The sequence below is a fragment of the Vicugna pacos genome, unplaced genomic scaffold (genome assembly GCF_048564905.1).
Source record: "Vicugna pacos unplaced genomic scaffold, VicPac4 scaffold_18, whole genome shotgun sequence".
Taxonomy (NCBI): domain Eukaryota; kingdom Metazoa; phylum Chordata; class Mammalia; order Artiodactyla; family Camelidae; genus Vicugna; species Vicugna pacos.
Window position 1 is genome coordinate 3,042,396 of NW_027328739.1, and position 72,089 is coordinate 3,114,484.

Here is a 72,089-nt window from a genome sequence, read left to right on the forward strand (position 1 = left end):
GTCGGGAGAACGCTTTGTGCCCGTTTAACTTAGTTCTGTCAGACAAGGTCTACTCTGTACAGGTCCGAGCCTCAGAGGCTCCCCCTCCGTCCCGCTGGCCTCTCAGTTGGAGAGGGGAGACCCAGTGAGCGAGCTCCTGCCCTCCTTTGCCGCTCCCTCCCCGCGGGACCCGTCCCGTGCTGCTTTGCCTTTTGTTCTTTCTTTTTTCCTTTTCCCCTACCAGATTTTTGGCGTCTATATCTTTTGAAGAGGGCGATGTTCTGTCAGATTTCCGCAGGCACTCTGGTTGGTTGAGTTGGTCTGTAGATGTGGGTATTGCTGTATTTGTGGGAGATGGTGACTTACGAGCGTCCTTCTACTCCGCCATCTTGCCTCTTCTGGGAGTGTTCTAATTTCATTGATTTACATGTAGCTGTCTAGCTTTCTTAACATCACTTGATGATGACTGTCTTTTAGGCATTGTATAATTTTGTTTCCTTTGTCATAGTTTAGTTGACCATAGGTGTGATTTTTATTTCTGTCTCTGTGTTCCATTCCAGTGATATAGATATTTCTTTGTTTTCCAGCATTGTGCTCTTTTGATTACTGTATTTTTGTAATATAGTCTGAGATCTGGGAGGGTTATGGGCTATGCCTCCAACTTTGTTCTTTTCCCTCATTGTTACTTTTGCAGTTCTGGTTCTTTTGCAGTTCCATACAAATCATAGGACTGTTTTTAGTTCTGTGGAAAATATCATGTAGTTCAATCTGAATCTCTATATATGTAGACATCTTTTGTAGTATGAATATTTTAACAATATAAATTCCTTTAAACTAAGACCATGAGATTTTTTTACATTTCTTTGCATCATCTTAAAATTTCTTTATCAGTGTCCTATTGATTTTATTATCTTGGTTTTTTCATAGGTTTATCATTTTTTGATCTGATTTCATATGGATTTTTTAAAATTATGGAATATTTCATTCTTAGTGTAAAGAAATGTGACAGTTATTGTATATTAATCATGAATCATGCTACTTTGCTAAATGTCTTTATTAGTTTTAGTTGTTTTGGTGTGGAGAATCTTTAGGGTTCTCTATATAGATTATCATGTCATCTAAAATAATAACAGACTTACGACATTGAATCCAACATGAATAACTTTTTTTCTTGTCCGAATTCTGTTGCTAGGTCTTCACGTACTGTGTTTAATACAAATGGTGAGAGTGGGCATCCTTATCTTATTCCTTAATTTGGCTTCCAGTATTTCACTTTTGCATGTTATGTTGTCTGTGGGTCTGTAATTAATGACTTTAGTTATGTTGACATATATTTCCTGAATCCTAATTTGCTAAGAGGATTCTGTCGTTTTTAATGTTGTTCTTGTAGTTGTTGGTGTGAGGTGATACCTCACTGTAGTTTTGATTTTCATTTCTCTGATAATCAGTGATATTGAGCATTTTTTGATGTGCCTTTTGATTATTTGTATGTCTTCCTTGGAGAATTGCTTGTTTAGGTTTTCTGCCCATTTTGATTGTTTTTTTTATTTTTTCTTATTCAGTTGGATGAGCTGCATATATACTCTAAAAATCAAGCCTTTGTTGGTTTCATATGCAAATTTTATTTCCCATTCCGTAGGTTGTGTTTTTGTTTTACTTCTGGTTTCATTACTGTGCAGAAGCTTGTAAGTTTCATTAGTTCTCATTTGATTATTCTTGCTTTTATTTTTTCTATGAGAAAATTTTCGAGACTTATATCAGATAGTGTTTTGCCTATATTTCCCTCTAGGAAGTTTATTTATTTAGTCTTATGTTTAAGTCTTTGATCCATTCTGAGATTTTTGTGTATGGTGTTCTAGCTTCATTGAGAGTGTTCTAGCTTCATTGATTTACATACTGCTGTCCAGTTTTCCCAACATCATTTGCTGAAGAGTCTGTCTCCTTTCCATTGTATTTTCTTGCCTCCTTTGTCAAAGATTAATTGACCAAAATTTTGTGGGTTTATTTCTGGACTCTCTGTTCTATTCCATTGGCCTATATGTCTGTTTTCCTACCAATACAGTGCTGTCATGTTGACTGTAGCTCTATAGTATTATCTGAATCATTAGCATAAAGAAATATCACTGATTTTTGAACCTTAATCTTGTAACCTGCTACCTTGCTGAATTATTCCATCAGTTGTAGTAATTTTTGTCTGGATCTTGCAGGGTTTTCAATATATAATAACATATTATCTGCATATAGTTATAATTTTACCACTTCCCTTCCAATTTGCATCCCTTTTACTTCTCTCTCTAGTTTGATTGCTGTGGCTAGGTCTTCCAAGTTTATATTGAGTTGGAGTGGTGTTACTGTGCATCCTTGTCCCAGATTTTAGTGGGAAGTTTTTAACTTTCTCATCATTGAGTACTATACTAGCTGTAGGTTTGTTATCTATAGCTTTCATGATGCTGAGTTATGTTGCCTCTATGCCCACTTTGGTGAGAGTTTTTATCATAAGTGTGTGTTGAATCCTATCAAATGATTTTCCTGCATCTATTGAGATGATCATGTGGATTTGCTACTTTCTTTTGTTGATGCGCTGTGTTCATTGATTAATTTGCATATGTTGAACCACCCCTGTGTCCCTGGCATGATCCCAACTTGGTCATGATGTATAATCTTTTTTCTGTGTTGTTGGATTCTGCTTGCTACTATTTTGGTGAGGATTTTGGTGTCTGTGTTCATCAGTGATATTGACCTATAATTCTCTTGTTTGGTAGTGTCTTTGCCTTGTTGTGGTATCAGGGTGATTGTGGCTTCACAGAATGACTTTGGGTGTACTCCTTCTTTTTCATTATTCTGGAAGAGTTTGGGAAAAACTGGTATGAGTTCTTCTTTCTATATTTGGTAGAATTCCTCGGTGAAGCCATCCGGTCCTGGACTGTTATTTTTAGGGAGGCTTTATATTGCTATTTTGATTTAATTTCTAGTTCTCTGCATTTTCAAGGGATCAGTTATGTCTTGAATCAGTCTTGGTGGACAGTATGTTTCCAGAAAACTTTCCATCTCCTCTAGGTTATCCAGTTTGTTTCCATAAACTTTTCATAATATTCTCGTATGACATACTGTATTTGTATTTTATTTGTTGTAATTTCTCCATTCTATCTTATTTTGATAATTTGTGCTCCCTCTCTTTTCTTCTATTTGAGTTTGGACAGAGGATTGTTGCTTTTACTTACTTTTTCAAAAAACCAGCTTTTGGAATGGTTGATTTTTTTCCAATTATTTTTCGAATCTCTATTTTGTTTATTTCCTCCCTAATATTTATGATTTCCTTCCTTCTGCTGCCCTTTGGGGTTTCTTGTTCTTCTTTTTCTAGTTCATTCTGCTGGTGGGTTAAATTGTTAATTTGTGATTGTTCTTCTTTTTTGAGGAAGGCCTGTATGGCTATAAACTCCCCTCTCAGCACTGCTTCTGCTGTGTCCCATAAATTTTGTGTGGTATTGCTTTCCTTTTCTTTTGTCTCAAGGTTCTTTTTCATTTCAGCTTTGATTTCTTCTTTGACTCATTCGTTTTTTAGTAACATATTGTTAACTCCCCATGTTTTCCGTTTGTTCTCATTTGTTTCTCTGTTGTTGATTTCTAGCTTCATGGCATTGTGTTCAGAAAAGATGCTTGAGGTAATTTCTATCTTCTTAAAATTGCTGAGGATTCTTTTGTGCCCAAGTACATCATGAATCCTGGAAAATGTCCCATGTGTACTTGAAAAGATTGTATATACTAATTTGTGGGGGGATAATGCTCTGAAAATATCCACAAAGTGTAATATTTCTATTGTATTTTTTAACTTCTCTGTTGCCTTATTCATTTTCTGTCTCAGTGATAGGTCCAGTGATGTTAATTCAGTGTTGTAAATTCCAACTATGATTAGATTCCCATCACAATCCCCCTTTACATCTGTTAGTAATTATTTTATGTACTTAGGTGCTCTTCTATTTGGTGCATATGTATTAACGGGTGTGCTATCCTCATCTTGTATCACTCCTTCAATCATTATAAAATGTCCTTCTTTATCTTTCTTTATGGCCTATGTTTTAAAGACTCTTTTGTCAGAAATCAGTACTGCAACACCTGCTTTTTTGGCTTTTCCATTTGTATGGAATACCCTTTTCCATCCTTTCACTCTCAATCTATATGTATACTTCTCCCTGAAGTGGGTCTGTTGTATGCAGCATATTGAAGGTTCTTGCTTTATTATGCAGCCTGCCACTCAATGACATTTGACTGGAGCATTTAGTCCATTAAATTTACAATAATCGATGATATGTTTTTATTTATTGCCATTTTGACCTTATCTTTGCAGTTGATTTGATATTTCCTCTTTGTTCGTTTCATCTTCCTTTTATGGTTTGGTCATTTTCCTTTGAATTATCATGAATTTTATTTAGTTTCACTGACTCCCTGATATGTTTTTGTCTTTTTGTTACCCTTTTATAGAAGTCTTTTATACCATTATTATAACTGCTTTTATTAAACTGATAGTAACAAGATCTCAAACCCATTCTACTGAGAAAGAAAAATTTTAAAAGAAAGACAAAAAAATTCTCTATTTTCCTGCCTCTCTCTCCCACTCTCAATTATTTATATGTCTTTTTTAAAAATTTTATGTTTAATTTAGTTATGATTAATGAGTTATCACCTTTCCAGCTGTGTGTTTAACATTCCTGCAGTATCCTACTTCTTTTGATTTTAGAGTATACCTTTCAATATTTCTTTTAGCATGGGTCTAGTATTGCTAAAATCTTGTAGCTTTTTCTTGTCTGTGAAATCTTTATATCTCCTTCTACCAGAAAGGATACCATTGCTGGTTAAAGTAGCCTACAATATATCATTTTTTTCATTCAGGACTATGAATATATCTTGCCAGTACCTTCTGGCCTGTAGTATTTCTGTAGTGAAATCAGCTGGGAGCCTTATGGGGATTCCCTTGTAACTCACTCTTTGCTATTCTCTTACTGCCTTTAGGATCATTCCTTTATCCTTTTCTATGGCCAACTTAATTATATGTCTTGGTGTGGGTGTATTTGGGTTCTTCCTTTTTGGGACACTCTGAGCTTCCTATACTTGGATATCTGATTCCTTATTTAAATTTGGGAAGTTCTCGGTCATTATTTCTATGAACACCTTAGCAATACCCTTTAATCTTTCCCCCATTCTGGAACTTGTATCATGCCAAGATTGGCATGCTTTCTATTATCCCATATATTCCTTATGCGTTTTTCATTTTTTTCTCATTGTTTCTCTTGTAGCTCTTCTAATTGGGTGCTGTCAATTGTCCTGTCCTCTAAGTCACTAATTCTTTCCTCTGCATTATCTAGTCAACATTGCAACACCTTTAGATCAATCCTCATCTCAGTCAATGAGTTTACATATTCTAATCATTTCTTCTTTATAGCTTCCATTTCATTTTTGACATATTTTGTATCTCTAAATACTTTATTTCCTTCAGTCATTTGATCACTCCTCTTCTGAACTCCTGATCTAGTAGGATATCGATGTCTATTTCACTGATCATTCTTTCAGGGAATTTCTTTTGTTCTTTTAATTGGGAATGGTTTCTCTGCTTGTTCATCTTGCTCCTACCTCTCTGGCACTGTGGTGTATGGAGTATCAGTTATCTAATGTGGTCTTAAAGGAGTTTGTCTACCTAATGTCTATGTGGTAATACAACTTAGAAAAAAAAAGAGAGAGAGAGACAGAGAATTTTAAAGAAGGGATAAACAAAAGTTTGAAGACATTGTATAATTCATAATAGAAGATCAAGTTGAAGCAGAGTTTTGAAAAACAATAATAATAAAATTATTTTTTAAAAATTTCAAAGGGATTAAAATGGGTGTGTATATAATTGCCTTAGAAGTAAAAATTAAGAGGTTAATAAAAAATGGAACAGTTAAAAACAGATTAAAACTTTGGGGTGGTCCGTGTCCTCCTGGTGACTGTGTATATTTAATGTGAAATCTTTCTGTATTCATCCTGTTTTGGAATCTCATCTTCATTTTATCAGAGGCCCTCCATTGGAGCCCTCACTCTGCTGCTACCAGTGTCTGTCGGCAAGCTGATCGCTCTTACCCCCAACATTGCATCTGGAGCAGCTCTCTTTGACTTGGGCTTGTTTGTCACTCTCCTGCCGGATGCTGCAGTCAGCTGTTCCAGACTGACCAGGCAGAAGTGGGCATCACACCATCTCCTGGCACCATGTTCAGGGGCTGCGGTCCAGCCCAAAAAGTGAGGGGCCACACTCCCCCTCAGGGTGCTGGTCACATCGCTGCTCTGTGTCACTGTACTGTCTGCCTCGGGTTTGCACACCAGAAGTTGGCTCCAGGAAGACAGAGGAACAGCCCTGTCCCTGGTCTGGCCCAAATCCCAGCTCCTTGTTTGTCTTGGTGAATCAAGTTTTCTGAGGAACCAGGACAGAAGTGTCCTATCTGCCTCAGGCTGTAAAGAAGTCTCCGTCTGGCCCTTAAGGTTGCTATGTCCTCAGAGGTGCATGCAGATTTTCCCCCCACTGCTGCCTGGGTGCAAAGTACCAGAGGGTATGGTGGCTGTATCTGATCCCCAGTTATCTTCACCTAGAAACTTTTGTGGGTTTTCAGACATGGTTATGCACCCTTCCCCACACAGGGCACATCTGCCCTATTGTTTTATGGAGGGCCCAGATTTTTCTGCCCTGTGTACCCACAGCCATGGCACACAGCCCCCTCCATTTCCCCTGGCTGCCACAGTGCAGCCATTCCCATCTACCACCCAGCTTGTGCAGCATGGCCCTGCCCGCAGCTTCCGGGCTGCATTTTGATCTGGGTGTCTCTGCTTGTTTAACTTAGTTCTGTCAGCCTACTTATACTCTGTACAGACCCAAGCCTTGGAGGCTCACCCTCCATCCTTCCGAATTCTCAGTTGGAGAGGGGAGACCCAGTGAATGAGCACCAGCCCTTCTTTGCAGCTCCCTCCCTGGGGGACCTGACCCCCTCTGTTTTGCCTTTTCTTCTTTCTTTCTTCCTTTTCTCCTACCAGCTTTTCCACATGTTTACATAGTGAAGAGGACAATGTTCTGGCAGAGTTCTGCATGTTCCCTGCTTAGCTGAGTAGGTCTGTGTGTGTGAGTCTTGGTGCATTTGTGGGAAATGGTGAGTAACGAGCATCCTTCTAATCCACCATCTTGGCCTCTGCCCCCAAAAAGTTTCACTTTATGGTGGAAGATAAACACAGCCTGGAAATAGATGGAAGAGATATTTCATGGAAATTACAAGAAAGTGCATATTGCAATGATAAACTCATACAAAATACGTTTCAAAATAAGGGCCACAATGAAAGATAAATATGAGATTATATAATGAAAAAGAGATCAATATTAAAATAGGGTATTACACTCATTAAATTATATATGGACCCAACACCACAGATCCAAATTATATAAAGACATATTAGTAGACATGAAGGAATTAACTGATTATAAAACAATAATAGTAGATGAATTTAACACCTCTTTATTCTGAAGGCCAGTTCAACCAGAAAGAATATCTGTAAGGAAACAGAGGTCTTAATAGTATATTAGATCATTTGAACCTAACTGGTTTATTGGTCATAGCATCAGAAAATCAGAACACATAAACTTTTCAAGTGTGCACAGGATGTTATCTAAGGAATTAACCACAAATTATGTCATGAAAAGTGCCTCAGGAACTTTAAGCAAATATAGATTACAGCAAGTATTTTTTCATACTCATAATTATGAAAAAATGCATCAACTCTAGAAAGAAGAACAGGAAAAGCACAAACATGAGATTAAACCACACCCTTTAAAAAAATAAAACAACGTCAATTATGAAATCAAAGGGGTAATAAAATCATACCTAGAGACAAATTACAATGAAAACACAGCTTCATAAAATGTATGGGATGCAGCAAAGACAAATCTATCAAGTAAGTTTAGAACAATTAAGGCCTTTTACAAGGAACAAGAAAAACCTGACACAAAGGACCAAGCATAACACCCAAAATTACTTGATATAAAAACAAGCAAAACCCAAAGGCATTAGAATAAGAATTCTTTAATGAGTACTTTGAAAATAAATGAAATAAAAATCAAAAAATAAATTAAATGTCCTAAAATCAAGAGTTTTTTTCTTAAAAATATTAACAACCTGGTAAGCATTTAGCCAGGCTTATCAAGAAATACACAGAATGGACCCAAACAAAATAAGAAATGAAAGAGTAGAAATAACATTTGATATTACAGAAATACAAAAAAAGATTATGAAAGCACTGTGAGAAGTTATGTGACAAAAAACTGGACGACCTTAAAGAAATGGATACATTTCTAGAAACGTGTAGCCTACAAACACTTTATAAAGACAAAAAAGAAAACTTGAAAAGCAGAATCAGTATAAGTTAAATAAAATCTTTAATTTTAAAAACACCCCTTGAACAAAATGCCTGGGTGCCTTCACTGAAACCTCTTTCCCACCAACTCTTTCAAAAAATGCAGGAGGAAGGAAAATTCCCAGGTTTATTCTATAAGGCCACCATTACCCTGATAACAAAACCAAAGACACTACCAAAAAAAAATGAAAATCCAATATCCTTGATGAATATACATTCAAAAATCCTCAAAAGAACATCAACAAATTAATCCAGCAATACATAGAAAGGATTATACACGATGATCAGTTGGATTCCTTCCAGAGTCACAAGGATGGTTCAACATACACAGGTCAATCAGCATGACACATATCTAACAAAAGAAGGACAAAATTCACAGGACCATGTCAATACACACAGAAAAAGCATTTGACAAAATTCAACATACATTCATGATCAGAACACTCATGGATGTGAGTATAATGGGAACATCTCCCAGCATAATAAAGGCCATTTAAAACAATTTATAATTCTCAGGGGGAAAAGCTGAAAGCCTTCTGGGTAAATTAGGGTAAAATATAAGGGCTCCTACTCTCACCATTTCTGTTCCACAGTAAAACAATAAAGGAAGAGGAAAAGAAAAGGAAGTAAAAGAAATGCAAAATGGAAAGAAAGAGGCAAAACTGTCGCCAGTACTGATGACATAACAATCTGCATAGAGAGTCCTAATGGATCCACACTGCCTATTATGAATAATAAATAATTTCAACAAAGGAGCAGGGTACAAGATTAATGTAAAGAAGTCTCTTGCATTTCTACACATTAATCATGAGATACCCTAAAATGGACGTTGAAAGCAATACTATTTAAAATCCATCCCCTCGAATATCTTGGAATAAATGTAACCACATATGGGAAAGGTCTACACACTGAAAATTATAAAACATTGACAAAGAAATTAAAAATTATTCAAAGAAATGGAAATATGTCTTGTGCTCTTGGATTGAAAGAGTTTGTATTGTTAACATAGTCGTACTACACAAAGAAACCTGCAGATTTAAGCAAATTCCTGTTAGATAGCTATAGTGTTTTCCGTAGAAGTAGAAAAAAATAACTGTTTTACATGAAACCATTAAAAAATTGCCAAAATGATCTTGAGAAAAACAACAAATCTGTAGATATTACCCTCCCAGATACCTTACTATACTACAAACCTACAGGAATAAAAACAGCATGGAATTGGCACAGAGATATAATCAATAAAAACAGTCTAGAAATAATTCAACACACCTATGAGTAATGAATCTATGATAAAAGAGGCAAGAGTACACAATGGATAAAATGTCACGTCAATGGATGGTGTTGGGAAAGCTGGACATCTACATGTAAAACAGTGAAATTAGAGCATTCCCTGACATCATATACAAAAATATACTCCAAGTGTATTAAGGACCTAAATATAAGAACTGATACTATAAAACTGCTAGAAGGGAATATAGGTGATACCCTATTGGATATATATCATAGGAATATTTTCTTATATCAGTCTCCATAGGTAAAAGAAATAAAAGCAAACATAAGCAAGTGGGACCTAAACAAACTTGAAAACTTCTGCACAGCTAAGGACACAATCAATGAAATGAAAACGCTGCCTGTGTAATTGGAGAACATATCGGTAAACAATGCAAATGACCAGGGTTTAATAGATGTAGGTAAATAGATGCAACATACATTTAGGTTACACAACTCAATGTGAAAGGCAAAAACCCAATCAAAAACAAGGGCAGAGTAACTGAGCTAATATTTTTCCAATGAAAACATAAAGATGAGCAACAAGCAAGTGATAAAATTGCTCAACATTACTAATTATTAGGTAATTACAAAACAAAACAACAAAGAGGTATCACTTCACACTTCTCAAATGGCTATTATCTAAAAGTCTACAAATAGAAAGTGTTGGAGACCATGTGGAAGTAAGAATTCTCTTGAATTCTCTTGGTAGGAATGTAAATTTGAACAACTTCTATGGAAAACAATAGTCAGATTTCTTTAAACCTAAAAGACAAATACCATATGAAACATTAATAACTCTCCTCAGAAAAATCTGGGGAAAACACCATAAATTGAGAAGAATCAATGTTCAAAACAGCATTGTTTATTATATGCAAGACAGGGAAGCAATCCAAGAGTCCACAGTAGACTATGGAATTAAGAAGATATGATATTTCTATAAATATGCAATGGTATAAAATGCAGCCATGAAATAGTATAACACATTGCTATTTCAACGTCATGAAAGGACCTAGTAAATAATGTGCTTAGTGAAGTAACTTATACAAAGACAAAACTATATAATATAATTTATGTTTGGAATCTAAAGAATAACAGATATCTATGTAAATCTATCTATAGCTATCTATTGATAGATGGCAGATAAATAGATAGATAGAAGGATAATAAATGATAGAGAGATAGATAGATATATAGATAGATGATAGATAGAAAGATAGATAGATAGATAGATAGATAGATAGATAGATAGATAGATAGACAGATAGACAGACTGATTGATTGATTGAATGATTGATAGAGATATGGTAGAAAGAAAGAGAGATTAGATAGACAAGACTGAAGCAGACTGAAATATATGGGAAAACATTTATCTTTACCAAAGTGGAAGGGAAGTGCAATTTTATGGTATGATATTGAGGGATATAATATAGAATACATAAAGGAGAGAAGCAACAAGATAATCTGTATAGATCAGGGAATTATACACAATAACTTAGAATAATTTAATGTTAAAAATATTGTCATAATTTATAATGCAATATTATCCACAAAGAGGTTGGTATCCCTTAACTGTACATCTGAAACTGCACAATATACTACATCAACTGTACTTCAATTAAAAATAAAACATCTCATGTATAATTTAGCCCTTTTTCCGCTGATAGCAGCTCCTTTAATATTGATTTATTTTTACTCTTTAACTTTTAATATTACTGTCTCAAATTAGTTCATTTATTCTTGTGAAGTTGTTACCAGATTGATGTATATATATTTATTGCCCCTGATTTCCTATTTTTCTTTCTTGAATACATATAGTAGAGAAGCTTTTAAAAACATACCCAAAGAAACAGTTGCAAATTTCTCATGGTGTCTACTTAGCATTTTGTTCAATGTTTTGCATATTTTTGCTCTCTTATTTTTCTTAGTAGAGCTCTTTTCTGCACCCCGTATAAGGTGTCTCAGTTTTGTTTTTTCATCTCATTCAGGTTTTTTTTTGTCTGGTAAAGACTTTATTTTCACTTTATACCTAAGTGATAACTGTGCAAGGTAGGGTATTCTTGGGAGAGAGGTTTATTATTTCAGGAGTTTGAAAATGTCATTTTATTTACCCTTGGCCAATGTTTTCTGCTGAGAAATCTGCTGAAAGCCTAATGAGGTTCCTTTGTAGATTATTATAATATTTTTTGGCTGCGTTTAAAATTTTCCTCTGTCATTGAGTTGTCAATTTGCATCTGACGTATCTTGAATGTCTCTTTGCCTTAAAGTTATTGGTGTTTTGTTGGCTCACGGACTTGTATATCAGTTCCTTACACAGGTTTGGGAAGTTATCAACTATTACTTCTTTAAATAAACCATCAGCTACATTCTAACTTTCTTCTCCCTCCAGGATGTCACACTAAAGTGCATTTCCTGAAGAAGTCTGATGGCTATTGTAGAATTTCCTCACTTTTTAATATCTTGTATCTCTGCCCTCTTCTATCATTTCTAGTTTTGTATTGGTCAGCTTGGTAAATTCTCTTCCACATAGGCAGTCTGCTTCCAGTGCTATCTGTTGCATTCTTCGTCTCAGTTTTTGAGTTCATCTCGTCCTCCAATTATGTTTGGTTATTTTATAGTTTCAGTCTCTTTGGTAATGTATTGCTTATCAGCATTTAATTTATTCCTAAGCTCACTAAACTTATATCTGAGTTTTGTTTTATGTATTGAGATTCTGTATGACACCTATTTGGAGTCTAAATTATATGGCAATATACCATGACTTTAAGTTTGCTGCAGGGTTGACATTGTGTGTGTGTGCGTGTGTGTGCTTGTGTGTGACTGTGTCTGTTTTGGTGTCTGTGTCTGTGTATCTGTATGTTACCATGCCCTATAATTTTACTGTGATTGGTCATGGTCTTGGTAATTTACTGCTCTGATGACACTAAATAACAGATTGGGAGTTGAAGACCTTGCTTTTGTTTTCTGGTAGTTTGCAATATTGCACAATTTTTGGTTTTACTTACCTGAGCTACCTCTGATAATATTTCAAAATGGCACTTTCCAGTCGTTACTGTCTGGATAAAAGATGTGCTTTCATTGTCACTTCTTAGAATTCTCCGGTAGTTAATGCCACTCTTGTCACTGGTATGGTGAACACTTCCTTTTATCTGATATGCCTTGAGACTCAGTGTACACATTGAGGAAACATGCAAAGACAGGTGGGTAATTGGAATCAGGCAAGTGCCTTTCCCATGACCAGTTTTGCAAGGTAACTTGTCTCCACCAATATGAATTGGGAGTTAGGACAATGTCATGAATGTCTGAGTGTCTGAAGGATGGAATTCCTGTCTCCATTGTGGCTCCCTCCTAGTTACCTGTGACCATGAGTACTGGTGCAGTTTGAGGCTGAAGCTGTGTGAACCACTGAGACCCTGTTTCTACTGGGTTCTCTGAACCTGTAGGCTCAGATACCCTAGTCAGTGGTCCTTGGTTGCAGGCACCAAATCTTCTCTTCCCTCAGTAGAGCCTCCTTTATGTGTTTTCGCCCACCAAACGTCAGCTGTACATATGCGTTCTGGAGTATTGTTTTGTGTTGTAGTTATTTTTGTTGAGATGTGAACGTTTTACTGACTGTAGATTTAAGGGGAGAGACAGAAATAATTTAAACTTATGTCACTTTTTTCAAAGTATATACTTTTTCATTTAAATGCTTAAATTATAATAAGGACATTATAAGAAGAATAAAGAAATTGAACAAATAACCCCCCTTAATGTCATAGTACTACAAAATATTTTATTTTCCTGGGTTCTTTTCTTCAATATTTTTCCCACATACACGCACATTTTACTAAAATATATGCCTATAATTTCTTTAAAATCATTTAAATTATTAAAATATTTCTGTGCTGTAAATATAGCACTGTTGCTCCTCTAATTTATAACTAGTAGCTTGCATATTTCTGTCTTCCCCATCCTTCTTGTCTGTCCCCAAAGGAAACCACTACTTGGAACAGTACACATATATATGTGATTATGTTACTGTTTCTTTATGATTATTACACTTATATCTTTAATTTTCTCATGTAAGTTATAACTTAAAGTGTTTTTGTCTGTATGATTTATTTTCATATATACAACACTCTCTGGGTCCAGTCACATTGTTCCAATTTGAAGAATTTTATTTTTTGATATGGCAATGACTATTTATTATGTTACCTATATCTCACATCTACTTCAGCCAATCATCTCTTGATGGGCAGTTGATTTGTGCATCTATCCTTGGCTATTATAAATGATGATGTAAAGAACATTGGGGGTAAAATATCCTTTAAAGTTAATGTTTTCATGTTTTTACAGATTTATACCAAAAACTGGAATTGCTGCAACATATAATGCTTCTATTTCTAGTTATTTGTGCACTGTTTATACTTTTATATAAGTGGATGCATCAATTTATATTTCCACCAACAGTGTACCTGGGCTCCATTTTATCCTTTGATGGTTGTCATTTGAAGACTTTTCTAATAGCCATTTTGGTTGCTGTGAGATTATATTTCATTCTGGTTTTGATTTATGATTCCCTTATGAATAGCAAAATTATGTTTCTTTTTATGTGCATGAAAATCATCCACATGTCTGTTTTTGAAAAGTTTACATGAAGACCCTTAAAGTGTTTTTAAGATGGGGCATGTGTTTTAAAATATTGGGTCTAATATGCTACATATATATTATGGCTATTAACACCATCTTGGTCTCATTGTCTGAAGTTTTTCCTTCTATTCTATGTGTTGTCATATTTCTTGTAGAAGGTTTCCTTTGCTCTGAAAACGGTTTTGCACTTCACACTTATACAAGAATTAGAATCCCTGTATCACGTAGAAAATCTAATTTTTCCTTAGTAAACTTAAAACTATTATTAATTTTCCTTTTTTTAATTAGGAGACATATCAAAAATAAATATTGCTATGATTTATCTCAAAGTCAGTTCTCCTCATGTTCTTGGTCAGAAATTGTATAGTTTCAGGTTTTACATTAAGGAAATTAATCCATTTTTTTTGTATTCTATGGAAGGAAATGCTCATACATCTTCTTTTTACATGTACTGTCCTGTTTTCCCAGAACTACTTGTTGAAGGGATTGCCAATTTTCCATTGTATACTCTTGCCTCCTTCATTGTGGACTAATTGACCATATGTGTGTGGGTTTATTTCTGGACTTTTTATATTGTTCCATTGATCTATGTGTGTCTTTTAGTGATAAATTTTGATGTTTTGAATACTGTAGCTTTGTAATATGTTCTAAAGTCAGGGAGGGTAATACCCACAGCTTTGTTCATTTTTCAAAAATAATTTTAGGAAATTTGTGTCTTCTGATTTTGAATATTATTATTTTTCTCCTTGTTTTGTGAAGAAACATATGGATTCTGGGAGAATAGAAATTTTCTATAGGAAAAAACAAAAGAAAAATACTAAAATTTAGATTATAAATCATACAATATTAAACAACCAATGGATTGCTGTATAAATCAAAGGAAATATATATAAAGAAAATGACAACAAAAACAAAGTCCATGGGGTATAGCAAAAGCAGTATTAATAGGGATGAATATAGCAAAATAATCCCACTTATTCAAATAAGAAATATCTCTCTCTTATAACATAATCGTATAAACAGATGATGTAGCAAAATATGAAACAAACTTGTTAGTAGAAGGAAAGACAGCTGAAAGATCATAAGATACATGAATAAAAAGATTAAAAATAGAACCATTCAATCATACTAAATAATGGCTATTGAAAGATAGATAAAATTGATAAAATTTAACCAGACTCATGAGTAAAACCAGAATACAGATAAATAAGCTCATAAATAAATGGAAGTTACAGTTTACATCAAAGAAATACAAAACATTATAAGAAGATACAACAAATTATATGTCAATAAAATGGAAACCCAAGAAGAAATGGACAATTTCTTAAAAAGACATAATCTCCAGGATGGAATGAGAAAGAGAAAATATGAACAGATTATCACTAATGAATTTGAATAAGTTATTAAACAAAATCTTCCAAGAAACAAAATTCCAGGCCTAGACAGCTTCACAGGTGAATTCTGACAAACAATTAGAGAAGAGCTATCACCTATACTTCTCAGAGAATTCCAAAAATTTGCAGAGGAAGGAAGGCTTCCTACCCCAACTTTCTGTATCACACTACTATTAAAACTGGAACAAATACCTCAAAAAATTACAGGTTATATACTACTGATAAGCATAGGTGTAAAAATCATCACTAAAATGTTAGCAATGAAAAAAATACAGTAAAAGGATTATACAGTATGATTAGTCCATTTTATTCAAGGGATGCAAAAGCGATTCATTACCCACAAATTAATTAATATGATACACCACACTAACAAATTGAAGAAAAAAATAATATGCTCACTTCAAAAGAGTCATAAAATATTTTGAAATATTCAGTATCTATTTATGAGTAAGTTTCTCCTCAAATTGGGCATGAGGAAACATACCTCAACACAGATAAGATCATATATTACAAGAACTCAGCTAACATGACACTCACTGATTAAAAGCTGAAATCATCTCCTTTATGGACAGGAAAAAGACAAGAATGCACACTCTTTCAACTTTTATTCTGAATAGTATTGGAAATTCTAGCCATAGTTATCCAAAATAAATGTAAATAAAATATGGCTAATTTAGAATAGGAATAAAAGTATCTGATTGCAGATGATATACTTTAAACAGAAATCCTTAAGATGGCACCTCAAAACTACTAGGGCTTATCAATGCATTTGATAAAATTTCATATTGTAAAATTAACATACAGAAATCTTGCATTTCTGCACACTAACAACAAGCTAACAGATAGAGAAAGTGAGGGAACTGTCTCACTTAGAGTTGCATTACAAAAAAAAAAACCTGGAAATATATCCAATCAAGGAGGTAAAAGAACTGTACACAGAAAACTATGAAATATTTATAAAAGAAATTGAAGATAATGCAAACAGATGAAAGTATATATTGTGTTCATTGATGAGGTAATAATATTGTTTCAATGACAGTATTAGCAAAGAAAATACACTAATTAAATTCAGTGCCTATCAAAATACCAAGGGCATTTTCATAATTTACAATAAATAATTCTAAAATTTACATGTAAACACAAAATTGTTGAAATCACTAAAACAAATAACAAAAGAAAAAAACAAACCATAAATACAAATTTATTTTATAAACAACAAAGAGGATGTATCACTTTCCCTGATTTAAAACTATAATACAAAGCTACAGTAATAAAAAGAATTTGGTAGTGGCACAGAACAAAGGAAATAATGGCACACAAAGAATGCCTAAAAATGAAATCAGACAGTTATGGTCATTTAGACCATTACAAAAAATGAATATACAGTGGGGAAAAGGTAACCAACAGGCATATGAAACCGGTCAACATCACTAATCATCAGAAGAATGCAAGTCCAAAACACAATGAGAGTTTATGTCAGCCCTGTCAGAAAGAATATAATCAAAAAGATAACAAATATAAGTGTTGGTGAGTATGTAAGAAAAACAAACCTGATGCACTGCTGGAGTGAATGTAAATTTGTGCTGCCACTGTGGAAAACAGTATGCAGTTTTCTCGAAAAATTAAAAATGAAATATAATCCAACAATTCCATATCTGGATACTTATTCCAAGAAAATAAAAACACTAACCAGAAAAGATAAATTCAAACATATATTCCCTGCAGCATTATATACAATAGACAGGATATAGAAGCAAATTAATTGCTCATCAATAGATGATGGATAAAGATAATGTGTGTTTATAATATATATATCTACACAGCTATATTTTTATCTTTGATTTTATTGATTAATCTATATTTACATGTATATATAAATATATATGTATATATATATGCACACACACAGATAAAATTCCAATGGGTTATTACTCAGCTATAAAAAGAATAATTTTTTCATTTGCAACAAATTTGTAGACCAAAAGGGTAATATGTTAAGTGAAATAATTCAGAAATAGAATGACATATGATATATGATTTTACTCATATTTGTAATTTAAAACAAATGAAAATAACACAGCAGAAAAGGAGATATAGATATACAAAGAAACAGGTTGTTCACAAGAATGGGGGAAATGGGGTGAGGAGAAAGAAATATTTCATGAAAATTAAGAGAGAAAATTTTCCAGTTGCAAATTAAATGAGTCAGGGTCAAGAAATGTGCTGTATGGGGAATAGTAAATAACTACGAAATATCTTTAAATAGCAACATATCATATCTAGATATATTCTGGTTATCAGTTTGAAGTGTACTAAAAGTTGCAAAGAGTTTGATGTTTAAGAGATACTAACACAGTTTATAAATTAATGTTCACTTCGTAAAGAAACATACTTTTAGAAAGAAATTAGATTTGTAGTTAACAGGGGCAGGGGTTGGGAAAGGAGAATTTGATTAATGCACTCAAATGCTATAAACCTCCAGCCATAAAATAAACGTGTTCAAGGGATGCCCCGTAGTAATATGAAAATTACAATAAATACTGCTTTATGTTATATATGAATGTTGTTAAGGAAGTAGACAATAAGGTTTTATATCACAACCAAAAGGCAAATCGTATTTCTTTAATATTGAATCTAAATGAGATAATGAATTCTCCCTAATGTTGCTATGATATTTGTTTCAAGATACTTGTTAATCAAGCCAATATCCTGGACACCTAAACTTACACAATGTTCTATGCCATTTATATCTCAATAGATGCAGAAGGAAAAATGGAAAGACAATATTCATTTTTCCCATGATATTTCTCATGATTGTTTCTGCAGCAAGTAAATTTGAGTTATGATATACTTATCCTAGGTAAAGATACTAATAAATATGTGATTCTAATAAATAATACATAAAGATACTAATATAATTAGTTTTACCATGCCTTAAACATTGTTTATGTTAACAGCCCACTGCTTCTGTAGGCATCAAAATTTCACTCTGTGTATTCATCTGAGATTAGGAAATGGATGCTCTTCGGCTGAGTGATAAAGTTCACTGTCTCTGACCGATGGTCTCATCTCCATAACAGCATCAGTAAGAAAGGAACATGCTAGGTTGCTAAAAATCTCAGCATGGGAAAATCTCAGAACCCCTACAATTCTTAAGTGTTTTGCAATGGGAAGTCAATACTGACAAAGACTTGATTTTGGATAACAATGTGGTGTTTTCTCATGGTTGCATTAGAGAATGTGAGGATAATCATTGAGACCCACAACAAATATTCTCGCTCAAGAGCTGGGCAAAGAACTGTAAATGTTCTGCATTATTAGGACTGAGGACTGCTTTCAAAATGATGACAATGCAAACTCTACTCCATGTAGTCCAAGGAAAGAAAGATTATTGCAATTTCTAGGTGAACAGGAATAAGTCAGTGGTTCAGTCTCTATAAATTAGTCAACGGGTGTTCAAAGCCAAAATAAGTTGTGACAACAATGAGAATTAAAAGAAAAATAACTTAGATGTAAGCTTAAATTAAAAAGGAGACACAATCCTGTTCTGGGCTCTGTGGACTGAAGAATGTACCTGCCTCAGTCCAATTCAAGGGTTCAGAGGCTTGGCCCCAGCTTCAGCTCGGGATTCAATGAACAGTTAACAATTAGTATACTGGAAGAAATATAATCTACCTCTCCCTGATCGGTAGAAAATCTGGTGGCTCAATGAAACTCTTAATACACAGATATTCTGCCAAATGCAGAGGAATATTTCACTGATGACTCAGCTAAGACAAACTTAACAATCCATCTTCACACACACACAGTGGTAGACAGATTTGTAGTATTTACTGGGAAGAATTCAGTGGGCAGTGCACAGAGAATAGTTTTCAAAGCACCAGCCAACTTTTGTACTTTTGCCAATGGTCTAGATTTTACCAGGGAGAAAACTACAGATGGACAAACAAACAATATTCTTCTTTAGGATTTTGAATTTTGAAAGTAAACTGTAGCTTTTGGCTTGTAAGTATAGAACCTTGTTAAGATGATTACGGTAAGACCCACTGTCTGATAAGAGAGCTGGAAACTAGCTGCTGAACCAGCCCATCTGAACCCCAGACTGCTAATGTAAGCAAAAACATAGCCACCATCAGATTTGAGCTGACAAACTTAAAAGCATGATGTTTCTGTCGTAGGAAAAACCACTGCTGTCAATACACAGATCTCCTACTGCAAGTGGTCTCTTTCTTCTCTTGATAAAGGTCATATTGGTGGGATGTTCCAAGAGCTTACCCTGGACCATTTGCCCATTCTCCAGATAATCAAATACTTTCTTCACAAATGGTGACACATTTTCAGGACTCAATTTTACCATTCCAGTCTTATCAGCTGACACTGGCTGCATGATTATGACCAGAAGCCTTAGACACCCTGACCTTGCCTACAATTTTTCCAGCCTTTCAGGGCATTTCACATTCTGAAAATGCTTCACCTTTTATTTTAAATAAATGGGAAATACTCAAAGTCTTCCAGGAATATATTATATTTCCTAATATCTGCAGAAATTTGGTAATCTTGCAGTTGGACAAATTTTAATTCCACCACCCTCACCTCCTACTATTCCACACATATTAGATTGCAATTTCGTTACTGAATACGACCACCACAACCAAGGTTCTAGTACCTCTTAGATACTTCCTGTGTTAAGGTTAGAAGGGGCACAAATTATGTGGGGTGTATAAATCTACATTAAAAGTTTGAAATGGCACTGTCTCTTCTGGACAAAGCTCTGATTCTAAGAAGTAAATTAATTAGAAGGCAGTATAGTTATTGGTATGGGGAAGAGAATCAGCTATTTTGGGTGGGTGTGTGATGAAGAGATAGGAAGAAATCCAGCAAATGAAAATGGAATACTTTATGCCTCTCGAGGCATGAATTAAGAAGAAAATAATACTTTGTCTACTTTACCTACTTCCACTTACTGTTTTGAGTGACTAGTCCTTGGGCTATGAAAAGAGCTAGTTTGTGGGGAAGAGTAAACACCATAACGAAATAGTTTGAAAAGCATGAGAGATTTGTTGTTTCAGGAAAGTAGATTTTCCTTAAAGTCAACATGTATCTTTCATTCACTAAATATTAAATTGCATCCTGTGGCATGTGCTGTGCTTACAGTGCTGGTATCCAAGTTAGACAATGAAAGGGGCATAGACAGAAAACATCTGGAGGAGGTGGTTTCATGCTGAGACTGGGAAAGTCTAAGAAGGTAAAAGGAGGATACCTAAAGTCCATGGATGAGCTGGAACAAAAGTGGTAAGGTTGGAGCTTACATTGTTGACAAGCATTTGCCTGGATATATCTCCAGATACTGTGAAACATAAAGATATTCCAAGGAAGTCAGATACCAGATTTATTAAGGAATGACTAAACTAAGTTGAGTTTCTGGGCTTAGAGATGGATAGGCATTAAGTGCCAACCTGAGGACATAAGCTTGTCTTTAGCTGGAACGTAAAAGCAACATAAATTATTGACTTGTTAATATACTGTAGACTCTTTAGTTCAGGAAATGAAACCACCAATTGGAATGTTTTGAGAACAGCACAAAGAAGACCATAGATAAAATTGCTTCTTAAATTCTACCACATGCTTAATATGCCATCTGAGACTACATTATGTGAACTTTATGGTTCCAGGAGTGACACAATAGAGACCATGATCCCTGGGCTTGTCCTACATTTACCTTCTGTTCCAACCTATCCTAACTTAACACTATTAATACTTTCAAGGATGAACCAGAAACCATTTAGTACATTTGTCTCTCTCCATGTGTTAGTTTTTTTCCAAATTCTTCCATTTTCTCTTCTTCCTTACAAGAAATTATTTAAATTTACTTACATATTGTTCCATCAAATGATCAAATCAATGAAATATTTTTTTTCTTAAATGGTTACTTAGTCTCACATTTAAATTTTAACTCCATTTAAAACAAATAAGGAAAATACAGGTACAAATCTATGTTTATTGTTCAAATAAGAAATTTGCAGATATTTGTGGACATTTGACAACATCAATTTTAATCTTTGTTATCTTGCATAATCTGGTAGTCCTCTGGTAGATCAGTTTTAATTAGGATGACGTTGATAAACTGAAGATGGTTGATGAGTTGGCTTTGAAAGGGAGGTAGTTGATGTATCAGCTATCCCTGGCACTGGAAACCGTGGGTTGCTCCCTGGTTGAAGTTTAGAAAAACGACCTTCACTGGCAGATTTGTTGTGATATATATTTGGAAAAGTAGAAGGCTCCAACATCAGTCCATAACAATTGCTCTGTATGGGAGACAAGATGCTGTATTGAGAATTAGAAGTTGTAGTTGTAATGAAGTTCACAACAGTGTCATTTGCTTCATTGAAGCTGCTTTGAGAGTGCCCGTGGACAGTGGTAAACTGACTTAAAATAGCACGTTGATCCACTGCAATTTGCACTCGTGGTCTAACTGATATTGATGATGGAGGAGAAAAATCACCTCTGATCGGGGTATTTGTATCACCAATAATTTGGCTAGTAGGGGGCTTACTTATTAGATTCATATTTAAATTTGCAGGAGATAAAAATGGACTTTCTCCACTAGTGTCAGCCACAAAACCAGAATTAAGATTATCCACATTACCACCTGATTTAAAGTGCTTCTTTTTGAAATCTTCATCCAATGAAGATACCAGAGAGGCATTTTTAATCCCAACTCTTCTTTTTATTCTCACTAAAAGCTGGGGACAGACTCGTTTAAAATTTGGATAATGATAGAATTGCAGCTACAACCAAAGGAGAAAAATTTTAGTAATATTTTAAACCAAAATACAAGACTACAATAAGCCTAACTAATAAAACCTCAGATTTCACGTTTACTGTGCATAGAAAATATCATCAAAATATAAACAATGCTGATGATATTTTGAAGTTCCTTATTTGGAAAATACAAATTTAAATTTTATAGTCATCAAATTTAAAAAGTTAACATTTGCAGCAACGGTGAATTCCAATTTTTAAAGCAACTTTAATACCTTTATTTAGATTTCTGGTGTGATTCATAGTTGCAAGCAAAGTTTCTCATAATCTTGACTACTTAAGGCACTGTCCTCATTTTTTTGAAAAAATAAAGGATTTTAGTCTTAGTAGTTCTATACAATTTTCAAAATCTAGCTTTACATTTATATTACCATAGATTGATGTACAAAATAAACTTTTATATATAAGTTACCAAGTCGTAACTAATATTTCTGAATATCTTGCTTAAAACAGAGACTAATTTTTCTTCTGCCAGAATGTCAGCTAGACAAGCAGATCTTTGAAAATTCTGCCACTCTTTACTAAACCCATAAAGCTTAAGCTCTCTAACTAAACTTTTCATACTTCCAGTTTCAAATATAGTGAAAGGGGACTTTCTTTCCAAAACTTCCTTCTTAAAGACATCTTCATCAATCACTACAGAGGTTCCATTATCATCCCAACAGATGGATTTAAATTGGTCACTCCCAGTCATTTTCCAGAGTATTCTGGGAAATGTCAGAGAACGAAAATTATTATCTTCATCTGGTTCAGAGACACAATGTGTGTAACATGGTCTTTTTATCATGGATTCTTCAGAGAAAGTCTGGAAAATATTTTCCTCAATCATAGACCTCAAGTCCAAGTCCCCAGAGAATGTTTGATCACACAATAGAGATCTACCGGGGTTTCCTGAACCAGTTTGTTCATCTTTACGAGACACATCTTGAATTTCTGAAGAAACATGTGCCATCTCAAATAAATTTTTCCACAGCTACTTTTCTAATCAGCATGATTTTGAGCACTGCAGCTACAAATGCAGCTTTGGCAGTCTTGCACAGATAAACTGCTAGGCCATCACAATGGTTCTCAACCTGAGTAGCTGTCACATCACAAAGCGACTGATCTCCTACCAACCCAAGAGTAACATTCAGCCACTGTTTACTTCTCATTCATCCAGTTAAAATGAAACATATAGGATGCTTATGTTTATAGTGTTATCTGCAAACCTTATTCCCACAAAATCTTTTTAAATAATTTAATTTTGGGGTCTATGAAATAAAACCAATCTCCATCCTTTTGTACACAAATTTATACCAGATTGGTGAACAGAGTATAAATAATGCACAAAATATCTATAGTAATTTTAAAGTTTTGGAATTTAAAGTGAAATTTGTGTAAAAACTGTAAAGAAATGGTATAATGATTTCATCATCATTTGTAATTAAAGTGAAACTTAGTTTGATTTGGAAATGGAAGTAGTTATTTATCTGTGTACTTTACAATATGTATCTCTATATTCAAAACATGTGAAGAATAAATATGTTTATTTTTTATGTTTATAAATAAATGATAAATATTTATGAAATAAAATTAGATTAAAATAACCATTAAAATTTAAGAAATCCCAAAGGATGGCATTTTTGTTTTAAATTGTAATTCAGTGCTATAAGTAAAACAAATGTAATTTAATATACTACTTTAAAATTACAAGAGAGACAATCTTATTGTATATTTACAAATGTTTGTTTTTGCCATTCTTTCACTCAGAGGTTTCTCAGTGCATAGAACTAATAAATTTTCTTGTCATCTATATAATACATACCCTTGGGGCTTCTGTTATGTGTTCCAAAATGATGTTGATTAATACTCTTATGCACAATATCTTGGGTTCAATAAATGTGCCTCCATTAAGGGGGAAACAAACAATCAAAAAACAAAGAAATAACAGTGTATGTGGGTTGGGGTGGAAAAGACCAGGTAATGCATTTTAGGAAGCAACATATTTCTCAGTCCTGAAACATTTGTCATTGTAAGTATAATACGGCATTTTAAGGCAAGTGTCTTGTGCACTAATTGTAATAAGAGCTATGTTCTGTATCAGTAAACTGTAGTAAATCCAGTTCTACCAATACTTATATACTTATTTAGAAATAAATTCCGTTAAACATAAGCCAAATTCAAAATGGGAGATAAAATTTTTAAATAAATAAATGTACCCTCAAGCTACAATGTAAAATTTTCCTTCAGTATCTGTAAATTCCATTCTAAATAAATAATAGCAACCTGAATTTATTGCACATTATAAGTATTAGAAATTATAGTTAAGTTGGGTTTAGTCCTCATTCATAAATATTACTTAACATATGTAAATGAATATATGTGATACCGTCCATTAGAAAACAAAGAATTCAAAAATAACAATCTGAAAATATGTAGGAAAATTATTCACAGATTGGATATTACCTTTTTTTATAAAAATATTCTTAACAAATTTGCTCTAGATTGAATGTAACTAAACATAATAAAAGCCATATATGGGAAACCCATGACTAACATCAAGTTCAATATTAACATACAGTAATGTTTTCATCTGGCCCAGTAATAAGAAGAATTAGCTCATTTTCAGAAGTCCTAAATTACAGTACTAGATGTCCTAGCCAGAACAAGTAGTCAAGAAAAATTATAAAAGGCATCCAACTTGTAAAAATGCAGTAAAATTTTTACAGATGACATAATTATGCATAGATAGAAAACTCCATATACTCCTCCAGTGACTGTTAGAAATAATGAACAAACTTAGTAAACTTGCAGAATACAAAATCAATATACAAATATCCGTTGCATTTATGTATACTAAAAACACATTATCAGAAAGAGAAATTAGGGAAACAATTGTGTGTAAATTAATACCAAAAATATTAAAATACGAATAAATTTGATAAGTGAAATAAAAGATCTAAGCATAGATGTATAAATTACAGGTGCAAGAAATAAAAGCAAACAAAATAAATACAAAGATATTCTGTGCTCATGGATTGTATACATTGTGAGGAAATATTCTAATCTATCTTTTACATGTTCAATCTCCCAGCACTAATTATTGAGGAGAATGTCTTTTCTTCATTTTATACTCTTGCTTCCTTTATCATGGGTTAAAAGATCATAGGTGTGAGGGATTATATTTGGTTGCTCTATTCTCTTCAATTCATTGGTGTCTGTTTTTGAGCCAGTATCATGTTGTTTTAAATACTAAAGCTTTGTAGGACTATTTAACGTCAGAGAACTTTACACCATTATATTTAATACACTTTTTGAAGATTATTTTGGCAACTCATGATCTTTGTGGTTACATATAAATTTTGAAATTATTTGTTCTATTAAATGGAAAAATATCATGGGTATTTTGACATGAATCACACTAAATGTAGATTGCTTTGGGTAGTAGGGTTGTTGCAACCACATTGTTTCACATTATTAACACAAGAGATTTTTTTCATTTCTTTGGACCAGTTTTAATTTCATTCATCAATATTTTCTGTTTTTTAATGTATAGGTTTTCTCCTTATTTGTTAACTTATTTGTAGGTTTTCTTTACATATATATAATTAAATACATTGTATTTGTAAATACATTTCCTGCACAAATACAACAGGCAGAAGGCAGTGGCAAGTCATATTCAAAGTCCTGAATGAAAATAGCTGTAATCTAAGATACTTTATCAAGCAAGGCTACCTTTTAGTGTAGAAGGCGAGATAAATAGCTTCCACACAAGCAAATACTAAAAGAATTAAGCAAGAGAAAAAGAAATAATGAAAGATCTACTCTAAATAAAAAACAAGCAGGAAGCTATAGAAAAGAGAAAGGTATAATTAGAAAGGAAATAGCTACAATGACTTACAACAGAATAAATATGATGTTGTAAAACAGGACGTCAAAATTTTATGCGTCACTGACTGAAACATGAAAATACAGAGTGTTTTCTTCTTGTTTCTCTTCTCTGCAGGATGGGTTTGAGTTATATTCTTATCAGTTAAAATAAACAGAAATATCATAGGTCAATATAAATATAAAACAATGTAATAATAAGTCAAAAGCTTACAATGAATTCACAAAGCAAAAAAGAAACCAAGATTATAAAAGAATACTTATCAAGCCACAAAAAGAAAAAGAAATGAACAAAAAGGAAATACCAATCAACTGGAAAATGAAGTTAAAAATGGAAATAAACACTAGTCTATTAATAATTATCGCAAATGTTAATGGATTTAGTACTTCAATCAAAAGATATATATTGTCAGATGGGATAATATAACAAGACCCTACATTATGACAAATACAAGAGAACCACTTTTGCGAGAGGAACACACATCAAATTTATGTCAGAAGATGGAAAAATATATTCCATTCAAATGTACATATGAAGAATGCAGGACTAGCAGTACTGACTTCACACAATAGAGACTTTACAAGAAAGGCCATAGAGAAAGATAAACAAGGACATGATATAATGATTAAAGGAACAATGCAAAATGGGGGTATTATACTCATTAATGTATATGCACTCAATATAGTAGCCCCTAAATATATAAAGCAAATACAAATAGATAAAAAGACAGAAATCCCTGGGAACACAATCAGAGTTGGAGACTATAACTCCCCATTACATCACAGGACTGGTCTTTCACACAGAAAATTAATAAGGGAACAAAGATACTAAAAGACATTATAAAATAATTGGAGATGGTTGATATTTTTAAAACAGTAATTCTCCCCAAAACAGAATATGCACTCTTTTCTGTGCACATGGAACATCTTCTAGGAAAGATTATGAACTCAGGCTCTGAAAAAGCCTCAACAAATTTAAGAAGATAAAAAATATTTCAAGCATCTTTTCTGAGTATAATACCATGAAACAGAAAAACAGGGAGAAAAAATGACACCATCCAGGATAAAAAACATGGTACTAAAACAAGGGGGAGAGTTGATGAAGTAAAAGAAGAAATTACAAAATATCTTGAGAAATATGACAAAACACAGCACAAATTCTATGGAAAACTTAAAGCAGGCTTAAGAGGGAAGTTCATAGTGAAAAGGCCTTCGTCAAAGAAGAAGAACAATTTCAAATAAATAATCTAACATTCTATGTAAACTAATCAAGAAAAGAAGAGCAAACAAAACCAAAAGTCAACAGAATGATGTAAAAAATAAAGACCATGGAAGGAAGATTTGGAATAGAGATTAAAAAATAGAAAAAAATTAATCTAATTATTTTTTAAAATAGTAAACAAAATTGACAAATCTCTGTACAGGCTCACCAACAAGAAAAGAGAGAGAACACAAATAATATAAGAAATGAAAATGGAGAAAATACAAAGAGTACAACAAATTTGCAAAATATCATAAGGGATTACCATGAGCAACTGTATGTAAACAAACTGGGCAACCAGGAAGAAATGGAGAAGTTTTTGGAAACATTCAGCCCACCAATATTGCATCAAGAAGAAATTAACCATTTGAACAGACAGATCACCAGAAATCGAATAGAAATAGCAATAAAATAAAATTCTCTGCAAACAAAATCCAGACCCAATTACCTTCACTGGGGAATTTGATCAAACATACAAAGAAAAATCCATACCAGTCCTCCTCAAACTCTTCCAAAAGATTGATATGGAGAGAGTACTCCCAAACTGACACCATAGGCCAATATCAAACTGATACCAAAAGCAGAAAAAGACACTACCCCAAAAAGAAAACTATAGGCCAATATCATTGATAAACATAGATGTAAATGTCCTTAAGAAATTATTAATAAACAGAATCCAACAGCATGTAAAAAAAGATCATGCACCATTTACACTTTAGGTTCATCCCAGGAACACAAGGATGGTTTACCATTTGCAAATCAATCAAACACTTGTGATACACCATATCAACAAAAGAGAAGACAAAAATGATATGATCATCTCAGTAGATGCAGAAAAAGCATTTGATAAAATTTAACACCTATTTGTGATAAAAGTTCTTATCACAGTGGGCATAGAAGGACCATATCTCAACATAATGAAAGCTATTTATGACAAATATTTAGCCAGCAAATACTCAATGGTGAAAAACTGGAACCCTTTCCACAAAAACCTGAGACAATACAAGGATGCACATTCTCACAATTTCAATATAGTCTTGGAATTCCTAGCCACAACGATCAAGCAAGAAAAATAAATAAAATGATTCAGACTGTAAAAGAAGAGTTAAAACTGTCATGATATGCAGATATGACACTATATATAGAAAACTGTAAAAGCTTCACAAAAAATACTTAGGGTAAAAAAGGAATTGGGCAAGGTAGCCAGTGTAATGTACAAAAACCAATTAGATTTCATTACACTACCATTGAATCAACAGGAAAAAAAAAGTATAGAAACAACCCCTTTTATAACTGCACCCAAAACTATAAAATGCTTAAAAATAACTCTGACCAAGTAGGTGAATGACTTATACATGGAGAACAGGAAATCATTGTTTCAGGAAATCAAAAAGGATTTTAAGAATTGAAAAGATAACCAATGGTCTTGTAATGGAAGAAATAATATTGTTAAAATGGCCATACTGCCCAAGGCAATCCACAGACTTAATCTCAGTTTTTATCAAATTATTCAAAACATTTCTTTTTAGGACTGAAACAAATGATCATAAGAATTATATAGATACACTAAAGATCTATAATTTTCCAAACAATATTGAAGACAAAGAAAGAGGCTGGAGGAATAACCCTCCTGGTCTCCATACACTATTGCAGACCTACAATAATGAAAACGACATGATATTGGTACAGAAACAGACATATGGCCAATGCAACAGAATTGAGAGACTAGGAATAAATCTACAGGCCTATGTTCAATTAATCTTTGACAGAGTAGCCAAGAATATGACTGAGAAAAGACCATCTCTTCACCAACTGGTGTTGGGAAAACAGGATAGCAGCAAGCAGGGCAATGGAGTTAGAACACTCCTTCGCTCCATACACAAGAATAAACTCAAAATGGCTTGAAGACTTAAATGTAAGGCAAGACAGAGTAAATCTCCAAGAAGAAAACATAGGCAAAACACTCTGAGATAAATCTCAGCAATGATCTCCTAGTACAGTCTACCCAAGTAATGGATGTAAGAGCAAAATTATTAAAATTGGACCTAATTAAACTTATAAGCTTTTGCACAGCAAAGGGAACCATAAACAAAGCAAAATGACTAACTACAGGATTAAGGAAAATATTTAGAAATGATGCAACTGACAAAGGCTAAATTTCCAAAATATAGAGTTCATACAACCTAATAATAATACAAAAAAAAAGAAACCCAATCTGAAAATGCACAGAAGCCCTAAACAATACATTATCCATTAGAGACATACAAATGCCACATAGAAATATGAAAAAAAAATTGCTAACTCTCATTATCAGAGAAGGGCAATTCAAAACTATAATGAATTATCACCTCACATTAGTCACAATGGCCGTCAATAAAAAGTCCAAAAACAATAAATGCTGGGGAAGCTATGATGAAATGGAACCCTCTTACACTGTTGGTAGGAATGTAGTTTGTTGAAGTCATTGTGGAAACCAGGATGGGTATTCCTCAAAAGAATAAAAGTATATTTAACTTATCCAGCAATCCAACTCCTGGGTATATATAAAAGAGGACCCTAATTCAAAATGTCACCTGCACACAAATGTTCTTAGCAGTGCTATATACAAAAGCCATGACATGGAAGCACCCTAAATGTCCATCAACAGATGACAGTATACAGAATTTATGCCTTATTTACAAAATGGAATAATATTCTGCCATAAAAATTGATAAAACAATGACATTTGCAGCAAAATATATCTCCCAAAATGTGTCATTCTAATTGAAGTAAGCCAGAAAGAGAAAGAAAAATTATACATGGCATGACACATGGAGAAACCTAAAAAAAAAATTTGGATGAGAACACTATGATTTCATCTACAACTATGAAACACACTTGCAGATCTACATAATAATCTTATGGTAACTGCCGAAATGGTCAAGGATAGGATATATTTGGGAGCTGTAGATTTATAAATGTTATCCACTATATATAAAAATAAATATTTTCAAAATGTCTATTGTATGACACAGGGCAGTATGTTAAATATCGTGAAGTTAAATTTAATAGGCATGCAAACATATGCATGAAGTGGGTCACTGTGTTATGCACCACAGATTGACACGTTGTAAATGGAAGTAGTTCAATGATAAATAAATGAATATATAAGTAAATAAGAAAATAAATAAGTAAATAAATAGACAAATTAAATAAATAAATAAATAAATAAATAAATAATATTTAATAATGAATGTAATACAAAGACTCACGCTACTTAACTTTACACATCAAGAACCTAGGAGAAAACAGAAAGAATGAAGAAGAAAATTGAATGAATGAGAGTAAGGCAAATAACAAGAGAAATAATTGAAAAGATAACAAAAAATATACCTAAGTGTGATTCTTTTAAACATAAACTGGACAAAAGTTTAGGTTGGCTAAGAAAGTAAAGACAAATAAAATTTGAAATAGAAGAGAAGATATTAACACTGATGTTGTAGAGATGCATAGCATCATAAAAAATGACCACTAGATAACAATTTGAATGACCTAGAACAAAAGACAAATTCCCAGAAATATGTCTTCCAATACTGAATCAAGAAGTAATTAGAAAGTTAAATATAGCAAAACTGTGTATGAGCAAATCAGTAATCCAAACCTCTGAAACCAGAAAATATTTACAAAAAGTCTTTACCGGTATATTCTGTCATATATTTGAAGACAATTTTTCACCAATTCTTCCCCAAATCTTCCAAGAATTTGATGGGGTGAAAGTTTCCAAACTAGATTTATGATGCCAGCTATATTTGCATAAAATGCTAGAAAGGACATTATATGCAATATATATAATATAACCCTCATGAACATATAAGCCAAAATTCTCAAGAAAACACAAGCAAAATGGATTCAATAAAACTTTTAATGTATCATACACATACATGAGTAAAGGGATTTATCCCTGGGTTTAAGGAAACTTCAAAATATTCAAATCAATAAAGATGACATGCCACACTAATAGAATGAGAAATAAAACTCACATAATCATCTCAATAGGTGCAGAAAGAGTATTGTATATAATGCAACATCTTTTTAAGTTACTCCCAACAAATTAAATTAAACCTGTCAGAGGCACGATATAATATACACACAAACACTGTGTGGAGATAAGCGAAGCAGTTCTCTGTTTATTGATTCTTAGGAAAAGGGTTTATATACATCATGCACAATGCCTCACATATCATCTAAGTTATAACAATGTTAATAATCGTAAGCTATTTATGTCCCCATGCTCCTGCAGTAAGCATAGGATGTTAAATGATCAAGGATTGTTTTATAGTTCATCACAGAACTTCATTAAGTAGGCCATCTCTTATCCAGCCGGCTCTGCCTGTCTTACGTTGTCCTCCTATGAGTATCTTATCCAGCATAGGCTATCCAGCCAACCATACAGGATACATTGAATAGGCCATTTCTTTTCCAGCCTGGATATGTAACACTCCTCACAGCTTGTTTATTAGTTCAGCCCATGGGCTTATTCTCTAGAGCCTTCAGACAGGGGCCTACGAACCAAACATCCCTTGACAGAAAACTGGATGAAGAAAATTTGATGTTTATATGTTATGGAATCAATACTTTGCATTCCTATCAACAGTTTCCATGGTGTTCCCTTTTCTCCACAATCTCACCAATATCTATTTCTTTTCCTTTTGTTGAGAGCCTTCTGACAAGTGTGAGGTGTTGTCTCATTTTTGGTTTATGACTTTCCTAATAATTTATAACTCTGAACATATTTTCATGTGTCATTTAGCAAACTGTATGTTTTCTACAGAAAATTGATTCAGATCTATCTATTCAGTACCAATGGACTTTTTTAAATTGAATTGTTTGGTCTTTATTTTGTTGTGGTGTATGAGTTTGCCATATATTTTGGATATTAACACTTGATAGGAAAATATCACTTGCATATATTTTCTCCCATTGTCTTGGTTGACTGTTCATTTTATTGATCATTTCTTCTGCAGTGTAAATCTGTTTAGACTGATACAATCATCTTTTGTTAATTTTGCTTCTGCTTCCCCTGCCAGAGGAGACATATGAAAAATCAAATTAAGTCAAGTGTACTTCTTTTGTTTTACCCTAGGATTCGTTGTTTTCAGGTTTTATGTTTTATATGCCCAGGAGTGGGATTACTGTGTCATAAGATAGGTCTATTTTTATTATTAAAAGGAACTTCCGTACTGTTTCCAAAGTGGTTGCACTAATTTTCATTCCCACCAACAGCGTTGGAGAGTCCCTTATTCTCTACAACCTCCACAGTCTTTATTATTTGTAGACATTTTGATGACAACCCTTCTCACTAGTGTGAGGTAAAACATTATTTTATTTTTGTCTTGCCTTTGTATAATGATTAGCAATATGAGCATGTTTTTATGTTCCTGTTGGTCATCTGTGTGTCTTCTTTGGAGAATTGTCTTTTGCTCATTTTCTGGCTGGGTTGTTTGTAGATTTTTGAAATGGAGTTTTATAAACAATGTGTGTATTTTAGAAATTAGCCTCTTGTTGATTGCATTTTTTCCAAATGTTTTCTCCCATTTGGAATTTCATGTTTTCATTCTGTTTATTTTGCTGTGTGTAAGCTTTTAATTTTAATTCAGACTAATTTGATTATTTTGCTTTTATTGTTTTCAGCTTGGGAGAGTGAGATAAGAAAATCTCAGTACAATTTATCTATTGTTTTCCTTATGTTAGTTTCCAGGAGATTTATTGTGTCATGTGTTAGATTCAGATAATTAAATCATTTTGAGTTTATTTTTGTACTGTATGAGGGAGTGTTCAAATTTCATTGATTTACATGTAGCTGTCTAATTGCCTCAACATCACTTGCTGAAGACTGTCTTTTAGGCATTGTATATTTTTGTTTCCTTTGTCATTGTTTAGTTGACCATGGGTGTGATGTTTTATTTCTACCTCTGTGTTCCGTTCCAGTGATATAGATGTTTGTTTTCCAGTATTGTGCTGTTTTGATTACTGTATTTTTGTAATATTGTCTGAGATCTGGGAGGGTTATGGGTTATGCTTCCAACTTTGTTCTTTTCTCACATTGTTCCTTTTGCAGTTCTGGTTCTCTTGCAGTTCCTTACAAATCTTAGGACTGTTTTTATTTCTATGGAAAATATCATGTATTTCGATCTGAATCACTTTATATCTGTAGACATTTTTGTAGTATGTATATTATAGCAATATTATTTCCTCTAAGCTAGGACCTTGAGATTTCTTTCCATTTCTTGCATCATCTTCAATTTTCTTTATCAGTGTTCTAATGATTTTTTATCTTGATTTTTAATAGGTTTTTCATTTTTCATCTGATTTCATATGGTTTTTTAAATTATGGAATATTTCATTGTTAAAGAAATGTGACAGTATTTTATATTAATCATGAATCATGCAACATTGGTAAATGTCTTTATTAGTTTTAGTTGTTCTGATGTGGAGAATCTTTAGAGTTCTCTATATAGATTATTATGTCATCTAAAATAATGACTGTTGTACTACATTCAATCCAATTTGAATACATTTTTTTCTATTCCAATTGTTGTTGCTAGGGCATCCCATACTGTGTTTAATAGAAATCTTGAGAGTGGGCATCCTTGTCTTATTTCTTATTTTGGCTTTCAGTTTTTCACTTTTACATATTATATTTTCTGTGGGTCTGTAATTAATGACTTTAGTTATGTTGAGATTTATTTCCTGAATCCTACTTTTGTAAGAGGTTTCTGTTGTTGTTGTTGCTGTTGTTGTTGTTGTTGTTGCTGTTGTTGTTGTTGCTGTTGTTGTTGTTTTAATGAATAAATGTTGAATTTTTTGAAATGCTTTTTATGGATTTATTGGGGTGACCACATCATTTTCACTTTTTCTTTTGTTAATTTGGTGTATCAAACTGATTTGTGTATGTTGAACCTCTCTTGTGACCCTGCAATAAATCCAAGTTGATCATAGTGCATGATTCATTTTAGCTATTGTTGCATGCAGTTTGCTAATGATATTTGGTAGAACTTTTGCAACTAAATCAATCAAATATATTGGCTTGAAATTCTCTTTGCCTGTACTTTGTTGGCTTTGCTATCACATTGATGAAGTCTTCATTGAATTAATTTGGGAGTTTCCCACATCTTCACTATGTTTGAATAGTTTGAACAGTATAAGTCCTGTTTTGTATGTTTGTACAGTACTCCACGACAGCTGTTTATATCTGCATTAATGTTTAACGATTTTTTTAAATGAAGATTCTAACTTTCTTCTAGTAATTAGTTTGTTCAAATTATTTGTTTCTCCTTATCTCTGTCTCTTTCTAGACATTTGCCTATTTCTTCTAAGTTGTCCAGGTTATTGGCATGTATGTGTTGACAAAATGATCCTTTTTTTGTATATCTGAGGTAACAATTATTATTTCTCTTTTTATTTCTTATTTTATTTCTTTGGAGCATCTCTCTTTTCTTCTTGGTGCACCTGGCTAGAGGTTTTTTGATTTTGCTTACCTTAAAAAGAAAACATAAAACAAAATCTGGTGTTTTACTACTCTTTTGCATAGTGTTTTTGCTCTCTAATTTATATTTACACCTGTAATATTTAGGATCATGTTTTCTTCTATTTTTAACTTTTTTTATTCGTTTATATTCATTTTACAAAGTTGACTCAAATTCCAGCGAAGAGCACAATCTTTCAGTTACAATGAACATAACACATTTGTTTTCCCATTTTTTCCTCAGTGAGCTGCCGTAAGATGTTTTATATATTTCCCTGTGCTATATAGTACAATCCTGTTTATCAATTCTACAATTTTGAATTCCCAGTCTATCTCTCCCTGCCCCGTGCCCCCTTGGCAACCAAAACATTGTATTCTATATTTATGAATCTATTTCTGTTTTGAATTTCTGTTTTTTTTTTGTTTTTTGTTTTGTTTTGTTTTTAGTTTCCACTGATGAGCCATCTCATATGGTATTTCTCTTTCTATATATGGGTTACTTCACTTAGACTGATTTTCTCCAGGAGCATCCATGTTGCTGATAATGGCATTATGCTGTCAGTTTATAAGCCTGAATAGCATTCCATTGTATAAATATACCACCTCGTCTTTATTCAATAAACTGTTGATGGACATTTTGGACTTTTCCACATCTTGGCTATTGTAAATAATGCTGGCTATGAACATTGGGGTGCAGGTGTCATCCTACAATAGGGTTTTTTCTGGATTTATGCCCAGGAGCGGGATTCCTGTGTCATATGATAAGTCTATTCCTTGGCTTTTGAAGAATCTCCATCCTGTTTTCCACAGTGGCTTCACCATACTGCATTGCCACCAGCAGTGAAGGACTGTTCCCTTTTATCCACAGCTCCCCCAGCATTTGTCATTTGTGGATTTTTGAATGATGGCCATTCTGAGTAGTGTGAGGTGATACCTCACTGTAGTTTTGATTTGCATTTCTCTGATAATCAGAGATATTGAGCATTTTCTGATGTGTCTTTTGGTCATTTGTATGTCTTCCTTGGAGAATCGCTTGTTTAGGTTTTCTGCCCATTTTTGTATTATGTTGTTTATTTTTTCTTATTCAGTTGGATGAACTGCTTATATACTTTGGAGATCAAGCCTTTATAGGTTTCATATGCAAATTATTTTCCCATTCCGTAGGTGGTCTTTTTGTTTCACTTCCGATTTCTAACTGTGCCGAAACTTGTAAGTTTCATTACGTCTCACATGTTTATTCTTGTTTTTATTTCACCTGCAAGAAAATTTTGGAGACGTAAGTTAGATAACGTTTTGCCTATATTTTCCTCTAGGAGGTTTCTTGTATCTTGTCTTATGTTTAAGTCTTTGACCCATTCTGAATTTATTTTTGTGTATGGTGTTCTAGCTTCATTGGGAGTGTTCTAGCTTCATTGATATTCCTGCTGCTGTCCAGTTTTCCCAACACCATTTCCTGAAGGGACTGTCTCAATTCCATTGTATTTTCTTGCCTCCTTTGTCAAAGATTAATTGACTAAAAGTTTGTGGGTTCATTTCTAGGCTCTCTATAATGTTCCACTGGCCTATATGTCTGTTTTCCTACCAATACAGTGCTGTCATTTTTACTGTAGCTCTTTAGCATTATCTGAATCGTTAGCGTAAAGAAATGCCACTGATTTTTGAACCTTAATCTTGTAAACTGCTACCTTGCTGAATTCTCCGTTCAGCTGTAGTAGTTTTTGGTTGGATCTTGCAGGGTTTTCTCTATATAGTAACATATTATTTGCATATAGTGAGAATTTTACCTCTTCCTTTCCAATTTGCATCCCTTTTACTTCTCTCTCTTGTTTGACTGCTGTGGCTAGGAATTCCATGATTATATTGAGTTGGAGTGGTGATAGTGTACATCCTTGTCTTGTCTCAGATTTTGGTGGGAAGGTTTAATTTTCTCACCATTCAGTACTATGCTGGCTGTAGGTTTATCTTTAGCTTTCATGATGCTGAGATATGTTGGTGAGATTTTTTATCAAACTTGAGTGTTGAATTTTATCAAATAATTTTCCTGCATCTATTGAGAAGATCATGTGGTTTTGTTCCTTTCTCTTGTTGATGTGCTGTATTACACTGATTGATTTGTATATGTTGAACCACCCCTGTGTCCCTGGCATAATCCCCAATTGGTCATGATGTATAACCTTTCATCTGTGTTGTTGGATTCTATTTGCTACAATTTTTGTGAGGAGTTTTGCATCTGTGTTCATCAGTGATATTGATCTAGAATCCTCTTTTTTGGTAGTGTCTTTGCCTGGTTGTGGTATCAGGGTGATTGTGGCTTCATAGAATGACTTTGGGAGTATTCCTTACTTTTCAATCTTCTGGAAGAGTTTGAGAAGGACTGGTATGAGTTCTTCTTTGTATGTTTGGTAGAATTCTGCAGTGAATCCGTCCTGTCCTGGAGTTTTATTTGTAGGGAGCTTTCATATTGCTATTTTGATTTCATTTCTAGTGCTCTCCTTGTTCAAGGGGTCAGTTTCTTCTTGATTCAGTGTTGGTGGACAGTATGTTTCCAGAAACTTTTCCATCTCGTCTAGGTTATCCATATACTTTTAATAATACTTTCGTATGATATTCTGTATTTTTTATTTGTTGTTATTTCTCTATTCTCCTTCCTTATTTTGCTAATTTGTGGTCTCTCTCTTTCCTTCTTTTCGAGTTTGGACAGAGATTTGTTGAATTTACTTACTTTTTCGAAAAACCAGCTTTTGGATTTGTCGATATTTTTCTATGGTGTTTTTAATCTCTATTTTATTTATTTCCTCCCCAATATTTATGATTTCCTTCTTTCTGCTGCCTTTTGTTGTTTTTTGTTCTTCTTTTTCCAGTGCATTCTGCTGGTGGTTTAAATTTTTTTTGAAATTGTTCTTCTTTTTGTGGAAGGCCTGTATTGCTGTAAACACCCCTCTGAGCACTGCTTTTGATGTGACCCATAAATTATGTGTGGTATTGTTTCATTTTCTTCTGTCTCAAAGTATTTTTCATTTCAGCTATGATTTCTTCATTGACCCATTGGTTTTTTATTAACATATTTTTTAATCTCCGTGTTTTCCTTTTGTTCCCCTTTGTTTCTCTGTTGTTGATTTCTAGCTTCATGGGTTTGTGGTCTGTAAAGATGCTTGAGATAATTTCTATCTTCTTAAAATTGCTGAGGTTTCTTTTGTGCCCAAGTATATCATGAATCCTGGAAAATGCCCCATGTGCACTTGAAAAGGCTGTATATTCTATTTTTTGTGGTTGCAATGCTCTGAAAATATCCACCAAGTGTAATATTTCTACTGTATTATTTACCTTCTCTGATGCCTCATTCATTTTCTGTCTCAGTGATCTTTCCAGTGATGTTAATGCAGTGTTGAATTCTCCAACTATGATTAGATTCCCATCACTATCCCCCTTTATATCTGTAAGTAATAATTTTATGTACTTAGGTGCTCCTTTTTTTCATGCATATGTATTAACGAGTGGGCTATTCTCATTTTTTAATCACTCCTTCAATCATTATAAAATGTCCTTTTTTATCTTTCTTCATGGCCTTTGTTTTAAAGAATATTTTGTCTGAAATCAGTACTGTAACACCTGCTTTTTTGGATTTCCTATTTGAATGTAATTCCCTGTTCCATCCTTTCACTCTCAATGTATATGTGTCCTTCTATCTGAAGTGGTTCTCTTGTATGCAGCATATTGAAGGTTCGTGCTTCATTATACAGCATGCCACTCTTTGACTTTCTACTGGAGCATTTATTCCATTAACATTTACAGTAATCAATGATAGGTTTCTGTTTATTGCCATTTTTACCTTATCTTTGCTGTTGATTTGTTATTTCCTCTTTGTTCATATCACCTTCCTTTTATGGTTTGGTCATTTTCCTTTGTATTTTCATGAATTTTATTTTGTTTTAGTGACTCCCTGATATGTTTTACTCTTGTTGTCACCCTTCATTATAAGTCTTTTAGACCATTATTATAACTGCTTTTATTAAACTGATAGTAACATGATCTCAATCCCATTTAACCAAAGACAAAAGAATTTTTAAAGACTAAAAAAAAAAAATGTTCTATTTTCCTGCTTCCCTCTCCGACTCTCAATGATTTGGATATCTTATTTTAAAATTTTGTGCATATTTTATTTGTAATTCATGAGTTATCACGTTTCCAGCTGTGAATTTCACATTTCTGAAGCATCCTGCTTCTTTTCTATTTAGAGTAGACTTTTCAATATTTCTTCTAGCATGGGTCTAGTGTTGCTAAACTCTTGAAGCATTTTCTTGTCTGTGAAATTCTTTATGTCTCCTTCTACCAAAAAGGATAGACTTGCTTATTAAAGTATCTTAGGGTATATCTTTTTTCACTCAGGCCTTTGAATATATCTTTCCACTCCCTTCAGGCCTGTAGTACTTGTGTAGTGAAATTAGCTGGGAGAGTTATGGGGATTCCCTTGTTTCTCACTCTTTGCTATTTTCCTGCTGCCTTTAGGATCATTTCTTTATCCTTGGCTCTGGCCATCTTAATTATATGTCTTGGTGTGGGTATATTTGTGTTCTTCCTGTTTTGGACACTCTGAGCTTACTGTACCTGAGTATCTGATTCCTTCTTTATGTTTGGGAAGTTCTCAGTCATGAATTCTTCAAACGGCTTTGCAATCACCTTTGATCTTTCCTCCCCTTCTTGGACTTCTATCATACCAAGATTGGCATGCTTTATAATATCCCATAGATCTCATGCATTTTTCATTTGTTTCTCATTGTTTCTCTTGTAGCTATTCTGATTGTGTGCTTTCTATTGTCCTGTCTTCTAAGTCACTAATTCTTTCCTCTGCATTGTCTAGTCAGCTTTGTGATGCTTTTATATCATTCCTCATCTCAGTCAATGGGTTTACTAATTCTACTCGGCTCTTCTTTATACCTTTCATTTCATTTTAAACATATTTTATATCTCTAAACACTATCTTTAATTTCCTTCAATAATAAGATCAGTATTTTTTTGAAATTTTGATCTTGTAGGATATTGATGTCTATTTCACTGATCATTAATTCAGGGGATATCTCTTGTTCTTTTAATTGTGAATGGTTTCTCAACTTCTTCATCTTGCACCTACCTCTCTGGCACTGTGATTTATGGAGTATCAGTTATCTACTGCGGTCCTAAAAGAGTTTATCTACCTAATACCTATGTAGTAATACAAGTTAGAAAATGGAAAAAAGAGAGAGAGAGATGAAGAATTTTAAAGAAGGGAGAACAAAAGCTTTGAAGACATTGTATAATGAATAATAGAAAAGCAAGTTGAAGCAGAAATCTGATAAATAATAATAATAAAAATATTTTTAAAAATTTCAAAGGGATTTAAATGGGGGTATATATAATTGCATAAGAAGTAAAAATTAGGAGGGTAATGGAAAATGGAATAGGTAAAACAGATTAAAACATGCGGGTGGTCAGTGTCCTCCTGGAGACTGTGAAATTTTTCTGTATTCATCCTGTTTTGGAATCTCAGCCTGCTGTTCCCTGAGACCCTCCATTGGAGCCCTCATCTGTGGTGCTCCCAGGGCATGTCGGCAAGCAGATAGCTCCTAAACCCAACACTGGGTCAGGTTCAGCTCTCTTTACTATGGGCTGGCTTATCACTGCCCTGCCTGATGCTGCAGTCAGATGTTGCAGACTGACAAGGCAGGATTGGGCATTACAACCTTTCCCAACACCATGGTCAGGGGCTGCATTCCAGCCCAAAATGTAGGGGGCCACATGAACCCTCAGGGTGCCGGTCACTCTGCTGCACTGTGACACTGTACTTTCTGCCTCGGGTTTGCACAACAGAAGTGGGCTCAGGGTAGACTGAGTATCTGCCCTGTCCCTGTTCTGGGCCAAAATCCAGCTCCTTGTTTGTCTTGGTGGACAAGATCTCTGAGAAACCAGGACAGTAGTATCCTATCTGCTTCAGGCTGTAGGCAAGTCTCCATCTGGCTCTTGAGGCATCTAGGTTCTTAGGTGTAGATGCAGGTTTTGCCCCCACTGTCACCTGGGTGCAAAACACCAGAGGTTATGGTGGCTGTGTCTTAGCCCCAACTCTCTTCACCTAGAACTTTTTGCAGATTTCCAGAGATGGGGATAGTACCCTTCCCCCCAACAGGGCACATCTGCCCTGTCGTTTTATGGAAGGCCCAGGTTGTTCTGCCCTTTGCACCCACAGCAATGGCACAAAGCCTTTTCCATTCCACTGGGATGCCTCAGTGCAGCCATCCCCATCTTCCTCCCAGCTCGGGCAGCAAGGCCCTGCCCCCTGCATCTGGGGTGCATTTTTGGCTGTGTTTCAGAGTGATCCTCTGTGCCTGTTAACTTAGAATTGTCAGTCAAATTATACTTTGTAAAGGTCAAACCTTGGAGGCTCCCCTTCCGTCCTGCCAAACTCTAAGTTGTAGAGGGGAGATACAGTGAATGAGCACCAGTCCTTCTTTGCTGCTCCCTCCCCATGGGATCTGTCCCACTATGTTTTGCCTTTTCTTCTTTCTTTCTTCATTTCTCCTACCAGATTTTTCGCACCTTTATCTATTGAAGAGGACAATGTTCTGGCAGAGTTTTGCAGGTCCTCTGGTTAGCTGAGTGGGTCTGTGGATGTGAGTCTTGGTGCATTTGTGTGAAAGGGTGAGCTACGGGCATCCTTCTGCTCTAACATCTTTGCCTCCCCCCCAAAAAAGTCTCACTTTATGGTGGAAGATAAACATAGTCTGGAAATAAATGGAAATGATATTCCCTGGAAATGACAAGAAAGTGCAGATTGCAATGCTCAACTCATAGGAAATACATTTTAAAATAAGGGCCAAAATGAAAGAAACATGAGATTATATAAAGAAAAAGAGATCAATAAAAAAATAGGGTATTACACTCATTAAATTATATATGGACCCAACACCATAGATCCTATGTATAAAAAGAAATTTTAGTTGACAACAAAGAATTAATTCATTATAAAACAATAATAGCAGATGAGTTTAAGACCTTATTATAATGATGGCCAGATCATCCAGAAAGAATATCTGTAAGAAAACAGAGGTCTTAATAGCATATTAGATCATTTGAACCTAACTGAAATGTTAGACACTGCATCAGAAAAGCAGAACACATAAACTTTTCAAGTGTGCACAGGATGTTGTCTAAGGAATTAACCACACATTATGTCATGAAATGAGCCTCAGGAACTTTAAGCAAATATAGATTACAGCAAGTATTTTTACATACACAAAAGTATGAAACTATGAATCAACTGTAGAAAGAAGAATAGGAAAAGCACAAACATGAGGTCAAACCACATCCTTTAAAAAAATAAAATAAAACATGTTCAATGATGAAATCAAAGAGGTAATAAAATCATACCTGGAGACAAATTACAATGACAACACAGCTTCATAAAATGTATGGGTTGCAGCAAAGACAAATCTAAGAGGGAAGTTGAGAAGAAGCCAGGGCTTCTACAAGGAACAAGAAAAACCACATAGAAAGGACAAAGCATACCACCAAAAATAACAAGAAATAAAAGAAACAAAACCCAAAGGCAATAGAAAGAGAAATCTTTAATGATTAAGTTGAAAATAAATAAAGTAAAAGTTGAAAAATAAATTACAATTCATATCATCAACATCTTTAATTTTTCTTAAAAATTTAACAAACATGTAAGCATTTAGCCAGGCTTATCAAGAAATACAGAGACTGGACCAAAACAAAATAAGAAATGAAAGAGTAGAAATAACATCTGATATTTCAGAAATACAAAAAAAAAAAGGTTATGAAAGCACTATGAGCTTTTACATGACAACAAACTGGACTACCTAAAAGAAATGCACAATTTTCTAGAAATGTACAGCCTGCCAACAGTGAAGTAAGGGAAAACTGAGAACTTGAAAAGAGCAATCAGTATAAGTTAAATAAAATCTGTAATTTTAAAAACACCCCTTGAACAAAATGCCTGGATGCATTCCCTAAAACCACTTTCCCCCCAACTATTTTAAAAAATGAAGATAGAAGGAAAATTCCCAAAGTTATTCTATGAGGCCACCATTACACTGATAACAAAACCAGTCAAAGAAAATACCAAAAAAAAAATGAAAATGAAAATCCAATATCCTAGATGAATATATATTCAAAAATCCTCAAAAAACATCAACAAATTAATCCAGCAATACATAGAAAAGATTATACATTATGATCAGTTGGATTCCTTCCAGAGACACAAGGATGGTTCAACATACACAATTCAATCAGTATGACAATTATCTAATAAAGGAAGGACAATATTCACAAGACCATGTCAATACACAAAGAAAAAGCACATGAAAATTCAACATACATTAACCTTCAGAACTCTCATGAAAGTGAGTAAAATGGGAACATCTCTCAACATACTAAAGGCCATTTATAACAATTTATAATACTCAGGGGAAAGGCTGAAAGCCTTCTGGGTAAATTCGGGAACAAGACAAGGGCTCCTACTGTCACCACTTGTGTTCCACACTAATACAAGAAAGGAAGAGGAAAAGAAAAAAAGTAAAAGAAACGCAAAATGGAAAAAGAGGCCAAATTTTCACCAGTACTGATGGCATAAAAATCTACATAGAGTGTCCTAAGGGCTCCACACTGACTATTATGAACAATAAATAATTTCATTAAGGGAGCAGGGTACAAGATTAACGTAAAAAAGTCTCTTGCATTTCTACACATTAATGAAGAGATACCATAAAATGGACATTGAAAGCAATAATGTTTAAAACCCCATTCCCCAGAATATTTTGGATTAAATGTAGCAACATATGTGAAATATCTACACACTGAAAATTACACAACATTGACAAAGAAATTAAAAATGTTTCAAAGAAATGGAAAGATGTCTTGTGCTCTTGAATTGAAATGTTTCAAAGAAATGGAAAGATGTCTTGTGCTCTTGGATTGAAAGATGTCTTGTTAACATGGCCGTACTACACAAAGAAACCTACAGATCAAGTGCAATTCTTGTTACGAAGCTGTAGTATTTTCTACAGGACCAGAAATTAAATAACTCTAAGTTTTACATGAAACCATTAAAAATTGCCAAAATGATCTTGAGGAAAACAACATATCTGGAGGTATAACCCTGTCGGACACCTTACTATACTACAAACCTACAGTAATAAAAACAGTATGGCATTGGGAAAGAGATATAATCAATTAGAAACAGATAGAGAGCCTAGAAATAATTCCACACACCTATGAGCAATGAATCTATGATAAAAGAGGCAAGAGTACACAATGGAGAAAAGACAGTCTCATCAATGGATGGTGTTGGGATAGCTGGACATCTACATGTAAAACAGTGAAATGAGAGCATTCCCTGACATCATATACAAAAATAAACTCCAAGTATATTAAGGACCTAAATATAAGACCTGATAATATAAAACGTCTAGAAGGGAATGTAGGTGAAACCCTATTGGATATATATCATAGGAATATTTTCTTATATCAATCTCCTAAGGCAAAAGAAATAAAAGCAAAAATAAGCAAGTGGGACCTAAACAAACTTGAAAATTTCTGCACAGCTAAGGACAATATCAATGAAATGAAAACACTGCCTGTGTAATAGGAGAACATATTTGCAAACAATGCAAGTGACCAGGGGTTAATAGATGTATGTTAATAGATGTAAGATGTATTTAGATTACACAACACAAGGTGAAAAACAAAAACCCAATCAATAACAAGAGCAGAGTACCTGAGTTAATATTTTTCCAAAGAAAACTTACAGATGAGTAACAGGCAAGTGATAAAATTGCTCAACATAACTAATTATTAGGTAATTGCAAATCAAAACTGAAATGAGTTATCACTTCACATAGGTCAAATGGCTATTATCAAAAAGTCTACAAATAGTAAGTGTTGGAGATGATGTTGTGGTAACAAATCTCTTGTATACTCTTGGCAGGAATGTAAATTGCTACAACTTCTATGGAAAACAGTATTCAGATTTCTTTAAAACCTAAAAAGTTAACTACCATATGACCCAGTAATGCCTCTCATAGAAAAAATCTGGGGAAACACCCTAAATTGAGAGGAACCAATGTTCCCAATAGCAGTTTTTATAATATACAAGACAGGGAAGCAATCCAAGAGTCCACAGTAGACTATGGACTTAAGAAGATAGGATGTTTCTATAAATATGCCATAGAATATTACTCAGTGATGAAAAAGTATAACACTATGTTATTTCAGCATCATGAATGAACCTAGTAAATATTGTGCTTAGTGAAGTAACTTAGAAAAAGACAAAAGAATATAACATAATTTATATGTGGAATATAAAGGATAACAATTATCAGTTTACATCAATCTATAGTTATCTTTTGATAGATGACAGATAAATAGATGGACAGATACATACATACATGGTAGATAGATAGATAGATAGATAGATAGATAGATAGATAGATAGATAGATAGATAGATAGATACATGGATAAATAGACAGAGACATGATGGAGAGGTAAAGAGATTAGATAGACAAGACTTAAGCAGGCTCAAAGATATGGGAAAATATTTATGTTTACCAAAGCGGAAGGAAAAGAGAATTTAATGGTAGGACATTGACAGATACAAACTAGTATAAATAAAGGAGAGAAGCAACAAGAATAATCTGCATAGGTCAGGGAATTATACACAATGGCTTAAAATAATTGTATGTTACAATCATTTTAATAATTCATAATGCAATAAAATCTACAAACTGGTAAAAATAACTATGCTTTACTTCTGAAACTACACAATATACTACATCTACTGTACTTCAATTAAAAATAAAACATCTCATGTGTAATTTAGTCCTTTATCAGCTGATAGAAGCTTCCTTAAATATTATTTTATTTTTAATCTTTACCTTTTATGATTACTGTTTCAATTTATTTCTTTTACTGCTATGAACATGTAACCAGTTTGAAGTATCTATATTTATTGCAACTGATTTCCTATTTTTCTCTCTTTAATCCATATATTATAGTAGCATTTAAAAACATACCCAAAGAAACAGTTGCAAATTTCTCGTGGTCTCTCCTTAGCATTTTGGTCAATGTTTTGCATATTTTTGCCATTTTATATTTCTTGGAAAGCTTCTTTTTTACACCTATTATAAGTTATCTCGGTTGTTTATTTTACCTCATTCAGGTATTGTTTGTCTGTTAAAGTCTTTATTTTCACTGTATCTCTAAGTGATAATTGTGTAAGTATTAATGGGTGAGACATTTTGTATTTTAGTATTTGAAAATGTAATTTTATTTACCCTTGGCCTATGTTTTCTTCTCAGAAATCTGCTGATAGCCTAATGGGGGTTCATTTGTAGATTATCATAACTTTTTTGGATGCTTTTAAAATTTTACTCTGTCATTGACTTGCCAATTTGCATATGACGTATCTTGAAGGAGGTCCCTTTTTCTTATAGTTATTGGTGTTGGCTCACGGACATGTATATCAGCTTCTTACACAGGTTCGGAAAGTTATCAACTATTACTTCTTTAAATAAACCATTAGCTGCCTTCTAAATTTCTTCTCCCTCCAGGATTCCAGTCTAATGTGTACTTCCTGAAGAAGTCTGATGGCTATTGTAGAATTCCCTCACTTTTTAATATCTTGAATCTCTGCCATCTCCTATCATTTCTAGTTTTGTATTGGTGAGTTTGCTAATCTCTCTTCCACAAAGACAGTCTACTTCCAATGCTTTCTGTTGCTTTCTTCATCTCATTTATTAAATTCTCCTGGTCCTCCAATACTATTTGGTTATTTTATAGATTCAGTCTCTTTGATAATGTATTCCTTATCATCATTTCATTTATTCCTGAGCTCACTAAACTGCTTTCTTAGTTTTGTTTTTTGTATTGAGATTCTGTATGACACCTATTTGGATTCTCTATTAGTAATGTGGCAATATACCATGACTTTAAGTTTGTTTGCTGCAGGGTTGACATTGTGTGTGTGTGTGTGTGCAGTTGCATGTGCGTGTTTGACTGTGTCTGTGTCGGTGACTTTGTGTGTCTATCTGTGTGTGTGCATGCCCTATAATGTTACTGTGATTTGTCATGGTCTTGATAAGTTATTTCTCTGATGACACTAAATAACAGATTTTGAGTTGGAGTCCTTGTTTTTGTTTTCTGGTTGTTTGCAATATTGCACAGATTTTGTTTTACTTACCTGAGCTACCTGTGATAATATTTCAAACTGGCACTTTCCAGTCACTATTTTCTGGATAAAGATATGTTTTCATTGTCACTTCTTAGACTTCTCTGGTAGTTAATGCCACTCTTGTCACTGGGACTGTGAACACTTCCTTTTATTTGATATCCCTTGAAACTCAGTGTACTCAGTGAGGAAACATGTAAAGACAGGTGGGTATTTGGAATCAGGCAAGTGCCTTTGCCATGTCCAGTATTGCAAGGTAACATGTCTCCACCACTGTGAATGGGGAGTAGGGACAGTGTCATGAATGTCTGAGCGTCTGAAGGATGGAAATTCTGTCTCCATTGTGGGTCCCTCCTAATTACATGTGACCATGAGCACTGGTGAACTTGGAGGTCGAATCTGTGCGAACCACTGTGACTCTGTTTCTACTGGGTTCTCTGAACTTGTGGACTAAGATATCTTAGTCAGTGGGCCTTGGTTGCAGACACCAAATCTGCTCTTCCCTTAGTTCAGCCTCATTTGTGTATTTTAGTCCATCAAACTTTACCTGTTCACATGCCTTCTGGATTATTGCTTTGTGTTGTAGTTATTTTTCTTCAGATGTGAATGCTTTACTGACTGTAGATGTAAGGGGAGAGACAAAAATAATTTAAACTTATGTCACTTTTAAAAGTATATACTTTTTCAAATGAAAGCTTAAATTCTACTAAGGACATTATAAGAACAGTAAAGAAAGTGAACAAATCACATCCCTTAATATCATAGAACTACAAAATATTTTGTTTTTCCTGGGGTTTTTCTTCAATGTTTTTTACACCCACATACACATTTTACTATAATATATCCATATAACATCTTTAAAATCAATTAAATTATTAAAATATTTCTCTGTGCTGTAAATATAGCCCTTTTGGTTTTCTAATTTATTACCAGTATCTTGCACATTTCTGTCTTCTCCATCGTTCTTCCCTGTCCCCACAGGAAACCACTACTTGGTACACTACACATATATAAGTGATTCTGTTTCTGTTTTTTTATGATTATTTCTCTTATATCTTTATTTTCCTCATTTAAGTGACAACATAGTGTGTTTTTCTCTGTATGACTTATTTTACTATGTGCAATAATCTCTGGGTCCACTCACATATTTCCAAATTGTAGAGTTTTATTTTTTAATATGACAATGACTTAGTATTTATTATGTTATCTATATCTCACATCTACTTGAGCCAATCATCTGTTGATAGGCAGTTGAGTTGTGCTTCTATCCCTGGCTACTATAAATGATGATGTTAAGAACTCTGTGGGTAATTTATCCTTTAAAGTTAATGTTTTCATTTTTATCAGATTTATAACAAAAACTGGAATTGTGGCTACATATAATGTTTCTATTTCTAGTTTCCTTAGCACTGTCCACACTTTTATAATAGTGGATGCATCAATTTATATTTCCACCAACAGTGCACCTGGGTTCCCTCTTATTGATATTCTTATTAATATTTGTCATTTGTAGAGTTTTTATTAAAAGCCGTTTTGGTTGTTGTGAGATTATGTTTCATTCTGGTTTTGATTTTTAATTTCCTAATGAATACCAACAATATGTTTCTTTTTATGTGCATGAAAATCATCCACATGTCTGTTTTTGAAAAGTTTCCATGAAGATCCTTCAACTGTTTTTAAGTTGGGGTCTTTGTTTATTAAATATTTTGTCTAATATGCTATATATATATTATGAATATTAACATCTTGTTGGTCTCATTGTCTGAAATTTTTCCTTCTATTCTGTCTGATATCATGTCTTGTTGAAGGTTTCCTTTGCTCTGGAAAAGGTTTTGCACATCACACATATACAAGAATTAGAATCCCTGTGTCACATAATACATCTATTTTTTCCTCAGTAAACTAAAAACTGTAATTGTTAGTTTTCCTTTATGCTTGAAATTTGAAGACAAATCAAAAATAAACATTGCTATGATTTATCTCAGAGTCACTTCTGCTCCTGTTCTTGGTCAGAAATTGTATAAATTTGTGTTTACATTTGGGAAATTAATCCATTTTTACCTCATTTTTTATACTTTGGAAGGAAGTGCTCTTACATCTTCATTTTACATGTACTGTCTACTTTTCTCAGAACTACTTGTTGAAGAGACTGCCTTTTTTCCATTGTATACTCTTGCCTCCTTCATTGTAGACTAATTGACCTTAGGTGTGCGGGTTTATTTTTGGACTCTTTATTTTGTTCTACTGATCTATGTGTTTCTTTAAGTACCATATTTTGATGTATTGATTGCTGTAGCTTTGTAGTATGTTATAAAGTCAGGGAGGGTAATGCCCACAGTTTTGTTCATTTTTCGAAATACTTTTAGAAAATTTGGGTCTTTCAGATTTATGTATAAATTTTAGTATTATTCTCTTTGTTTTTTGAAGAAACTTATGGATTCTGTGAGAATGAAAATTTGCTAAAAGAAAAAACCTGAGAAAAATACTAAAGTGTGGAGGATAAATCATGCAATATTAACAACAAATGGATTGCTGAATAATTGAAAGAAAAAATATATATAAAACATGACAACCAAAACAAAATCCATGGGGTATAGCACAAGCAGTATTAATAGGGATGCTTATAGCAAAATAATCCCACTTATACAAATAGGAAATATCTCTCTCTTATAAAATATAGTTACCAGCAAATGTTGTAGAAAATAATAAACAAACTTTTTGCTAGAAGGAAAGACAGCTGAAAGGACAGAACATAATTAAATAAAATAAAGATTAAAATAGAAACATATAATCAAACTAAATAATGCCTTTTGAAAGATAAATAAAGTTGATAAACTTTAACCAGACACAAGAGCAAAAAAGATAGTTACAGATTAATAAGCTCAGAGATGAATGAGAAGTTACATCTTATTTCAAAGAAATACAAAGCATCATAAGATGATACAACAAATTATATGCCAATAAAATGGAAAGCCTAGAAGAAATGGACAATTTCTTAGAAAGAACTAATCTCCAGAATGGAATGAGAAAGAAAATATGAACAGATTATCACTAATGAAATTGAATATGTAATTAAACCAAATCTTCCAAGAAACAAAATTACAGGACTACACAGATTCTCAGGTGATTTCTGCCAAACATTTTGAGAAGAGGTTTCACCTATACTTCACAGAGTATTCCAAAAATTTCGAGAGGAAGGAAGGCTTTCTACCCCACATTTCTGTATCACACCACTAGTAAAACTGGAACAAATACCTCAAAAAATTAGAGATTAAATACTACTGATAAGCATAGATGCAAAATCATCACTAAATTGTTAGCAAATCAAACAATATTTTCAGAGGATTATACAATATGAATAAGTCCATTTTTTTCTAGGGATGCAAAATTGATTAAATACCCACAAATTAATCAGTATGATACACCACACTAACAACCTGAAGAATAAAAATTATATGGTCACATCAATAGAGTCATAAAATGTTTTGACAAATTTGGTATCTTTTTAAGAATATATTTCTCCTCAAAGTGGGTATAAAGAAACATACCTCAACATAGTTAAGGTCATATATGACAAGAACTCAGCTAACATGACACTCACTGATTAAAAGCTGAAAGCATCCCCAATAAGAGAAGGAAGAAGACAAGAATGCTCATTCTTACCACTTTTATTCAGTATAGTACTGGAAATTCTAGCCATAGCTATCCAAAATAAAAGTAAATAAAATATAACTAATTAAGAAAAGGAGTAAAAGTATCTGTTTGCAGATGAAATACTTTAAACAGAAATCCTAAAAATGGTGCCACAAAATTTCTAGGAGTTATCAACGCATTTGGTAAAATTTCCGAATGTAAAATTAACATACAGAAAACTTGCATTTCTACACACTAACAACAAGCTAATAGATAGAGAAAGTGAGAGAAATATCACTTTTACAGCTGGATTACAAAAAACAAAAAAAAATCAAGAAATGTTTCCAACCAAGGAGTTAAAAGACCTGTTCTCAGATAACTGTATAATATTTACAAAAGAAATTGAAGATAATGCAAACAGATGAAAGGATATACTGTGCTGGTAGATGAGAAAATAAATTCTTTAAATGACAGTACTAGCCAAGAAAATAAACAAATTAAATTCAGTGCCTATCAAAATACCAAGGGCATTTTCAGAATTTACAATAAATAAATCTAAAATTTACATGTAAACACAAAATAGTTGAAATCAATTAAAAAAAAGAAAGAAAAGAAAACAAACTAAAAACACAAACGCTTTGACAAAGAACTAAGAGGGTGTATCACTGTCCCTCATTTTAAACTACAATTAAAAGCTACAGAATTAAAAGAATATGGTAGTGGCACAGAACAAACAGAATAATGGAACACAAAGAATGCTTCAAAATGAAATCAGACACTTATGGTCATTTATCCCATTACAAAAATTGAATATACAGTGGGGGAAAGGCAACCAACAGGCATATGAAACCGATCAACATCACTAACCATCAGAAAAATGCAAGTCCAGAACACAATGAGATTTTATGTCACTCCTGTCAGAATGACTATTATCAAAAAGATAACAAACATAAGTGTTCATGAGGATGTAAGAAAAACAACCATGATGCACTGCTGGAGTGAATGTAAATATGTGCTGCCACTGTGGAAAACAACATGGAGATATATCTGAAAATTAAAAATGAAATATATACCAACATTTCCATATCTGGATAATTATTTCAAGAAAATGATAACACTAATTAGAAAAGATAAATTCAAACCTATATTTACTGCAACATTATTCACAATAGACAGGATATAGAAGCATATTTATTGCTCATCAATAGATGATTGATAAAGAACATGTGTGTTTATAGTATATATATCTACCCAACTTAAATGCAGATTTATCAATATTTATATATACATACACACAATATATATTTATATGCACTATATATATGCACACACACACATAAAAATACAATGAGTTATTACTCAGCTCTAAAAAGAATAATTTCTTGTCATTTGCAACAAATTCGTAGATCAAGAGGGTAATATGCTAAGTGAAATAAGTCAGAAACAGAATGACAAATGCTGAATGATTTTACTCATATGTGGAATTTAAAACAAATGAACATAACAACACAGAAAAGGAGTTATAGTTATAGAAAGCAACAGGTTGTTCACAAGAAGGAGGGAAATGGGGTAAGGAAAAGAAAAAGTTGAGGGAAATTAAGAGAGAAAATTTTCCAATTGCAAATTAAATGAGTCAGGGACAAGAAATATACTGTATGGGTATTAGTAATTAACAATAAAACTTCTTTACATAGCAACAAGTCATAACTAGGTATATTCTGGTGAGCAGCTTGAAATGTATTAAAAACTGCAAACAGTATGTTGTGTAAGAGAAACCAACACAGTGTTTAGATTAAAGTACACTTCAAAAACAAGGAAACATTTTTATAGAAAAAAATTAGACTTGCAGTCAACAGAGGCAGAGGTTGGGAAAGGAGAATTTGATTAATGCACTCAAAATCTACAAACCTCCAGCCATAAAATAAACGTGTTGTAAGGATGTCCCATAGTAAAATGAAAATTACAACTAATAGTGCTTTATGTGCTAAATGAATGTTGTTAAGAGAGTAGACCATAATGTTTCTCATCACAACCAAAAGACAAGTTGTATTTCTTTCAAATTGTATCTAAAAGAGATAATGAATTCTCCCTAAAGTTGCTATGATATTTATTTCATGATACTTGTAAATCAAATCACTATCCTGTGCACGTAAACTTACACAATGTTTTATGCCAACTATATCTCAAAAAAAAGTGGAAGAAAAAATGGAAAACCAATGGTCAATTTTTCCCATGTCATTTCTCATGATTGTTTTTGCAGCAAGAAATCTTGAGTCATGATAAACTTATCCTAGGTAAAAATACTAATAAATAAGTGATTCTAATAAATTATACATAAAGATACTAATAAAATTAGTGTTTTGTCATGCCTTAAACTTTCTTCATGTTAAAAGCCCACTGCTTCTGTAGGCAACAAAATATCACTCTGTATATTCATCTAAGATTAGAGAATGGAAACAAATTGTAACCCTGGCTGCTTTTGCTGTGAGTGATAAAGTTCACTGTCTCTGACCGAAAGTCTCATCTCCACGACAGCATCTGTAATAAAGGAACCTGCTGGGTTGCTAAAAATCTCAGCATGGTAAAATCTCAGAACTCCTACAATTCTTAACTGTTTTGCAATGGGAATGCAATACTGACTAAGACTTGATTTTGGATAACAATGTGGTGTTTTCTCATGGTTGCAACAGGGGATGTGAGTATAATCCCTGTGATCCACAACAAACATTTTCGCTCAAGTGCTGGGCAAAGAACTGTAAAGGTTCTGCATTATTAGGACTGAGGACTGCTTTCAAAATGATGACTACGCTCACTCTATTCCAGGTAGTCCAAGGAAAGAAAGGTTATTGCAATTTCTAGTTGAACGGGAATAAGTCAGTGGCTCAGTTGCTATAAATAAGACAACGGCTGTTCAAAGCCATAATAAATTGTGTCAACAATGAGAATAAGACAAAAACAATTAGACATAAGCTTAAATTAAAAAGGAGACACAGTCCTGTGCTGGGCTCTGGGGACAGGAAAATGTATATACCTCAGTCCAATTCAAGGGTTCATTATAATGGCCCTAATATCAGCTTGGGATTCAATGAACAGGTAACAATTAGTATACTGGGAGAAATAAAAACTACCTATCCCTGATTGGAAGGAAATCTGGTGGCTCAGTGAAACTCTTAACTCACAGAGATTCTGCTAGATGCAGAGGAATAATTCACTGATGACTCAAATAAGACAAACAGTTGCTGCTTAACAATCCATTTTCACACACACACACACACAATGGTAGACATATTTGTTGTACTTAGTGGGAAGAATTCAGTGGGCAGGTCTCAGATAATAGTTTTCAAACACCAGACTACTTTTCTACTTTTGCCAATAGTCTAGCTTTTGCAAGGTAGAATACTACAGATGGACAAATAAACAATATTCTTATTTAGGATTTCTAATTTTGAAAGTAAACTGTAGCTTTTCACTTTTCATTATAGAACCTTGCTAATATGATCGTGGTAAGAACCACTGTCTGATAAGAGACCTGGAAACTAGCTGCTGAACCAGCCCATCTGAACCCCAGACTGCTAATGTAAGCAAAAACATAGCCACCATCAGAGTTGAGCTCACAAACTTAAAAGCTTGAAATTTCTGTTGTAGGAAAAAACCACTGCTGTCCAAAGTTCTCCTGCTGCAAGTGGGCTATTTTCTTCTCTTGGTAAATTTCATATTGGTGGGATGTTGCTACAGCTTACCCTGGCCCATTTGCCTTTTCTCCAGATTATCAAAGGCTTTCTTCACAACTGGTGACGCATTTTCAGGACTGAATCTTGCCATTTCAGTCTTATCAGCTGACACTGACTGCATGATTATGAGCAGAAGCCTTAGGCTCCCTGAACTTGCCTACAATTTTTCCAGCATTTCAGGGCATTTCACATTCTGAAAATGCTTCACCTTTAATTTTAAAATAATGGGAAAAAGTCAGAGTCTTCCATGAATATTTTATATTTCTAATATCTGCAGAAATTTGGTGTTCTTGCAGTTAGATAAATCTTTAATTCCACTACCCTCACTTCCTCCTACTCCACACATTTTAGATTGCAATTGGGTTACTGAATATGACCACTCCAACCAACGGGCTAGTACCTCTAAGATGCTTCCTGTGTGAAAGTTAGAAGGGGCACAATTTATGTGGGGTGTATAAACATACATTAAATATTTGCAATGGCACTGTCTCTTCTGTGTAAATTTCTGATTCTAAGAAGTAAATTAATTAGAAGTCAGTATAGTTATTGGTAAGGGGAAGAGAATCAACTATTTTGGGGTGGGTGGGTGATGAAGAGACAGGAAAAATTCCAGCAAATGGGAATGGAATGCTTTAGGCCTCTGGAGGCATGAATTAAGAAGAAAATAATACTTTTTCTCCTGTACCTACTTCCACTTACTCTCTTGAGTTACTAGTCCTTGGACTATGAAAAGAACTAGTTTGTGGTGAAGAGTAAAGACCATAACGAAATATTTTGAAAACCATGAGAGTTTTGTTGTTTCAGGAAAGTAGATTTTGCTTAAAGTCAACATGTATTTTTCTTTCACTAAATAGTAAAATTCTTCCTTTGGCATGTGCTGTGCTTACTTTGCTGGTATACAAGTTAGACAAGGAAAGTGGGATAGACAGAAAACATCTGGAGGAGGTGGTTTCTGTGCTGAGACTGGAAAAGTGTAAGTAGGTAAAAGGAGGACACACAACTTCCAAGGATGAGCTGGAGCAAAAGTGGTGAGGCTGGAGCTAAAATAGTTGACAAGCATTTGCCTGGATGTATCTCCAGATACAGTGAAACATTAAGATATGCCAAGGTAGTCAGATGCCAATTTATAAAGAACTGACTAAACTAAGTTGAGTTTGTGGGCTTAGAGTTGGAAAAGCATTAAGTGCCACCCTGAGGATGTAAGCTGGCCTTTGGCTGGAACAGAAAAGCAATATAAATTATTGACTAGAAAATATAGTGTAGAATCTTGAGGGCAGGGAATGAAAGCACCCATTCGATTGCTTTGAGAACAGCGCAAAGAAGACCATTGATAAAATTACTTCTTAAATTCTACCACGTGCTGAATGTGCCATCTGAGACTACATCATGTGACCTTTATGATTCCAGGGATGACATAATAGAGACCATGATCCCTGGGCCGATACCTGCATTTATCTACTGTTCCAACCTATCCTAACTTAACACTTTTAATACTTTCCAGTATGAACCAGAAACCATTTAGTACTTTTCCCACTCTCCATGTTTTAGTCTTATTCCAAATTCTTCCATTTTCTCTTCTTCCTTACAAGAAATTATTTAAATTTACTCCCATATTGTTTCATCAAATGATCATATCAAATATCTCTTTTTTTTTAAATGGTAACTTACTCCCCATTTAACTCTTAATTCTATTAAAAAATAAAAGGAAAATACAGCTACACATCTATGTTTATCGTTCAAACAAGAAATTGGCAGATATTTGTCGACATTTTTCAACATCATTTTAATCTTTGTTACCTGTATAATATGGTAATCCTGTGGTAGATCAGTTGTAATTAGGATGACGTTCATAAACTGAAGATGGCTGATGAGTTGGCCTTGAAAGAGAGGTAGCTGATGTATCAGCTATCACTGGCACTAGAATCCGTGGGTTGCTCCCAGGTTGAAGTTTATAAAAACGACCTTCATTGACAGATATGTTGTGATATCTATTTGGAAAAGTATAAGGCTCCACCATCAGTCCAAAATAATTGCTCTGTATGGGAGACAATATGCTGTACAGAGAAGTAGAATATTTAGTTGTAATGAAGTTCACAACACGGCCATTTGCTTCAGTTTAGCTGCATTGATAGTGCCAGTGGACAGTGGTCAACTCATTTAAAATAGCACGTTGATCCACTGCAATTTGTTCTGTTGGTCTAACTGACCTTGATGATGGAGGAGAAAAATCACCTCTGATAAGGGTAGTTGTATCACCAATTATCTGGGTGGTAGAGGGCCTTCTTATTAGAGGCATGTTAAAATTTGCAGTAGGTTAAAAAGCACTTTCTCCACTAGCGTTAGCCACAAAACCAGAATTATGATTATCCACATTACCCCCTGCTTTAAAGTGCTTCTTTTTGAAATCTTCAGCCAATGAAGATACCAGAGAATCATTTTTAATCCCAACTCTTCTATTTACTCTAAGTAAAATCTGGGGACAGCCTCATTTAAAATTTGGATTATGATAGAACTGCAGCTACAACCAAAGGTGAAAATTTTTAGTAATATTTTAAATCAAAATACAAGTCAAAAATTAGCCTAACCTGTAAATCCTCAGATTTCACGTTTACAATGCAAAGATAATATCATCAAAATATGAACATTGCTGACGATATTTTTAAGTTTCTTGTTTGGAAACTACACATTTAAATAGAATAGTCATCAAATTTAAGAAGGTAGTATTTGCAGTAATGGTTTATGCCACGTTTTAAAAGCAGCATTAATACCTTTATTTTGATTTCTGTTAAGATTCAGAGTTTCAAGCAAAGTTTCTCATAATTTTGACTTCTTAAGGTACTGTCGTCATTTTTTAGAAAAAATAAAGTATTTTAGCCTTAGTAGTTTAATACAATTTTCAAAATCTATCTTAACATTTATATTACCATAGGATGATGTACAGAATAAAATTTTATATATAAGTTACCAAGTGGTATCTAAAATTTCTGTATACCTTTCTTAAAACAGAGACTTCTTTTTCTTTTGCCAGAAAGTCAACTAGACAAGCAGATCTTTGAAAATTCTGCTGCACTTTACCAAACCCATAAAGGTTAAGCTGTCTAACTAAACTTTTCATACTTCCAATTTGAAATATTCTGAAAGGGGGCTTTCTTTCCAAAACTTCCTTCTTAAAGACATCTTCATCAATCACTATGGAAGGTCCATTATCACCCCACCAGATGGATTTAAGTTTGTCACTCGCACCTTTTTTCCAGAGTTTTCTTGGAAATGACAGAGAACGAAAATCATTATCTTCATCTGGTTCAGAGACACAATGTATGTAACATGGTCTTTTAATCAAGGATCTTTCAGACAAATACTGAACAGCATTTTCTTCAATCATAGTCTTCAAGTCCAAGTCCACAAGGAATGTTTGATTACACAATAGAGATCTACCGGGGTTTCCTGAACCAATTGGTCCATCTTTATGAGACACAACTTGAATTTCTGAAGAAAAATATGCCATCTAAAGTAACTTTATCTACAGCTACCTTTTTATTCTGCATGATTTTGAGCACTGCATCTTCAAATGCTGCTTTGGTAGGTCTGCACAGATAAACTGCTAGGCCATCACAATGGTTCTCAACCTGAGTAGCTGTGACATCACAAAACGACTGGTCTCCTAGCAACTCAAGTGTAATGTTCAGTCAGTGTTTACTTCTCATTTATCCAGTTAAAATGAAACATGTAGGATGTTTATTTTTATAGTGTGATCTGCAAATATTATCCACACAAAATCTTTTTAATAATTTAATTTTGGGGTCTATGAAATAAAACCAATATCCATCCTTTTGTACATAAATTTACACCAGATTGGGGAACAGAGTATAAATAATGCAGAAAATATATAAAATAATTTTAAATTTTGGAATTTACAGTGAAAACTGTTTAAAACCTCTACATAAAATTTATAACACTTTCATGATCAGTTGTAATTAAGGTGAAAAATAATTTGATTTGGAAATGGAAGTATGTATTTATCTGTGTACTTTACAATAAATAACTCTATATTCAAAATATTAGCAGAATAAATATCTGTTTATTTGGTATGTTTGTAAATAAATGGTAAATATTTATGAAATAAAATTAGGTTAAAATAAGCAATCAAATTTAAGAAATCCCAAAGGGGGGAATTTTTGTTTTAAATTTCATTTCATTGCTATAAGTAAAAAAAATGTAATTTAATATTCTACTTTAAAATTACAAAAGAGAACATATTATTGTATATTTACAAATGTTTATGTTTGCCATTCTTTCACTCAGAGGTTTTTCAGTCGCTAGAAGAAATAAATTTTTTGTCATGTTTATTATCCATACTCTTGTGGGTTCTGTTATGTGTTCCAAAATGATGTTGATAAATACATTTATGCACAAGATCCTTGGTTCAATAAGCAGTGCCTCCATTAAGGGGCAAAGAAATAAACAATCAAAAACAAAGAAACAACAGTATATGTGGTTTGGGGTGAAAAAGACCAGGCAATTCATTTTAGGTAGCAGTACATTTCTCAGTTCTGGAACAGTTGGCATTGTTAGTATAATACGGCATTTTAAGGCAAGTGTTTTGTTCACTAATTGTAAATAATAGCTATGTTCTGTATCAGTAAACTGAAGTAAATGCTGTTCTACAAAACTTTATATTTTTATTTAGTAATAAATTCCGTTAAACTGAAGCCAAATTCAAAATGAGTGATAAAATTTTTAAATAAATAAATGTACACTCAAGCTACAAAGAAAATTTTTCCTTCAGTATCTATAAATTCCATTCTAAATAAATATTAGCAACCTGAATTCATGGCATATTACAAGTATTATAAACTATAGTTAAGTTGTGTTTAGTCCTGATACATAAATATTATTTAACATACACAAATCAATATATGTGATATCATCCCTTAAAAAACAAAGAACTCAAAAATAACAATCTCAAAAAATGTAGGAAAATTATTGACAGATCTGATCATAACTATTTTATAAAAATATTCTTTACAAATTTGCTCTACAAAGAATGTAACTAAACATAATAAAAGCCATATATGAAAAAACCATGACTAACATCAATTTCAATATTAGCATACAGGAATGTTTTACTCTGGTCCAGTAATAAGAAAAACTAGCTCACTTACACATGTCCTAAATTACATTACTAGAAGTCCTAGCCAGAACAATCAGTCAAGAAAAATATAAAAGTCATCCTACTTGTAAAAAAGCAGTGAATTTTTACAGATGACATAATTATGCATAGATAGAAAACTCCATAGACACCTCCAGTGACTGTTAGAAATAACCAACAAACTCAGTAAACTTGCAGAATACAAAATCAATATACAAATATTCATTGCATTTTTGTATAGTAACAACACATTATCAGAAAGAGAAATTAGGAAAACAATTGTGTGTTAACTTATATCAAATAGAATAATATAGGAATACATTTGGTATGTGAAATAAAAGATCTTAACATAGATCTATAAATTTCAGGTGCAAGAAATAAAAGAAAACAAAATAAATAGAATGATATTCTTTGCTCATGGATTGTATACAATGTGAGGAAATATTCTAATCAATCTTTTACATATTCAATCTCTCCAGCACTAATTATTGAGGAGAATGTCTTCATTTTGTACTCTTGCTTACTTTACCATGGGTTAACTGATCATAGGTGTGAGGAATTATATCTGGTTGATCTATTCTCTTCTTTTGATTGGTGTCTGTTTTTGAGCCAGTAACATGTTGTTTTAATTACTAAAGCTTTGTAGGAGTGTTTAACATCAGAGAAATTTACACCATTAAATTTAATACTCTTATTCAAAATTATTTTGTCAACTTATGGTCTTTGTGATTATATATAAATTTTGAAATTATTTGATCTATTTAATGAAAAATTCTCATGGGTATTTTGATATGAATCACACTAAATGTAGATTCCTTTGGGTAGTATGGTTGTTTCAACCACATTGTTTCACATCGTTAACATAAGAGATCTTTTCATTTCTTTGGATAAATTTTAATTTCTTCATCAATGTTTTCTGTTTTTTTATGTATAGGTTTTCACCTTATATATTAACTTCATTTCTAGGTGCTCTTTACATAAATATATATAATTATATATATAAAATTTGTAAACTAGTTTCCTACACAAATACAGCAGGCAGAAGGCAGTGACAAGACATATTCAAAGTCATCAATAAAATAAAACTGGGTTCTAAGATACTTTATGAAGCAAGGCTATCTTTGAGAATTGAAGGAGAGATAAATAACTTGCACACAAGCAAATACTAAAAGAATTTAGCAAGAGAAAAAGAAATAATGAAAGATCTACTCTAAATAAAATAGAAGCAGGACACTATAAAGAAGAGAAAGGCATAATTAGAAAGGCAATAGATTCAATGACTTACAACAGAATAAATATTATGTTGTAAAACAGGACATTAAAATTTTTAAGTGTCACAGAGTGAAACAGGACAATACAGGGAGTTTTCTTCTTGTTTCTGTTCTCTGTAGGATGGATTTGAGTTTGTGTTCTTTTCAGCTAAAATAAACAGATATAGTACGGGTCAATATAAATACAAAACAATGTAACCATAAATCAAATACTAACAATGAAGTCACAAAGAAAAAAAAAACCAAAATAGTAAAAGAAAACTTATCAAGCCACAAGGAGAAAAAAAATTAACAAAAAGGAAATACCAAATCACCTGGGAAATGAAGTTCATAATGGAAATAAACACCAGTCTATCAATAATTATCACAAATGTTAATGGACTTAGTGCTTCAATAAAAAGATATATATTGTCAGATGGGATAATATAACAAGACCCTACATTATGAAGCATACAAGAGACCCACATTAGTAAGAGGAACACACATCAATTGAAAATCAGAAGATGGAAAATTATATTCCATGCAAATGCACTTGACAGGAAAGCAGGACTAGCAGTACTGACTTCACACAAAATAGAATTTACAAGAAAGGCCATAGAGAAAGATAAACAAGGACATGACATAATGATTAAAGAAGTAATACAACGTGAGGATATTATACTCATTATGATATATGCACTCAATATAGGAGCACCTAAAAGAAAAGCAAATACTAATAGATAAATAGAGAGAAATCCCTGGGAACACAATCACAGTAGGAGACTACAGCTTCCCATTACCACCACTGGACTGGTCTTTCACACAGAAAATTAATAAGGGAACAAAGATACTAAAAGTCATTATAAAATAATTAGAGATGGTTGACATTTTCAAAACAGTACTTCTCCCCAAAAGAGAATATACATTCTTTTCCTGTGCACATGGAACATTTTCTAGGAAAGATTATGAACTCAGGCACTGAAGAAGCCTCAACAAATTTAAGAAGATAATAATAATTTCAAGCAGCTTTTCTGAGTATAATAGCATGAAACTAGAAATCAATCACGGAAAACCAGGGAGGAAAATAACAGCATCCAGATTAAAAACATGGTACTAAAACAAGGGGGGTAGGTGATGAAATAAAAGAATAAATTAAAAAATATCTTGAGAAATATGACAAAACACTACACAAAGTCTATGGAATACAGTAACAGCACTCTTAAGAGGGAAGTTCAGAGTGACAAGACCCTCCTAAAAGTAGAAGAACATTTTGTAATAAATAATCTAATTTTCTATGTAAACTAATCAAGAAAAGAAGAGCAAACAAAACCAAAAGTCAGCAGAAAGAAGGAAAAAATAAAGATGAAGGGAGGAAGAATAAAATAAAGTTAAAAAATAGAAAAAAAATCAATCAAACTCTTTTTTGAAGTAGTAAACAAAATAGACAAATCTCTGGACAGGCTCACCAGCAAGAAAAGAGAGAGAACAAAAATAATATAAGAAATGAAAATGGAGAAACTACAAAGTGTACAACAAATTTACAATACATCATAAGGGAATACCATAAGCAACTGTATGGAAACAAACTGGATAACCAGGAAGAAATGGAGAAGTTTTTGGAAACATTCATCCCAGCAATATTGCATCAAGAAGAGATTAACCATTTGAATAGACAGATCACCAAAACTGGAATAGAATTATCAATTAAATAAAAAATCTCTGCAAACGAAATTCAGACCCAAATAGCTTCACTGAGGAAATTGACCAAACATAGAAGGAAAAATCCATACAATTCCAACTCAAATTCTTCCAAAAGATTGATATGGAGGAGTACTCCCAATCTCACACCATAAGGTCAAAATCAAACCGATAAGAAAACCAAAGACACTACCCCAAGAAGAATACTATAGGCCAATATCATTGATAAACATAGATGTAAATGTCCTTAAGAAATTATTAACAAACAGAATCCAACAGCATTTAAAAAAAAATCATTCACCATGAACAAGTTGGGTTCATCCCAGGAACACAAGGATGGTTTAACATATGCAAATCAATTAATAAATTATGAAACACCATATCAAAAAAAGAGAAGACAAAAACGATATGATCATCTCAGTAGATGCAGAAAAAGCATTTGATATAATTTAACACCTATTTGCAATAAAAGTTCTTATCACAGTGGGCATAGAGGGACCATATTTCAACTTAATGAAAACTATTTACCACAAACTTATAGCCAGCAAAATACTCAATGGTGAAAAACTGGAAAACTTCCCACAAAAACCTGAGACAAGACAAGGATGCCCATTCTCACACTTTCAATTCAATATAGTCTTGGAATTCTTACCCACAACGATCAGGCAAGAAAAAGAAATAAAAATTCAGACTGGGAAAGAAGAGGTAAAATTGTCACGATAATCAGACATGACACTATATATAGAAAATTGTAAAAGCTTCACAAAATATAACTTAGGCAATAAAAGGAAATGGGAAAGGTAGACAGAGTAATGTACAAACCATTTAGATTTCTTTACACTACCATTGAATCAACAGGAAAACAAAGCATAGAAACATCCCCTTTTATAACTTCACCCAAAACTATAAAATGTTTAATCAAAACTCTGACCAAGGAAGCAAATGACTTATACATAGAAAACAAGAAAACATTGATTAAGGTAATCAAGAAAGATTTGAAGAATTGAAAAGATACCCAATGGTCTAATAATTGAAGAAATACTATTGTTTAAATGGCCATACTGCCCAAGGCAATCCACAGACTTAATCGGAGTTCCTATCAAATTATGCAAAACATTTCTTTTTAGGAATGAAACAAATGATTATATGACTTATATATAATCAAAAAAAAATCCATAATTTCCAAAACAATATTGAAGACAAAGAAATAGGCTGGAGGAATAACCCGCCTGGACTCCATACACTTTTGCAGAGCTACAATAATCAAAACGACATGATATTGGTACAGAAACAGGCATATGGACAAATGCAACAGAATAGAGAGCCTAGGAGTAAATCTACAGGCCTATGTTCAATTAATATTTGACAGAGTAGCCAAGAATATGACAGAGAAAATTCCATCTCTTCACCAACTGGTGTTGGGAAAACTGGATAGCAGCATCAGAGCAATGGAGTTGGAACACTCCTTCACTCCATACACAAGTATAAACTCAAAATGACTTGAAGACTTAAACATAAGCCAAGACACAGTAAATCTCCTAGAAGAAAACATACGCAAAACACTCTGAGATGAATCTCAGCAATTATCTTATAGAACAGCCTACCCAGGTAATGGATGTAAGAGCAAATTTAATAAATGGGACCTAATTAAACTTATAAGCTTTTGCACAGTAAAGTGAACCATAAACAAGTCAAAATGACAACCTACAGGATTAAAGAAAATATTTAGAAGTGATGCAACTGAAAAAGGCTAAATTTCTAAAATATAAAGGGTTCATACAACCTAATAATAATAAAAAAAAAACAAGAAACCCAATATGAAAATTTTCAAAAGCCCTAAGCAAGCAAATCTCCATTAGAGACATACAAATACCACATAGAAATATGAAAAAACAATTGCTCACTATCTTTATCAGAGAAGGGAAATTCAAAACTTTAATGAAGTATCAACTCACAATAGTCACAATGGCCATCATTCAAAACTCCACAAACAATAAATGCTGGGGAAGCTGTAGAGAAAGTGACCACTCCTACACTGTTGGTAGGAATAGAGTTTGTTGCAGTCTTTGTGGAAAACAGGACGGTGATTCCTCAAAAGAATAAAACTAGACTTAACATATGATCCAGCAATCCCACATCTGGGTATATATCAAAGAGAACCCTAATTCAAAAAGACACCTGCACCCCAATATTCTTAGCAGTGCTATAGACAAGAGCCACGACATGGAAGCACACTAATTGTCCATCAAGAGATGACAATATGCAGAATTTATGCCATATTTACACAATGGAATTATATTCTGCCATAAAAAATGATAAAACAATGACAAATGCAGCAAAATGGATGTCCCAAATAGTGTCATTCTAATTGAAGTGAGCCAGAAAGAGAAAGAAAAATAATACATGACATCACATATGTAGAACATTAAAAAAATTTTGGATGAGAACACTATGATTCCATTTACAAAAGTGAAACAAACTTGCAGACCTACTTAATAATCTCATGGTTACTGAAGAAAGGGGCTAAGAGACGATGTATTTGGGAGCTGTAGAGTTATATATGTTATCAACTATATATAACAATAGATTTTTTCAAAATGCCTTTTGTATGACACAGGGCTGTATGTAAATATCATGAAGTTTATTTTAATAGGCACAAAAACATATGCATGAATTTGGACATTCTGCTATAAACCATAGATTGACACATTGTAAATGGTAGTACTTCATTGATAAATAAATGAATAAATAAGTAAATAAGTAAATGATTATGTAAGTAAATGAATAAATAATAACTATATAAATAATATTTAATAATAAAAGAAATACAAATATTCACACTACTTATCTTTACACATCAAGAATCTAGGAGAAAACAGAAAGAATAATGAGAAAATTGAATGAATCAGAGTAAGGGAAATAACAAGAGAAATAATTGAAAAGATATAAAATATACATAAGTCTGTTTCTTTTAAACATAAATTGGACAAACATTTAGGTTGGCTAAGAAAATAAAGATTGAAATTAAATTAGAAATAAAAGAGAAGATATTGTAGATGTGTAGAGATACAGAGCATCATAAGAAATTACCACTAGCCAACAATTTGAATGACCTAGAACAAAAGACAAATTCCCAGAATCATATGTCTTCCAATACTGAATCAAGAAAAAATTAGAAATTTAAATAGAGCAAAAGTGTGTATGAGTAAATCAGAAATCCAAACCTCCCAAACAAGAAAATATATACTAGATGACTTTACTGGTGAATTCTGTCATAAATTTGAAGACAATTTTTCACCAAGTCTTCCCCAAATCTTCCAAGAATTTGAAGGGGGTGAAAGTTTCCAAACTTATTTTATGGTGCCAGCTTTATTTGCAATACAATGCTAGAAAAGACATTATATGCAAAATATAGAATATTATCCCTGATGAAAATATGTGCCAAAATTCTCAACAAAACACAAGCAAAATGAATTCAACAACACATTTAATGTATCATACACATACATGAGTAAAGGGATTTATCCCTGGGTTTAAGGAGACTTCAAAATATTCAAATCAATAAAGGTGACATGCCACACTAATAGAATGAAAAGCAAAACTCACATAATCATCTCAATAGGTGCAGAAAGAGCATTGTATATAATGCAACATCCTTTTAAGACACTCCCAACAAATTAAATTAACCCTGTCAGTGGCACGATAACATATATACAAAAACACTGTGTGGAGAGAAGCGAAGCAGTTCTCTGTTCATTGATTATTAGAAGAAGGGTTTATATAGGACATGCACAATACCTCATATATCATCTAAGTTATAACAGTGTTAATAATCTTAAGCTATTTATGTCCTGATGCTCCTGCAGAAAGCACAGGAAGTTAAATGATCAAGGATTGTTTTCAAGTTCATCACGGAACTTCATTAAGCAGGCCATCTCTTATCCAGCCGGCGGCTGTGCCTGCCGTAGTTTGTCCTCCTCTGAGGAACTTACCCATCATTGGGTATCCAGCCATCTATACTGGATACATTGAGTAGGCCATTTCTTATCCAGCCTGAATATGTGACATTCCTCACAGCTTGTTTATCAGTTCAGCCGATGGGCTTAATCTCTACAGCCTTCAGACAGGGGCCTACAAACCCAACATCCCTTGAAAAAAACTAGATGAAGAAAATTTGATGTTTATATGCAATGGAATTAATACTTTGCATTCTTTGCATACACAGTGTCCTCGGTTATTCTTTTTCTCCACAATCTCTCCAACATCTATTTCTTTACTTTTTGATGAGAGCCTTCTGAGAAGTGTGAGGTCTTGTCTCATTTTTGGTTTATGACTTTCCTAAAAATTTATAACTCTGAACATATTTTCATGTGTCATTTTGCCAACTGTATGTTTTCTTCAGAAAATTGATTCAGATCTATCTATTCAGTTCCTATGGACATTTTTTTAAATTGGATTGTTTGGTCTTTTTTGTTGTTGTGGTGTATGTGTTTGCCATATATTTTGAATATTAACAGTTGATTGGAAAATATCACTTGAAAATATATTCTCCCATTGTTTTGGTTGAATTTTCGTTTTATTGATCATTTCCTCTTCAGTGTAAATCTGTTTAGAATGATCTAATCATATTTTGTTACTTTTGCTTCTGCTTCCCTTGCCAGAGGAGACATATAAAGTATCAAATTAAGTCAAGTGTACTTCTTATGTTTTACCCTAGGATTCTTTGTTTTCAGGTTTTATGTTTTATATGCCCAGGACTGGGATTTCTGGGTCATATGATAGGTCTAATTTTATTATTTAAAGGAGCTTCCATACTGTTACCAAAGTTATTGCACCAATTTTCATACCCACCAAGAGCGTTGGAGAGTCCCTTTTTCTCTACAACCTCCACAGTCTTTATTATTTGAGACATTTTGATGACAGCCCTTCTCACTAGTGTGAGGTAAAACATTATTTTATTTTTGTCTTGCCTTTGTATAATGATTAGCAATGTGAACATGTTTTTTTATGTTCCTATTTGTCATCTGTGTGTCTTCTTTAGAGAATTGTCTTCTGCTCATTTTCTGTCTGAGTTGTTTGTAGATTTTTGAAATGTAGTTGAATGAACGATGTGTGTATTTTAGAAATTAGCTTCTTGTTGATTGCGTAGTTTCCTAATGTGTTCTTAGATTTAAGTTCATCTTTTCATTCTGTTTATTTTGCTGTGTAGAAGCTTTTAAGTTTATTTTTTTTGCTTTTATTTATTTTGCTTTTATTGTTTTCAGCTTGGAAGAATGACGTAAGAAAATTTTACTACAATTTCTCTCTTGTTTTGCATATGTTAGTTTCCAGGAGTTTTATTGTGTCATGTATTAGATTCAGATAATTAAAACATCTTGAGTTTATTTGTGTACAGTGTGAGGGAGTGTTCTAATTTCATTGATTTACATGTAGCTGTCTAGTTTTATCAATATCACTTGCTGAAGATGGTCTTTTAGGCATTGTATATTTTTGTTTCCTTTGTCATAGTTTAGTTGACCATAGATGTGATGATTCATTTCTGCCTATGTGTTCTGTTCCAGTGATATAGTTGCTTGTATGTTTTCCAGTATTGTGCTGTTTTGATTACTGTATATTTGCAATATATTCTGCGATCTGGGAGGGTTTAGGGTTATACCTCCAAATTTTTCTTTTTCCTCATTGTTACTTTTGCAGTTCTTGTTCTTTTTCAGTGCCATACAAATCTTAGGAGTATTTTTAGTTATGAGGAAAATATCATGTAGTTCGAGCTGAATCACTTTATATCTGTAGACATCTTTTGTAGTATGCATATTTTAACAATATTAATTAATCTCAACTAGACCTTGAGATTTCATTCCATTTCTTTGCATCATCTTCAAATTTATTTATCAGTATCCTATTGATTTTTTTATCTTGGTTTTTCTTAGGTTTTTCATTTTTTGACCTGATTTCATATGAATTTTTTAAAATTATGGAATATTTCACTGTTAGGGTAAAGAAATGTGACAGTTTTTATATATTAATCATGAATCATGCTACTTGGTGAATTGTCTTTATTAGCTTTAGTAGTTTTGTTCTGGAAAATCTTTAGGGTTCTCTATATAGATGATCAGGTCATCTAAGTTAATATAATAACAGTTTTACTTCATTCTATCCAACTTGAATAACTTTATTTCTTGTCCGAATTCTGTTGCTAGGACTTCCCATACTGTGTTTAATAGAAATGGTGAGAGTGGGCATCATTGACTTGTCCCAGTTTTTAGTGGGAAGATTTTGACTTTCTCACCGTTGAGTACTATGCTGTCTGTAGATTTGTTATCTATAGCTTTCATGATGCAGAAATATGTTGCCTCTATGTCCACTTTGGTTAAAATTTTTATCATACTTGTGTGTTGAATTATAGCAAATGTTTTATCTGCATCTATTGAGATGATCATGCGGTTTTGTTCCTTTCTCTTTTTGATGTGCTGTATTACATTGATTGATTTGCATATGGTGAACCACACCTGTGTCCCTGGCATGATCCCCACTTGGTCAAGATGTATAATCTTTTTTCTGTGTTTTTGGATTCTATTTGCTACTATTTTGGTGAGGATTTTGGCATCTGTGTTCATCAGTGATATTGGCTTTTAATTCTCTTGTTTGGTAGTGTCTTTGCCTGGTTGTGGTATCAGGGTGAATGTGGCTTCATAGAATGACTTTGGGAGTATTCCTTCCTTTTCAATCTTCTGGTAGAGTTTGAGTAAAACTGATATGGGTCCTTCTTTGTATGTTTGGTAGAATTCCTTAGTGAAGCCATCCTGTCCTGGGCTGTTATTCATAGGGAGGTTTTATATTGCTATTTTGATTTCATTTCTAGTGCTCTGCTTGTTCAAGGGGTTAATTTCTTCTAGATTCAGTCTTGGTGGACAGTATGTTTCCAGAAACTTGTCCATCTCGTCTAGGTCATACAGTTTGATTCCATATAGTCTTCAGAATATTCTCATATGATATTCTGTATTTCTATTTTATTTGTTGTAATTTCTCCATTCTCCTATCTTATTTTGCAAATTTGTGCTCTCTCTCTTTTCTTCATTTTGAGTTTTGCCAGAGGTTTGTCGATTTTACTTACTTTTTTAAAAAACCACCTTTTGGATTGGTTTAATTTTTTCCTATGCTCTTTTTAAACTCTATTTTATTTCCTCCCCAGTATTTATGATTTCCTTCTTTTTGCTGTCTTTGGCGATTTTTTGTTCTTATTTTTCTAGTTCATTCAGCTGGTGAGTTAAATTATTTTTTTGTGATTGTCCTTCTTTTTTGAGGAAGGCCTGTATCGCTATAAACTCCCCTATCAGCACTGCTTTTGCTGTGTCCCATAAATTTTGTGCCGTTTTGCTTTCATTTTCTTTTGTCTCAAGGTACTTTTTCATTTCAGCTTTGATTTCTTTATTTTCCCATTGGTTTTTTAATAATATATTTTTTAATCTCCATATTTTCCTTTTGTTATCATTTGTTTCTCTGTTGTTGATTTATAGCTTCATGGCATTGTGTTCAGTAAACATGCTTGAGGTAATTTCTGTCTTCTTAAAATTGCTGAGGTTTCTTTTGTGCCCAAGTATATCATGAATCCTGGAAAATGTCCCATGTGCACTTGAAAAGAATGTATATACTATTTTGTGGGGGGTGCAATGCTCTGAAAATATCCACCAAGTGTAATATTTCTATTGTATTATTTAACTTCTCTGTTGCCTAATTTATTTTTTATCTCAGTGATCTGTCCTGTGATGTTAATTCAGTGTTGAAATCTCCAAATATGTTTAGATTCCCATTAGTATCCCCATTTATATCTGTTAGTAATTATTTTATGTATTTAGGAGCTCCTCTATTTGGTGCATATATATTAACGTGTGTGCTATCCTCATTTTGTATAACTCCTTCAATCAGAATAAAATGTCCTTCTTTACCTTCCTTTATGGCCTTAGTTTTAAAGACTACTTTATCTGAAATGACTACTGTAACACCTGCTTTTTTGGCTTTTCCATTTGAATGGAATACTCTTTTCCATCCTTTCACTCTCAATCTCTATGTGTCCTTCTCTCTCAATTGGGTCTCTTGTATGTAGCATTTTGAAAGTTCTTGCTTTATTATCCAGCATATCACTCTATGACATTCGACTGGAGCATTTAGTCCATTAACATTTAAAATAATCGATTATAGGTTTGTGTTTATTGCTATTTTGACATTATTTTTGCAGTTGATTTGGTATTTCCTCTTTGTTCCTTTTATCTTCCTTTTATGGCTTGGTCATTTTCCTTTGTATTATCATGTATTTTATTTAGTTTTTTTGACACCCTGATAAGTTTTTGTCTTGTTGTTACCCTTTTTTATAAGTCTTTTAGACCATTATTATAAGTGATTTTATTAAACTTATAGTAACATGATCTCAAACCCATCCTACAGAGAACAAAATATTTTAAAAAGAAAGAACAAAAAAAAAATTCTCTCTTTTCCTGCCTCCCTCTCACATTCTCAATGATTTGTATCACTTGTTTTAAAATTTTGTGTGTATTTTATTTGTAATTCATGAGTTAGCACTTTTCCTGCTGTGAGTTTCACATATTTGTTGTATCCTGCTGCTTTTCTATTTAGAGTAGACTTTTAAATATTTCTTCTAGCATGGGTCTAGTGTTGCTAAACTCTTGTAGCATTTTCTTGTCTGTGAATTTCTTTATGTATCCTTCTACCATGAAGGATAAACATGCTGATTAAAGTATCCTAGGATACAACTTTTTTTCATTCAGGACATTGAATATATCTTTCCACTCCCTTCAGGCCTTTAGTATTGATGTAGTGAAATCAGCTGGGAGCCTTATGGGGATTCCCTTATAACTCACTCTTTGCTATTCTCTTGCTGCCTTTAGGATCATTTCTTTATTCTTGACTCTGGACATCTTAATTTTATGTCTTGGTGTTGGTATTTGCATTCTTCCTGTTTGGGACACTCTGAGGTTAGTGTACTTGGATATCTGATTCCTTGTATCTGTTTGGGAAGTTTTCAGTCATTATTTCTTCAAACACCTTTGCAATCCCCTTTGATCATTCCTCCCCTTCTGGGATTTCTATCATGCCATGATTGGCATGCTTTTTATTATCCCTTAGGTCTCATGCTTTATTCAATTGTTTCTCTTGTAGACAATCTGATTGGATGCTTTCTATTGTCCTGTCTTCTAAGTCAATAATTCATTCCTCTGCAATGTCTAGTCAGCTTTGTGACCACTTTAGAT

At 33.2% G+C, this 72,089-nt stretch overlaps 1 long non-coding RNA gene across 6 annotated transcripts; it reads right to left on the reverse strand.

The window, feature by feature from the left end:
* Positions 1-21,748: 21,748 nt before the first annotated feature.
* On the reverse strand, positions 21,749-56,783 carry LOC140692861 (uncharacterized). Of its 6 annotated transcripts, XR_012068470.1 has the most exons (4): positions 56,527-56,783; positions 47,913-47,983; positions 22,345-22,483; positions 21,808-22,000 (listed from the first exon to the last, which is right to left on the reverse strand). It is a non-coding gene; the product is annotated as an uncharacterized lncRNA (long non-coding RNA). The 6 variants fall into 6 exon arrangements; XR_012068468.1 differs by lacking the exon at positions 22,345-22,483 and having other exon boundaries at positions 21,749-22,000; XR_012068472.1 differs by lacking the exon at positions 22,345-22,483 and having other exon boundaries at positions 21,896-22,019.
* Positions 56,784-72,089: the final 15,306 nt, after the last annotated feature.